The following is a 60,948-nucleotide window of genomic DNA, read 5'->3' on the forward strand; positions in this document are numbered from 1 at the left end:
AACCGCACTTTAATTACCGCACCGCACCGCGCGGTAATGCGGTAAAATTTTTATATTTTTAAAAATAGTGTTGAAAAATTATATAATAAAATGCTATTCTTATTCACACGAAATTTAACTTTAAGGGACTCCTCAGAATGTAATGTTTATGAAAAAAATCAACTTTTCCATTTTCTATTAATAAAATTCCGTAATGTTTGCCTTAAAATATATTATACATTCTAAAACGTTCTACTGCAGTAACAGGAAAACTTTTATTTTAGCAACCCTTCAGTTAATTGAAAAAAATGGAATAAAAAAGGAAATATGAAATGAAGTTGCATATTTTTTTCTTTAAATTTTCGTATTTTCAATGTTTTTGACATATAAAAATGAAATGGATGATTTTCGCATTTACGTAGTAAAAACCACCTTTCATTCTTAAAGGAATTTCACAAAAAAAATTAAAGTCGTAATACCAGTACCTCTATATAGTAGCGCATATATTCCAATACAGTGAAATAAAAACATATTGTATTTCATCAATAAGAACAACGCTATATTTGACGCAAAAACATGCTCTTTACATTACATCTAATCAGGAGTCCGGTCTCAACCGGTACGGAATTATTGAACATTAGAAAAACTGCAAGAAATGTATGATTTGTAGCATACAACAGAAATGATTTTTAAAAATAGGGGATTTTACGGACAAACTCTAACTTCCGCATTTTTCAAGAAACAGATGTATTCTCATTCAAAAACTAAGATTGCTCCCTTTAAAAATGTATGAAGTGTAATTTTCTAAAGGCAAGTTCGAAAGTTCTAGCATTTAATGTATTTTCCTCTAATATTTTCCCAAAGAGCCAATAGCAAACACTTCAATTGAAGTGAACGGGAGTCAAACTATGTGGTATTTGCGAAACAAGCTTCAAAAAAGCTACAAAATATTCTTAACTGAAAAATATTAGGACTTAATTTGGTAGAAAATTATAGTAAATTTGAATGGAAGTACGCGAAAAAAGTTATGTAGCATACTTTTTGAGAAAGAGTTCAATAAAATTGACTGAATTTACACAGCAATCAAAGAAGATATTTCTACGATGTTGATGAACGAATGATTGAATAATCATCCTAATTTGGACCCCTCCTTATTTTGAACTATTCATACATTTGTATCCTTTACTGCCAATTACTCCAAATTCGTTTGGTATGATGAAGATAATTATATTCTTTGGGTTGTGTTTAAGTCCCAGCATAATTACTTTATCTCTAATTCCTTTAAATTAGTCAAAATTCACAGTTGAAAAACTGATATCGAAAACGATTCATAATTCCACGATTTCCAACAGAAATCGGGAGAAGCGATACACTTTTAAATTGGATTTAAGAGCACAAATTTATTGTTTTTAAATGATCTAATAATTTTGTCTCTATTTGGATCTTGCATTTTATGTATTTTAAATGGTTAGTTTGTGAAGTTTTACTTAGAAGTATGAAATAACTAGTCCAAAATATGTCGTAAAAATAATAGCGTCAAAATATTTCGGACACAGCTAGATTTTCTTTCGTTATAGCAGTTTGTTTATCAATTTAGAATAATCAAAATTATCACCTTATCATTTTTTTTGCTGTGCGGTTGCGGTAAAACCGCGCGGTAAAAGCACTTTCCTGCACCGCATCTGCGGGAAAAAGTGTCTCACCGCACCGCAGATTTTGCGGTGCAGGTGCGGTAAATAAGGCGTAATTACCGCAACCGCGACGAATCCTAGTTTTGACGCATAACGTATTTGACAATGTTCATTTCAAAATCAAAATTTCGGACCCCTCCCGAAATTTTTTTCTGGATCCGCTCCTGACTATATATATATATATATATATATATATATATATATATATATATATATATATATATATATATATATATATATATATATATATATATATATATATATATATATATATATATATATATATATATATATATATATATATATATATATATATATATATATATATATATATATATATATATATATATATATATATATATATATATATATATATATATATATATATATATATATATATATATATATATATATATATATATATATATATATATATATATATATATATATATATATATTATAAATAATGCGCAATTTATTGTTTCAGATTGGGAAAGCAAGAAAAGATCTAACACATCAATTGACTGTTCAACACTTGTGAAAATTTGAGTAATGTTGCATGAACCACAACAGACTGCCGAAAGAGAAAATTGGATTAGAGCTATTTGAGGTTTTGTGATACTTTTGGATCAATACAATCTATTAGTATTCATATGATTCCTTCCATGTAAATTTAATTTTTAGCATAATTAGGATATGGCTGGATGAGCTTTGCTGTTAGAAGTACATCAAATATTCAATTATAAATGTATAAGAGAATCTCTCAGGTATTTAACATTGTTGTAAACCAATGACAATAATCACATACAGCAACAATAGACTACCATGATCGCAAGTAACTAGACTATAGTAACCTCTATCGTGTCAATGTAAATGCGGCTAAACGAACAAATTAACGAGTCAACTGCTGCGACAATAGCGGTGGTGTAATAAGCAATCCATTAGATATCTCCGATGTCCATTTTTAGATTATTTATCGTATGTTTACGCTTAAGACTTACTACCTATTGTGATTTATGGTGCACACTTTACGCATCATGTTGAATACGATCGCATTAGTATTACGACGGAAAGTTGTACCAAGGTAAAGTGATACGAATGAAATAAAAGAAACATGTGATACTCAAACACGTAGAAGCAGCGTTTCATAATTTATTCATCACGTAGAGAAATATCAATCAGTACGACTGCACCGGCTGCTCTAACCGTTTCAGTCCCAATTTTGGAAGGACTAATTTTGAAAAATTTTCTCAATTGCATAACACATCAAAAAAAAAAAACAAAAAAATATTCTAAAATAGTTTTCTTTTAAGATCGACAACAACCAAACTACTCATAGAATTCTAGATGCTACAATTTTCAATGCTCATTAAAATTTTGCATATTTTCAATATTCCGTATAGAGGCCGATTGCCTTGTACGCGGCTCACCTGGGTTTCTATTCCTAACCCCGCACATAGGATTAGACATTTATGTAAGCTCAAAAAAGAGGCGAATGATCCTAAGATTAAACCTTTCTAATCGAAATAAAAAAATAATATACTAACCAGGCCATAAAAAGTTGAAACCAATTTCAAATTGTAACCTTTATGCAACGAGTTTTTTTTTATATATTGTTGCAGTTAGCTGAACCCGCATGACATCAATCAGGATAATCGTAATAACTACAAACTTAAATTGAAATGTACTCGATTTTCAAATACTATGGTAGCGTAAATCAACTGTTGCACAAATTATCCTAATGGTTGTTGATACTTAAATGAAAAATGAAATACCCAACATGATTGGTTGTTCGAAGCAAGGCTTGCATGAACCGAGTTATGGATGTTTCTAACACATGGTCATAAAATGGTTAATGTGCGTAATGTACTTCATATCATCATATAAGATGGAAACGGGTCAAAAATAAAAACAATGAGATCCGAGAACACACACGACGATTGTCACTTATCTCTACTGTCGAAAAATAGAATACTTTTTCTTGTCATAGGTTTCTAACTGATGACTATTATCGATCCGGTAGTAAATTAGCTGAGAATCAGTATAAAGATGAAGGAGTTGCGCCACACTTTCTTGATTTATGGAACCACTTGATAAACTGGAACTAAGATTGGAATAGGAAAGCGTTATCTAATCATACTTTCCTTCCCATTTTGTGATTTCAAGGCAGGTATTATTTTTACATTTCTTATAAAAAAATGTAAAGAATTCACTTGAACTTTCAAGCTTTATTACGAGGCCCGGAGGACCGAGTATTACATACCAATCAACTCAGCTCGACGATTTGGAACAATGTCTTCCTCGCCCTTCTTCTTCACATAACTACATCAAGATATTAATTTGTGGGAGGGGGAAGGTTCTTTGTGCTTTCGTTGCACCTCTTTCTTCTGCTCTATCTTGGGGCCTTAATTGGTCCATGAAATGGCTCGACCTTTGAACTTTGATTTATATCTCGACACTTTTCTTGCTTCTTGTCTCCATCTATTACGTCGCCGTTTAGCTCTCGTCCTAGTGAGCGGTTTAGATGTTGATTCCATGAGCTATTTAGCTCTTGTTGTCGTGAGTCATGCAGCTCCAAACTTCATCCCGATTTACTCGAATAGTCCCCAGCGGTGAACTCACCCTACTCCGACTTAGAGTTCATCGCCGGAAGAATTTCTCCCGACACCGATTCCCGCTTCCTTGAGCAATTTCTAGCTTTATCGAGATCTACTCGCATATTATCCGGCGGTGACTACCTTACTCCGACTGAGAGTTCCCTGGTAGTGCAATTACTCCCGGTACCGATGACTTTTTCATGTGTCAATTAGCTCCCAGTTATGTCGCTATATAGTTGGATAGATCATGGCGATGAATCTACTCTACTCTGAATACCCTGGCGGTAGATTTCTCCCGATACCGATGGTCGTTTTCGTGAGTCATTTAGTTTCCTGCTTCGTTCCGATCTACTCGATCTAGTACGCGGCGGTGGATCTACCCTACTCAACGGGACAACCAATGGGTGCTGAGGTTTGTCCAGCGATAGCAAGTGGAGGGTAGCTTCCGGTTCACTGGCACTCAACAACCCACTGCTAGCACAGCGACACGGTCTGCTCACTCGAATCTTCGTCGGTGGATCTAGCCTACTCACGAGCTGCTCGGTAGTGTGTTGAGGTCGGTCCGGCGATTCCGGTGACACGAACCCGGTGCTACGTCACGTACTACTCAACTGGTTTCCACGGATCGTGCATAGTCTACACTGATGGAGAGTTCCCGGCGGTCAAATTTCTCCCGAAACCCGATTTGTGGATTCATGGCGGCTTTCTAGCCGATGGCGCTAATTTGTTGCTCCCTTTGTCATTAACTCTACAACTCAGAGAGTATACTCGTAATTACTCTGTTGACAGCGCCCAGATATGTTCGTCGTGACAAATTTCTTCAACGATATTATCAACTGTCACACCAGGCATACCGTTTCGAATTTGCACATTCACATACTCCGGGCAAAGGAATGACGAATCATGTCCAAACCGATGCAGGTACTTCCGGAAGCATCCATGCCCGGACAAAAACCGTCGTTCCTTTCTTCACGTTGTCCCACGCTTTCTGCAACTTAGACAACGAGTTCACTCTGACCAGTCTATTTGCATTTCGTGCATTTTACCGCTGGTACCATTCCACGTCCTTAACCAGAATGATGCAGGTGAGTATCATCCCGGCAATTACGCATACCGCCTCCGACAATATCGTTCTGTACGCACTCGCGGCACGAACAGCCATCAGGTGTAAAGTGCTTATCAATTTCGTCCGGTACCACTTTGAGTTCAGCAGCCCAAGCCGAAACGCCATACCTCAATGTTCGGCATGATCCTTGCCAATACGCTGGTAACTAGCGGTAACTGTTATGCTTGCAGCCTTCTCACATATATAGTCACATGGGTGTTGTAGTTTAACCCATCACACCCAGGTGATTTAGCGCATGCATCGATGGGATGGATTGTCCCTCACGACACACTGGATTTGTTTTCGGTTGCTGACCAGCACTACCTCCATCTAGTGATAAGCCAGCTGAAACTTGACGTCAGCCGTCCAGGTTTTCATGATTCCTACTGTCTGTGCTCTCAACATCTCGACCTACTCAAGGGTCTCGCCGGTTATTGTCATCTGCAAAGTCGATGATCTCAACTCCCAGAGCGTTGGGCCGAGTATGGAGCCCTGAGGTACTCCAGCCGTTGTTCGTTTCGTAGACAAGTACTCGGCTCTGAAAGTAACATTTCAGAACCTTATACAGATATTCCATAACCCGCATTCTGCGGTTTTAAGTGCCACTTGGATATACTGTCCAGTTCGGGAGGTTTCCTTCGCTTTCAGCCCTTTTACCATTACAAGAAGCTCGTTGTTGGAGACTCGAATGTCGCCAGCATTTCCACCGTCTGCATCGATGTACGGTGTATGTGGCCATGAGGTGGGTCGTGCTTTAATAAAAGACCTGCGATAATATTTATTTTGTCAGCGAACATGTCGACTGGCGTCGTTGTACTCTTGATTCTGACCAACACGCAACAGTAAGCATTGCCCCAGGGGTTAGCTTCTACTCTTCTGCACAGCTCCTTGTAGCAGGTGGAATTGCGTAGCACTATCTCACATTTAAAAGCGGCCCTGGTCATCCGGAATGTTACCTTACATTCTTCTCTGGCTGCTTCAAATTGTGCTCTCTGAATGCGTCTTCTGGCTTTAGATAGTGTAGGGATGGAATGCCGCCATCCAGTCACCGTTATCGGGAGGTACACGGTACGGCTCTGCAATAATAGCAACGTCGCACTTCGTTTCTATTGTTGACTGCCACAACAGTTGCTGTGCACACAATGATTGATATCAAGCTGGGTTATCTTCATCGTCATTGGCGTGCTTTCGCCTTTTTGTACTCTGGGCCTACGATGCATCCCATCAAGTGGTCTTTCTCCTACAGAGCAAGCACTTCAGTTGCTTTGTGCAGTCTCAAGCAATGTGTCCCTTCTCCCCACATTTTCTGCACAGAACAGATTTGTCCAGTTTCCTGCCTGATGGCCGAAACCCAGGCACTTACAACACCTCTTCGTTTGTTCAGTGGCTCTAGGGATAAATCGTAACAAGCACACCGACGATCCGATTTTGATCTCGGTCGTCATAAGTTTGTTGGCTGCGGTTGGCGATAAGCGTATCGCTGCTGTCTGTGTGCCACTGTACGCCTTTCTCAACCTGATTGACATCTGCTCTTTCTCCAGGTTACTCTATTCGCGCTCCTCACTTCGTTTCCGTTGTGATCTCGTCCAGATTCCTGCACTCGACCACTGCTTCCGGAACTAAAGCTCTCACATTCGCTTCTCCTCCCATCGCTTCTGCCACGAGTTCTCGATAGGCCGAGCTCTTTATCAATGGATCTTTCTTCAGCTCAAACAACATTTCGCCTTACTGAGTACTCCTGGTTCTTATAACGTTCTTTCCCAGCTCCTTCAGCTTGGGATCCTTTCTCACCCTTTTGAGGATCGCAGCGTCCGTCACACCGTCGTTTACTATGACGACTAGAGCATCTCCCCTATGCTTCTGCTGGTGGCCGAAGGTCTTCTTTCTGCTTTTTCTTCTTTTCCTCCTTTTTTCTCTATTCTTTTTCCTCTTCCATTCTGCTGTTTCTGCGGTTCGTCATTCAATCTGCGATTGTCGGCTGTTTCGCTGTCCTTCACCGACCTACTTGGGCTTCTTCGGTTCCTCCACCTCTCCTGACGTTTCCCTTATTCTTTCCACAGAACGAGAATACCGGTGGCCCTGCGGCGTCTCATAGGCTTCTGCTTTCGCTCTCTCTGTGGTCTTCAGCGTCTTTTCGGCGTTTTCAGCTCGCTCTAGTAACGCCATCTGTTCGCATTCGGCTACTGCTATGACGGATTTAATACTAATCACTAGATCATTGATCTGTTCTTGCACGTTGCCCTCAAGCTTGTTGATTGTTGAGTGAACGTCGATTTTTTCCCGTTTCGCTTTGTGCTGTGATGATGCACACGTCGAATCTCACAATAGTTTGTTCATCCCCCTCTCTCTGTTCATGCGATGAATACAATGCCTGATGAGTGGCGTAGTTGAGTAGAGGCTGGCACAATCTAGCTTAGAATTGCTCACACAGCATTTCGTTCGATGGATGAAGGAAATTCTTCCGAATGCCACGCTCACTGAAACTGGAGGCAGCATTTTCATGCGAATGTGATTTTCGCCACTCGTGTGAATTTTTTTTTGAAAGAATGTGTGTTGTGTTTGGCTGCCGGATAAAGAGTCAGTAGATAAAAAGGCTACCAGATGCATAGCGTTCGAACGTGTGCAGATGCCCAGTGACTTGCAAAGAAATTATCGCGCTTCCAATGATGTGTGTGTATTACTACCAACGATTGCAGCAGGTCCACCGCCCATAGCACTGGGTTGTCCTCTCATTATAAATTGATCAAGCATTACCCACTAACCATCATCACGAGCCATTGCACGAAGAGTCAAAAAGGATATGGGTGATAGGAATGAAATTGTCGCCATTTTTCGGTCTATAACACTATAAGGAAATATTTTGTATTCTCTGCAAACTTATGACTAAACGATACTATAGTCACTGTGCTATAGTGTTTTTAAACTGTTCATCAAAACTTTTTTCTTTTTCAAATATTTGGCACAGTGTATTGCGTAAGACAGAGTTATTCGGAAATTGAGTCTACAGGTCCAATGCAAACTATCCTAGCAAGTGCAGAGTCGGAAACAGAAATTGAATGTCAAAAAAATATACATTACCGCCATCATCAGTAAGAATTTTTGTAGAACAAAATAACGATGGGGTTATTTTCAATTTTCGCAAGCAAATTATAGGTAATTATTCTATGCAACTTTTTTCAACACTAACATAAAAATTCTACGTTGCAATACCGGTGCTACAAGGTAGAAGAACCATATTTTAAAATGAATTGATTTTGATGAACCGTATAATTTGAAATATTATAAATTGTATTTAAACTGACATTTTAACTGATTTTCACTTAATGTATTTTTATATGTATTCTATCATTGTAAGCTATTTTGTTAGTGCTTCCATCAAATAGGTCATATATAATCACAGTTCACTATATTACATTAAGTTTAACATTTTCAAGTTTTCCTACACATATCCGATCAAAATGAAATAACAGAATTTTATTGCAATGCTGTTTTCGTAACAAGTTGAGTTGTAAATATAACTTATCGAAAAAAAAGATTTGCATATAAGAGCAATATAGTATCCAGTCGGTCCTTGAGAAAGGCATAGGGAACCTGGGTTAATTCGGACCTAGTAAGCGTTCAATGCCGAATCCAGGGGAAGGGTCCTGGGGGTCCGGACCTCTCCCGAAATTTTTCAACTTGTTGAGAAATTTTAAAATAGTTTCTATTTTAATTTATTTTAAACTCAAATTTGTTCCAAATTAAATTAGACCACCAAAAATGATTTTAATTAAATGAGGTTATTGTTCAAAGAACATTTCAAAATCGAACCCTCTCCGATTTTTTTTTGATCCGACCCTGTAACGGTTTATGAGCTATTGATCTGAAATGTGTTCACCGACTTGCTGGACTTATTTTTTGCTGGAAAGCCTGATCAATTACACATATTTTAGCTGATACGGTTCGATCTCTTACTTTTATTGTGTATAAACACTTCACCGCAAAAGGGCATCAGAAGTTTGAATTACCCCAACCCTGGACCGCTTATGCAAAATATATCAGACCATCAAACTTTTTATCAGATTGTTTCTGACCACTAGAACTTTTCTTTCTTATCGATATGTTAAACATGCATTATAACTGATTAGCCTTTAAACGAGAGAAAGATTGTAATAATCGATTTAGCTGTCTGCGACAACGATATATGTTAAGTAATGTACATATACGAGTAACCACAGACATTTTCTGAATTTTAATGAGGTATTAATTTTATATTATTTATTTTATGGCTGTACGTGTAAAAGATTTTGTCTGTAATAATTTGCAGACTGAATTGGCTGTTCTTTATCTTTTGGACGAAAATAAAAAAAATGTTTTTCATTCTTTTTTGTGAGAACGGGTAGTTGGTTAATCGATTACCTTGTACGCAGCTCACCCCGCACATAGGGTTAGAGATTTTTCCAAAAGAGATTTCTCTAACTCGACAAGAGGCGAATGACTCTAAGGTTAAAACCTCTATAATAAAAAAATTAAAACAAAATTGTTTTTTGTAGAATACATTGAAGCCCGATTGATAGTTGGTAGATTGATGGGCTTTAGCAGACGAACCGAGGTGATTTCGAGTAAATCCTTATTTGAGTATCCAGCTTTTTACGAGCCATAATGGCGGTCTAAATTGTTCAGTTCGTAATACGTTTAATTGCCCTTGTTTGACAATAATTGTTTACGCCAGCTTGACAGCGACGCCCAGTTGAAGATGTCGGACGTTGATTGAATAAATATTTAACGCATTGGACTAACGTAGGATGACTTAATCTCACTGGGCGGTTGACGTAAACGATTATTGTCAAAAAAGGCAGTTAAACGTATTACGAACTGATCGATTTAGACCACCATTATGGCACGTAAAAAGCTGGATATTTTTCATTTCTTAGAGATACGAAATTAAATTAAGAAATTATGGACTTTTAACCCTAGAACGGTTTTGTGGGGTACATTTGAACCCCAGGGCTATTTGCAATCCCTGTAATTCTGTTACGGTTTCTTTTAACTGCAAGCAATCTTTGTCATAAATCATTTTTATTGTTAAACTTCCATTATAGCAGGCGATACCTATTCGTTTCACTTGATCAACTTAACAATGCTGGTTTAAAGTGTGTCTGGGGTACAAATGTACCCCACAAAACCGTTTATTTTAATAAATTGTAATGATCTTTGTTTTCAGCTATTGATCTGAAATGTGTTCACTTCAGGCTCGTAGTTTTCGGACCATGCTTCGCGCGGAATCTCAGAAGGAAATCGCCGAAAGTTCTTACGTCTTTTAATTATTCCACAAACAATTTCAAACTTACCTAATTTACATCCAAAAGAAAAAATAACCTCCCCTTTAGAAGTTTATTCTCCACAACACTATATAGGGTGATGAGCCTATTTTGGCACCATTAGGGAGAGGGTCGCACTATTTTTTGAACAACTTTAAAAGAAGCCATATTATCTATAACCTTTCTCAGAATAAAGTATCAGTGTACTGTTACTTAAACATCTATATAATGCTTACTTAGATATATATAGATTTTTTTACAGATCGACTTCGACGAATCAAGTTTTTATGAGAAACAAAATTCAGATTACCCAATTGTTGTCACTTTGGCTGCTTTATGCTCCATACGAGACGCTTTTCTTAAATAGACATTGTTGATGGAAAGTATATATAATTTGCATACTTTGAGAAAATTTAATATGGATCCAATCTATTTTTTGTTGTTTATTACACATGATGATTGCCTAAAATGTGCTTTTTGCAAATTTCGTATCTGATATCCCAATAAATAGAAGACGAAAGCAATATATAAATCTTCAAATATTCAATTCCGCCGTAACGTCTCTTATGTACACTTCGAGTGTACTGAAAACTTAAACCGCGTTTTTCTCGAAACCATTTTTTAGCTGATCGAAATGTAACTAGAGCAAATTTTCACAGTGCAGTAGGATTTCGTTTTTGGCAACAATTTTATTTTATTCAGTTACCAAAACCGGAACCGTGCCAAAAATAGAACCTTATTTTTAAAGTGTGGATTTTCAATTTACGACTTCTAAAATGTTTCAAGGATGTTTAATATTATGTGAAATGGAATGAGATGAAAGAAAAAATTAGCAAATTCAATTTTATTCATGTTTAATCAAATTCAGCCGTCATCCAGTAGAATTCTCGAGATAACGGGCATAGCTCAACCAGTAAATCGGCCCTAAGGTTAAAATCTCTATAACCAAAATAAAAAAGTAAAATTCTCACAATCTTCGCGCACTTCTCGGGCGCAATGCCCCTTGTTACGGAGGTGTAACATATCATTTAATCCCAATCGCTTTTATTCGGTCCACTGGACGTCAAAACTCAAACGATTCACTGCATGGTAGTATTGATTTCGCTCCTGGGGCTGTTATCTCTGCTTTCTGAAAGTTAATGAACAACTTTGTTTAAAAACACAGCTCTTTTAAAAAATAATTACATTTATTGATTCTCCATAACAAACCAATCGTTGATCTTTCAAATGCAATTGATAGATTGAAAATCAAATTGCAATGCTTGAAGATATGTAGGTTTGAAAAACAAAACATTTTTGTTGTAAAAATCACTTGCAACTGTTTAAACAAAATGGATTGAAACATCAGTGCTACGGTAAAAATATGCGCCAATGAAAGTTCCAAAAATCTCTACAACAATGCATTTGAGAGGTAAACAACCCGATTTTTCAAGAGCCACCCTACCTCAAATCTTTTTAAAAAATTGTAACAAATTAACCATTAAACATCGCCTTGTTTATTCAGCAAACTTGCTCCCATTTAATTGTGTTATTATGTTGTAGGGCATTGCGCAAGTAAACTTCACACATCTAAACAGTCGATACTTCGAACACCCTAACCACAAGGACCACCCTAATTCCATTCATTTAAAAAAATCACCAAAAAAACTAACAAATTTGCCAAAGACATAAAGCCAGGGCCGGCGGAAAGCGTGGGTAGTATGGGTAGTACTACCCACTCGAAAATAACCGAGTGGGTAATTACCCACTCGAAATTTTGAACCATTTCAAAAAATTTAGATGTGCAACGCATGTATCTCGCACTACACACATTTGAAATCATCGATGTACCACAATTCCATTTGCTCAAACGAACGTGATTTATTGTGAATGTAATGTCAGCGTGTGCATTGCGAAAAGGGAAAAAATCCTAATAAAAAATACTAATGGACCCCTCACCCTATGCTCAGGCCCGACGAGAGGGGGGGTCAAGGGGGGCAACTACCCTGGGGCCCGGGTCTGTTTTGGGGGCCCGCTTTTTTAACTGAATTTAATTTATTTTAATTTAATTGTTGAAGTTTATTGATTCTGTTGGCACTGTAAATATAGGGTAAGGTGGGGCAAATCCGACCGTTGGGTAAACCCGACCCCCCTCTGTTACCGAAAATCAGAAGCACTACGCGAACTAATATCAATGTTGTCATGTAGAGCATCGAAAATAATTATAATGGTGGTATGACAGCATTTTATTAGTCTATATTGAGATGCTCATACGACAAAAAGTGTGTTTTTACAACTTTTGATTTGACTTTTGTGCATCATTGACTACAGGATATTTCTGATTGTTAACGTGATTGCATAATAAATGTAAGTGGATTTAAATTCTTTGATTTAAGTCCTGCAAAGTGCATAGATGAATTTAGTTCAACCTTTTTCATATTTTTTTTAATTGCATCGTAATGAAAAATGACGCGGTGGGGCAAATCCAACCTGTAAATAGTGGGGTAAATCCGACCGCTTTTTTGCTAAGAAAATTTTTATTTATCAAATTGAAATATATTTTTATTGTTATTATTTATTATTTTTATGTAAAATGGTTCATAATTACGAACGAAAAACACAAAAACGTGATGATTATAGTATTCGTCGAGCAATTGCTCCGATGCACATGGGAATATTATTACGTGCCACTGCTCGTGATTTTAGCATTCCAAGATTGACATTGAACTCCATGTTCTTCATGTTACAATTCAATAACACAACATTCATTGATTTATCATTGAAAAACCATAAAATTTGAGTAATATCTGCACTAAACCAACCAAAAACATAGGGGGTCGGGTTTACCCCACCATTTTTGAAAACAGCAAAAATGAACATTTTTGTAAAACGCTTGAATCTCAAGATAATCTCAAAATCCAAATAAAATACTATATACAGAAAGTTGCCCAGGAGTCTAACCTTTAATTTGGTATATAAAACGACTTGATCCGATGTAAAGTAAGCATTTTACAGCCAAAACCATTTACTAGGTCGGATTTGCCCCACCTTACCCTACCACAATCAACTACGTTCCAGTCGTTCCAATGGTTTTCTGAAGAATCTGAACGTAACCCTATTAAATTCATTTAACAGTGCAATGGAACCATTCTTGTTTCATTTATCGCAAGTGTTTTTAAAAGTGTTCGTAAAAAAGGTTTGAATACGCACAGTACAGTATGAAGTTGTATACAATTTAACATATTCTTAGCTTCGAGTCTACTTTCTACTTCTGCTGCAGTCAGACGTACAATCGAGTCAAGTGAATAACAGGCCCCTCGATCTAGTGTGCATTGTCTCGAGAACAAAGGAAACATCGGATTATTCTTGTCGTCATGAGTAAAGTTGACGAAAAAGCTCTACTCCGACCCAACGCTGCGGTCGTTGACTTTAAATTTTGTTTAAAACGACCGAGTTTTAGTGAAGTGGAATACCTTCTGAAGGAAAAAATGCAACTTAGACTTGCGGAAGTGTTGTACCTTCAGTATCATCATCTTCGCAGTGCAGTGTTAATATCATTCAACACGTTAGCACAAGCCGAGCGTTTCGTTTTGAAGAACAACTTAAAACACGTGGTTGAAAGTGATAACGTTGGAATTAAGATTCCCGTATATATTGAGAATGATTATATAGATGTAAGGTTATATGACCTATCACCTCGTACCCCTCCTGAGACAATTGCAAAATGCATGTCGCAATACGGAGAAGTAGGATCCGTTACATCTGATACTTGGAGAAACTTCTTCCCGGGTACTCCTAACGGCGTTTTTGTAGTGAGGATGCGGGTTGAAAGGCCTATACCCTCCTACTTAACAATAAAACTCAAAACTCATGGAACTACAATTATGCAAACTACGCTATGCACCCATGAGGGGCAAACTCCTACGTGCAAGTATTGTAATCATACAGCTCATCATGGACAACCTTGCGCGGAAGATGCAGAGGAAGACGCATCTCAACCGACTGCCAACTCATCTACGGCAAACCAACCCAAAACAGAGTTTTCAATACCAATACCTGAACCACAAACGGTGGCTAAATTTGTGGCAGCAGTTGCACAGACCATAATGACAACCACAAAAGAAGCATCCAGCGCCCCAAAAGCAACTGTAAGCAACATCGGCAACGAATATAGTAACAATGACGACGGATTTACACTGATCAACAATAAGTGCAAGAAGCAGGGGAGAACATCTGATCCCGGACACCAAGCCAGCTTCGACCGGAACGTGAAAAACAAGAGAGAATTTAATGACCCCCCTGGCGCTGTTTGCCAACAGACCTCGCGAAAGAAGGTCTCCGCTCGCAATAAAAAGTTGCGCGCGCGAGATCCAATAATACTACAATAATTCTAGTTTGGATTTTTATTTTTACATGTATTGTAAACATATAAAAGATCCACGGCTCCGTTAAGCTACCGCTATGAGCCGTGTCAAATAAACGAAGTAAAAAAAAATATTCTTAGCTAACTAATAAAAATTGGATATTTTCGGAATTGGGTTGACGAGTAGATGACGAAAATCAATGTATGAAGCCATTTTGAAAACCAAGATGGCGTATTCCAGTTAAGATATCTGTATAACCTAAAATATTGACATTTTCGAAATAAGTTAATAATAGAACAGATATAGATATATTGATTTGTGATGCGGATGATGATTATAGAAAACTTTTCTCAACCAGAAGACACTATCTTGGCCTCCAAAAGGGCATCACTCATCTACTCGTCAAGCCCGTTTCAAAAATTCCCAAATTGTTAGGGTTATCGAGATTATTGTTCAATCGGAAGTCTCCGTCCTGGATTTCAAAAGGGTACCAAATATCCATTTTCATCATGTACTTGTCAAGCCCGTTTCGGAAATACCAATATTGTTAGGGTTATCGATAATGTTGCTCAACCAATGAATTTTAGTAAGAATGTAAAGCGAACTTTTTTTACGATCTTAATCCCAAAAACGAACACTTTTTTTACGAACTAATTCAATTTACGAACCCATGGCTTGGTTCGTAAATGGAGGTTCCAGTGTAAACATTTGATGAAGAAAAATATGGGAATTTAACTGTACATTTATTAAACCCATTAGATTTCACCGAAAGTTGAAACTCTTTCTCTCACAACTCTCTGTCTCCGTCTTTTTAACAGCAGACTTCGCTGTAGGATCCCAGTCATCGCATTCGTAATGTTTTTCCTCTGAATGTCAGCACAAATGTAACAACTGATTCCAAAACCGATTATACCATGTTCAGAAACCGGTAAAGAAAATTCGTTCAGGTCATAGTGACAGGTGCAATAGCACAGCATGTACCAATAACAAGAAACAAGGCAGCATCAGTGGTGCGAAATTTCTCATTTAGATACTTATTTCTGATTAATTTGCTGAAAACAATATTCAGTTTCAACGCTCCCCTCATTCATTCACTTCCAAACTGACTGAAATTTTATGAAGAATCGAATGGTTGAGTGCAGAGGAAATATAAATTCATTCACCAACCAAAGCATTCATTTGTTATTATGTGGACAGTTTGAAGGCAGAAGTTCTTTTACATTTTCGAGCATAACTGAACTGCGTAATCTATATCTGGTGCTTTTTGCTAAATAATCCTTCTCAGAGCTAGCATAGAAACAAGGTTCAGTTTGCTTCTAAAACCGAACGTATGCGGACATGAATGCTTTGTACCGAAAAAGCGAAGGACGAGGGAAACAAACCAAACATTCGATTCATCGCGGCGGGCATGAATTGAATTTTGTTTCTCTTTCAAGCTCACGCAGGGATGTCAATTTTTCTAAGCTCTGATTCTGGGCAGCATTAACGATGGTAGCATTAACGTGAGTCAAGGGAGCATAAACGATGCCGATATGGACTATATGGCAACGCCGCAAAAAAGGATTCCAATTGCAATGGCAAGTCGGACGTAAGTCATTCTGATGTCCAGCCACAAATATTCTTTTATTAATTTTGATTTTTTCCATCTATTACATGTTTAAAATACTGACGACTCTATTAAGCTAACGCATTGAATCGCGTCAAATAAACAATTTTCATAAAAAATAGTTTATTTGAAACTGTCGCATCCGTATAATTTCTCTAATCGATATTGAAATAAGAAGTCATATATGGTAGGGCCCGTCAGTACTTCAAAGCCCGGGGCCCGGCACGGCTCTCGACGGCCCTGCCTATGCTTTCTACCCACTCGGGCGTAAAGTGTTTCGCCGCCCCTGCATAAAGCTAAAACAAACTATTTGCGTGCTATTAGTTTTGTATTCCTAAATACGGCTGTGGGACGCACTATGGTCAGCTTTCGATATGTAATGAAAATTAAGTGCCAAGTTTTGTAGCGAAGTCGTAATAATCGAAAGAGAAAGAGGCTCGAAATGTTACTAAGGTTCTATTGAAACTAGTCTTATTATGCATGCATGCGCATTCTTCTGTTCAAGACTCTCAGATTGCAAAGACTCTGGGTCTTATTATAAAAATTGATTCCGTCAGACACTAAATAATTCATTTATATACTTATTGTAATAATTAAATACAACACGTATAGTGTAAAATTTAGTTAACCCTTAAATGTATTACGCTGTTTTAAAACAACATTGCGAAAACCATCTCAAAATTATCACAGTAATGTATTGAAGCTATGAGACAATTTTCACAAAATTTTATAAAAACTTGATTTGCGCCTTTAAGGGTTAATATGACTCCAATCTTTGGAAATAAAGTCAAATGATACAAAAAATATCGATTATTAATTTTTAAAAGACTTATTAAGTACAACAAGACTGTTGCCAACAACGGAACCCAATTGTTGCCAAAATCGGAGTGTACCAAAAAGGGAGCATACCAAAAACGGAACGAGCCAAAAAACGGAATCATACTGTATTTTCGAAATTGATTTCTCCATCTTGTGATGAAATTACTCGATTAAATTTGTTATGTTATAAATTCCATTTAACAAGATCTCAATTCATCTATTTATTGCATATTGATAATCTCTTGCCTTACAATCAATGGAATGCGTAAAAATTGACATCAACCGCTTTGCTTCGTTGTTAAGAACCAATATAATAACACAAATGCGTTGAAAACAGTAAAATTCTCGTGTTCGAGCACAATAAAAACTCGAATCGAGTGCCCCTATTGTTGAGCTACCATTTGACTCAATGCGTTGAACAAAGATGGCAGACACTGCTCTAACCAACGGCTTTAAATGGGTGATAATAGAAACATGGCGCAAATAGGCTCAGCACCTTACCTCTTTTTTCGCGCTTTATGGTGGTGTAACCCCTTAATTTACAAACCATTGATTTACTTGCGATGTTTTTTCCGCCAAATTAATTAATGATTTATGTTATTGGAATGCCTTGAACACTACGCTCCATTTCACGACAGACTTGCGCGCTTTCATTTAGTATATCAGGTAATTTTTCACGCAATATTTTGATTCCCGGAGACGGCAGCAGCCCATTAAAATCAGTTCCTTCCTAATCAGGGAAGCGAGGCAGAACACTTTATAGCCACCAGCCGCTAGCAGTATTCCGATGTTCGTTTTCCAAGAGAATCAATTACGTAGATACTTATAACCAACGCGCACAAGAACAGCAACAGCATCGGCATCGAAATGGCGTTCACGAATGGCATTCACGCGAAAGCGATTCATTCAATTATTGCGAATTTCATTCTCATGATTCTTGGCTCCGAAAATTCGTGCGAGTGTGGACTCACAGCCTACACGAAAATGGTCTGAGGAGAATGGCATATGAATGAACCTATGCTGTGAGTTAGTTTATTCTCTGTCTCCCGTCGCTCTCACTCTCTCGAGCTTGATTTGGGCTCTCGTTTTCAATCTGTTCGATGGTTCTTTCAAGTATTGCCTTTCGATAAATCTAGCACGGAAAGCCATTCGGCAGATGAGTTCAATTCGCATTCAGGCGAATGAAAATTATACAACCTTGGTTGCCCTTTCTTTTCATGAATTCGTAGAGTTCTTCGATTTTTTGCTCCAACTTCGTCACTTTAGCTAACCCAGACTTCTGGTCTTCTTGGGTAATGCTTGGTTTCGGCGTGCGCACCTAAAATCCTAGCTTTCCTTGGCTTCCAGTTGGTTTGTCACCGCTCGTGCTCGGTATGGCCTCTCTAGGTTGCTCTCGCTGCTGCTGCTGTTTCGGTTGCGCTTGTTCGTTTTGCTAGGTCGGCGACCTTTCTAGCCCACTTTTGGCGAACGGGTTCACCACACTTGATCCGTTAAAATATTTTTATTTTTGTTGTTTTTGTCTTCTTCCATGCTTGGGTCCCAATTCTAAGCCGCTATCTACGGCCGTAATAAGTAGTAACCTCTATATGCATGCGAAGGTTTACGCGGTCCTTCATGGGGTACCGCTTTGAGAGCCGGATCGGCGCTAGTCATGAACGTTCAACTGAACATCAACTTCCACCAGCTAAGGTGCCGGTTTTCGAACGTACTTGGAGACCTAACGAAGTTTTAATGAAACAGGTGGCCGGTAGTACCATTAGCCCACTCACCGTTTCGGGGAAGTGTCACCCATCCTTACTAGGATAGTGGAGTCGCGTGGTTGTCGGTCCATGGATAAATTTTGACGAAAGCCTTATTCACATCCGCGCCACCAGTATGCCGTAATTACGATATGACTGGTTTCGATCCTAATGTGCCGGTTGGCACTCCATTTGGGTGAGGGTGCTTCATTCTAAAGTCTTGTTTGAAACCTTTGCGGAAGCGGCACGCACCGACTCGTTTCGATAGAGCAGCTTTCGGATTTATATGACTTTTTATAGAGGTTTAGCAGAGCCCAACATTGCCCAACCATATCCTAGCAAGACTCTCCAACTCGCAGTAGGTCAGGGGAGATCATTGAGCCCCTGAACTTCTATCCTCCTGTCCCTGCTGCTCCTTATGTCTGTATCCATTTGTGTGTCAAATAATGTTACTCAATTTTATCAGAGAGGGCTGGACCGATATGCAGAAACTTAGTTTTCAATGAACGGTATAACGCTCCCATAAGACGCAATTGAATTTTTAGTTAATCGGACTTCCGGTTCCGGAGTTACGGGTTGAAGAGTGCCGTCATACAGCAAATCCCCATATAAACTGGTACCACCATGATGTTCGAGTGATATAATATATATTCAAATGGGTTCAACATTACTTGAATTTGCGGGTCTAAATCACTAATGACTAATCAAAGTAGATTTGCAACATATTGGCCACCTATGATGACTCTTGATACCCCAGGGAACTCACCAAGTTCCCGAGCTAATGTCACACAGCTATTTAGTACAATCGTAATACCTCACAGGTTACAAATCTATTCTAATGAACATCAAATTACTACGATTTGCAGGTCTAGTTCACTGCTGGCAAATCACACCACTCTCTCACCACCCCCTTCTCAGACCAACTTCACACCCGCATGCCATTTGCCCACCTCGTATACTAAATTAAGTTAGATGGTTCTCGATGCATCCTCTTCCTCCCACTAATTATACCCCTCCCCCTCCCCACCTCCCTGCATTTCAAAATATGTTAAAACGAAGACAACATTGAACTCACGCTAAATAAATATTATATTTTTACATTTCTTATAAAAGAAATGTATAGAATTCGCTCAAACTTTCAAGATTTTTTCCGAGGCCCGGAGGGCCGAGTCTTATATACCAATCGACTCAGCTCGACGATTTGGGACAATGTCTGTGTGTGTGACTGTGTGTGTGTATGTAACGGACAAATTCTCATTCGTGTTTCTCAGCAATGGCTGAACCGATCTTATCCAAACCAATTTTAAATGAAAGAACTAAAATACAGTATGAACGCTATTAATTTGTTTTTGATTCTGATGTTTAATTTCCAAGATATGAATGTTTGAATGCGTAAAAATGGAGTTTTTTGCAGTTTTTTTAAATTATCTGCCGAAATTGACAACATATATTAACAACTTATAAGTTTTTAGACAGTTTTAACGAATACCTTTCAAACAAGCTATAGATTGTTGAAATCGGACTGTTATCAAAAGAGATATTTAACATTAAATGCGGACGAAAGATTTTTATCACTTCCCATTGCCAGAAATATGACCAAAAACATGTAATCTATTATTAACGCCAAAATGGCTTATTTTAGGTCAATAGTATCTTCGGAGAATTTAATGGAGGTAATATGACCTTTCTTTTGGTATTGTGCTTTTGCTGATTAATCCCCCTATGAGTGAGATATTTTCACAAATTTTCTTGGAAGTGATTATATCTAAATGATGTCTTCAGCAAATTTGTAGCTCTTACTTTTGCGAATAACTTTACTAAAGGCTTTAAATATCTATTTTGAATACTTTAAAAGTTATGGTTTGTTGTTTGTCGATTAATCTTTGTCGCCTATTTATTGTTCAATATAGTAATAATCCATTGAAATAAGCTAAACATTATTTCGATAAAACGATTTTTGCATTTCATTTTACTATCTACAACAGCTAGAAATAATCACCGAACACTTCCAAGTTGTCTGGAATGAACTTGATAATTAATCAGTACAAAAATGTTCATTTGTGCGAACCTTCTGACTGCAATTTTTCTAACTTATAACCATCGGATCGATCTGAAACATATCGGAAAATGAAAAGCGAAATAAATAACTCCAAGCAACGGCGTAGCCAAGAGAAGGTTTTGGGGTTTAACACCATACAACCCCCCCCCCCCTCCCCACCCACCACACCCAAAAAAAATATTGGATTGAAGTTGAAAATTTATTGATGCAGACTGATTTAATTCAATTTTACAATAACAATTATCTGATCCGTAGATTGATAACCTGTTGTAAACATCATGAGGACTTTTGATAAATTGTCGGAATGGGGTCCTGATATGTAATTGATCTATTGGTCTTGATTTCACAGTTGTCCAATAGCATCAATATCAAATTCCTGCCTGAAAACATTCCAATAGAAAATTCCATAGTTCTGTAATCAATCATAATCCTCAGATTTATTTTCAAATTGAGCTCGTTTTTGTAGAAATGTACTGTAATAAGGGTCTTTATTTAATAGGAAGCGAAGTTAAAATTGATTTAATGTCTATGAAACATAGAACTGCTCACCAAAAAATGCATAACTTTCAACATTTGCTAAAAATGTTTTTGCCTTTCTCATTCACTCTAAAATTCGTCAATCTAATCCCGACCCAGAGAGCCGTGTGTCATATGCCAATCGACTAAGTTTGTCGAGATCGGAAAATGTCTGTGTGTATGTGTGTATGTGGAAAAAAATGTGACCTTTGTTTCTCAGAGATGGCTGGACCGATTTGCACAAAGTTAGTCTCAAATGAAAGGTACAACCTTCCCATCGGCTGCTATTGAATTTTTTATTGATTGGACTTCCGGTTCCGGAGTTACGAGTTGAAGAGTGCAATCACACAGCAAATTCCCATATAAACTGAAATGAAAAATTTTCAAAATCAAATTTGTATTTTTGATGCCAAATGACTTTAAAATGCATGAAACATTGAGATGTTTGACAAAAATTGACTTCTTTGGACTTTGGTACATTTTTGCCTTTCTCATATAGAAAAATTATGCAATCACTCCAAAAATCGTCAATTATACCGGCCCGGAGGGAGTATGCAGTGAGGGGTTGCTACTTTAAAATTAAAACTAGTTTAAAATTTCTTAACAAGTTGAAAATTCTCGGCAGGACCTGGACCTCCCGGATCTTTCTCCATGAACCGCCGCTGGTTTCAAGCGATGTTTCAGTATCACATAGTATCTCAAGATCGTGGCTGTCGATCCATTGTATGTATGTGCAAATCGTACTGAACATGTAATATTCATTTCCACCATTTTATTGAACATAACCATCGTAGTCTGGACAAATGAGACAAGCACAATTGCACCACTAGGTGGATTAAAACAGGTTTTTATTTTGGGAATGCGTCGAGTTGAGACGAAAACGTATTATGATTAATAACGAGGATAACACTTTCCGAATGTAGAGAGAAATTTATGAAAAATGACGATTTCCATTCGATTCTAGCAGGTTCTGATCGATTTTGATGAGCATTTGATTTTTGTTGTTTGACCAATTATATGTATTTGTCAAATGTTTAAAAACAGTAATTTAAGGTCAAGATAGCATCATTTTGAAACCGCCATTTTCGGAGGTTTAGTATCTTCGATAAGTTTTACAAACGTTAAACAGCGCATCATTTGATGAAATAATTTTAACGGTATATCGTCCAAGAAGTATGTATGGTGAATTTTCTCAGGTTAATATTCATGACTACAATAAAGTCTCAACAAATTCGCTAAAGACACGAACTCTGTTACTATTTTCTGAAAAATTAATTCTGCATAATTTTAAAGCTTCAAAAATTACGGTTTCGGAATTAAGTCGTTTGGACAGTATGATCGATTTTCACCAAACCCTCACCAAACCGAATTTCTGGCTACGCCGCTGACTTCAAGTAAGTAGAAACAAAGTCGTTCTACACTCGTTCACAAGAAACTTCTTCGAATGCTGAATATCTATTATAACACATTGAAACCCCGATTTTATCAGCCAAATATGAACATATGTTTGATGGGCTTTAGCAGACGAACAAGACTGAATTCGAGTAAATCCTTTCTTGAGCATGTTTTCCTTATCATGAAGATATGCGAAATATGCGAAAATAAAAAGTTCATCATAATCAGAAATAGTTATCAGACTACATCAAGGGACGGGAAGAATATTTTAACAGCTTCAGTTTATTATAAAGAAAAAAATGCCCGATTTAGTCAATGTCCCCATTTTGTCAGCCTAAAATACACCATGAGATTGATAGAAATGGGTCTTTATTGTATGTATTATTCACTGTGTTTCACATTAATAGGTACATTTCATTTTTGGGGATTTTTTTTATTGCATCGAACTACAACAATTTTTAGGTAGCTTTCAAGGGGTTATTTTATAGACTTCTTCCAAAATTTGGCGAACCTATTCCAAATTCGTATACCAATTAATTGGTATACTTAAAGGTTTATATGTTGCAGATAGAGAAAATACTGAAATTTTCAGCTTTTTTCCTACACAATATTACGAAAGCTTATTAAACAATTTTTCCTAATAAGTTTGTGAAAATTATAAACTATTTGAAATTTTTTAATAGTTTTATTTTTATTTAACCGTGATTTTTTAATAAATAGTGACCAACGCCATGCACGGTATTGGAGATCGAACCGAAGTGAGCTGTGTACAATACAATATCAATCATTGGTCGTATTTTCACTACCGTGAAAATAAATAAGCTTCTGTAGAATATTGTCCTATACTGCGGATTGATTCCAGTGCACTGTCGAAAAAGTGCCTTTTTGGATTTCGATTTTCTTACCATTTTCCGTTCAACCTTAAAACATCCTTATGTAAGCTTTAATCATCTTCAATGCGTTATGAAATTCGCCTGGAAAGGATTCGCGAATGTCGAACATTATATATAGTACCGAACTTCAAGTTCCTCTCTGAGAAACGAGTCACATCCTCTCCGCATCAGCAATCTGGGGAATCGTTGTACGTTTCTCGTTCGATATCTTAATTAGTCGCATGACAGTGATAAGAGCTGAGATGTACTCACCTGGTGAAGCTATAGCAGTTATCGGTAGAGCGAAGTGGCCGCTCAAAACAACTGAAATCACGGCTGATAAGCAATCAATCACTTAGCAATAATTGGCTGTAACCGCGTGCGCCAAAATCTAGTTGGACGCGAATTTTTCCGAAGAAATGACGCTTTGTAGAGCAGTCATATGGAAGTGAAAGTGATTTCGACAGTGTTCTGCATGGTGCTATTGCTGTTCGAATCATACGCTATAGATACAGGCAATGACAGCAATTACAGCCCAACTGAAGAAGAGTTCCTCGATTATAACGAATCTGGAAATGGATACGATATCTACTTACCGACTGAGCCGGGAGCAGCGTACAATATCCGGTTGAACAAATTCAATTACGACGATAAACCAGGTCCTGATTGTGTTCTTGGCAATGCACTCAACTATATGCCGTGGCTGTTTCCGAACGGATCTTTAACGATTAGAAACGACTCGATTGCACTGGATTTGTCTAATCTGAAGTTGGGCGACAGTGGATTGGTTTCGATCGTCAAAAAGCTCGATGATCTAACCGTGTTCAAAGTTAGTAGCCATCATAACAAAACATGCACGAATGAATCTTTTGGGGTACTATCTGTTGGTAGGTTTGACAGTGATAAGGCAATGGCAATGAGTCGTTCGTGCTCTGCACAAATAGCTATGGATGGTGAACTGGTCCGTATCATCAATGAACAGAACGTTGGGGTTTTCCAACTGTTTCATCCATTCACGTTAGCAGTGTAGACCTAACGCTTTGGGTGATCAATTTTCTGATTTTTGCCCATCTCACCAACCTAGATCTTACATTAATTGACTCATTATCGACCTTTATGTAATGGAATTTTTAAATGATTTTGTTGCGGAGAAGAATACAGGAGATAACATTATTCTGTTGAGTTCGTGGAAGATATACGTGTTAGAGTCGCGAAAATAAATTCATGTTAAAGTCAAGGTCGTCGGAAATGTCGAGCCGAAGCCGAAGGAGGTGGTTCACATGATTTGAAATATTGTATTTGAGCTTACCTCGACATTTTTTACAATCAGAGTAGCACTTTTTAAACAAATGAGAATGAACCTGATGTGGTGAATAGAAAACAATATTCATTAAAAATCCGGGCTATTCATTCAATTGAATGTTATACAACAATATTTATTTTACTAAATATTATTTATATTAACAATATTTATTTTACTAAAAATTTATGTTTTCAAATATTGGTGAAACATATAAAGCAATGATTATTATTGCTTACATTAAACAGTAGTCCAGAACGTAAATTTAGCTGGAATTTTCACTTTTTGCTGAAACTAAACAACTTAGCGTTACAATATGTTTAGAAAAGTTTTTGTGCTTTGCAATGCCCTTCTTTTCGTTTAAACAGAAGCTAGGGTTACTCTAATTTTAGCAAGATTTAAAATTGAACTTTCTAACGGCACAGGATAGAGCTTGATTGTCTTCAATGAAGTTTTAGAACAACGCATTTATAAAAAAATCGCTGAAGACATACAAACTCCATCTTTTATACTTTCCATTGCACGACAAATCCAAATGTAATCTTTAGGGTGTTTCTCGAAAAAACGGTCTTATTTCTAATCTTTTGTAGTTTTTATTTTACACTAAAATACTCTTTGGACAACTTGAAGATTATTTTAGGATGCATTATTATGGATTATTATTTACTTCTAAAAGAATACTAAATTCACTTGACTGAAAGGTACAGGTACAGGTACAGGTAAAAAAGAACAATAAGTGTCATACTTTTTCAATTAGAGCTAGTAGGGGAGACCGAGGAGGATTGAAACTATTTTTTTGTTTTTATTAGATAAATCGACAAAAAACTGTCATTCGATGATTGCTTACTTTTAAATTTCTTACTTCTGTTTATACTTTATCGAATTATGTTAGAATAACTGACACAAGTCAATAACAAAGCATCAATGTGAGATGAAACAAGTTACTAACTAATTTAAATATCATCGAAGCGTTTTCTGAAGCATTAAATGTTACAATTTTGTCATTTTTATTCGTTCACTCTAAGATAATTCATTAAAATGAGATGCATTCTTATCATTAGATCTACATATAAATTGACACTTGTTTTGAAAATTAATGTTAAATTTTGGCCATAAATGCAGGAATTTCAGCACTGATTCTAACAGTAATAATAGTAAAATACTTTACCTAACCACTAGTTGACTATAACTGTAGAATAAAGAAATTTAATAGCAATTTTTCATTGATTTGGTTATGTATTGTTTTCCATCCACTTCCCCTAGAACATTCTGCAATCATTAAAATGGTTGATATGACCAGTGATACTATTTATGACTACAAGTGATACGGGTTTATGAAAACAGGTAATTATTTATAGTATTTGGTATATTTTGAATTATGGCCAGTTCGCTCCAAGCCTCAGAAGCTGATAGGAGTAAACAATTAGAACAAATGCATATTTCGTGGTTTTAAATGACATAACTAATAAATTGAGAATGTTGATCACTGTTGTCAGTTCAGAAAAGAAGAATCTTGATTATTTTTATTTGTTTAGGAACGTTGATGTGATTATAACATTACCATAAGAAAACAAGTTCATCGGCGAGTCGAAACAAGGTGTTTTAACACTCAGAGGTCGAGAAGTAAGGCTTGATCCACAATTTACAATTTATGCATTGCAAAGATAGAAAAAAACGCACACAATTCATAAATGTTAACTGTAAGACTACACAATAATGATATTTTCGTGATCCAACATCACTCAATATCCTATTTATACCAATTTAAAGAATATAACGAAAACTTACTTTTGCTTATTTTGGTTGTGTGTTTACCGTAAATACTCAACCACTCATTTAGCGTAGCTGGCGTGTACTGGAGGATTTGTGGGCACGATATAAATAAAACATATCTCATTAACACCGAATGGCTCCCGAGCCAACCAAATAAAGTCGAAGGAATAAAATAAACAAAAATAAAACAAATGAATTATTGTTGAATCCCTTACGAAACTGTTTCGCCAGTAATGGGTACTGTTTCAACTCTCCTCTGTTTCCCCTATCAGTGAAAATAAGATAAAAATATTCAATGAAAACAAGAAAAGATAAGTGTGTTATGTCAATGGATGAATTATGCAGCTCTTCAAGCCTATCAATCTGAAAAATCATTTTAGATGATGTTAAGTATTAAGATTTTCGAGAAATGAACGAAAAATCGATCAAAATTGTTAAATTTTAAGTAAATTACTTTGAAAAGGTTACTTAAACTCATTAGCTGAAGCACGTGAGGACATCACTCAATGGGAAATTTTCTCACATTCCCAATGAACCTGAAAGATTTAAAACATGCTTTTTGAGTAGGAGGTATTTTAAGACAAATAAGTTTTTAACACAAAAAGTTAAATAACTTTGTAACGGTTGAGATTTGATGGTATGTGTTGAACGATTTTTTCTCCAAATATGACATTCAATCACCCCTCGAGAGGTTCTTAACCATGAACCAAACACCCTGTTTATTACTTTACACCGAACGAAGCTAAAGGTTAATTATATTAAGACAAACTATATTCCTCCAAAATATCTAACAGTATTTCTAGTCATATTAATGTAAAATCAAAACTGCAAAAATTATTCAAATAGAGCAAGTTTTTATGAACTTTTCAATGTCAAAAATCTGTCAGGTAAAAAGAGGTGCACGACGTTTGGCACAAATACGTTAGGCATAAGTACGTTAGACATACGGTAGGCATAAGTACAGTAGGTTTAATGGACGTTAGGCATGATGGACGATTGGCATAATATACGTAAGGCAAAATGGACGGTTGGCATAGTGTACGTTAGGTACAATGGACACAAATTCACAAAAATATAAAAGTAGTCGCAAGGCTTTCGTTATTATAAAGATATCAATCATACACTTTCTTTTTTCGAGTTTAACGAGAGACTCCAAAAAGAAACATACCATGCGACATATTTATCGTTTGCAAGTGTAGCGTTTTTTCTATTTTTTCCGTGGACGAGATGATTTGAGTCAATGATTTGGTACAAGCACATTTCAATTCCATAATATGTATTACCAATACAGTTGCATCCAAATCTTAAAAAATCCAAATAATAAAAAAACATTAAGTTTTGGAGCCTATGGAAACTTACACTGTTACGTACAGCATCAGCCTTAGGCTACAGATTTTATGTTTGTGACGATACCTTTTTCGTTTCGTTATCTCGTCACAGTACACAAACAAACTCTCCCTCGTATCCGACAGTTTCTGTAGTTCTATTTTGATGACCTCAAGAATATAATCATTGAACTTAATAATATGGGAGAAATTAATATTGAAGCAGCAATATTCTTATATTTGTTGAATGAATAATAAAATGCATTAGTCTTTCTTTCGTGAGCTGTTCTTCGAGAGCACTTAATTTCTTATTGGACAATTGCACCATACATGTATGTTTATTTATTTATTTATTTATTTATTTATTTATTTATTTATTTATTTATTTATTTATTTATTTATTTATTTATTTATTTATTCATTTATTTATTTATTTATTTATTTATTTATTTATTTATTTATTCATTTATTTATTTATTTATTTATTTATTTATTTATTTATTTCAAGTTGTCAATCAGATGTAGAACGTTTTCTTACAGTAATTATTAAACTAACTTAACACTAGTTTAAATTTTGATTTACTTGAAACTGCTGCTTAAGTTTTGTTTTCGACATAATAAAGTCAATGGTTTCGCAATGCTTGCTGTAAATATTCATCATTTGGTTGAAGGGCCCAACTTGGCATAATTAGTACGATGACGAATTGTACAAAAGATGCTGCGGTTACGTTGTTGTCGAGAAGGAGCATAAAGCATTTAGTTTCGTTAATAGTTCGAATGAATCAATACGATGTGATACAATGTCGTTTACAAATGACACCATAGAAAATTCACGACGATCTTTCAATGTTTGAATGTCAATTAGCAAGCACCGTACTTCATAAGATTGCAAATGTAGTCCACTCCAACCTAGTTTACTAAGTGCGAACATTACAAACTGCTTTTGTGCTTATTCTATCCAATTTGCATGCGTTGCTGAAAATGGCGACCAAAATATAGTACAGTAATGTTTCGATTATATCACTATGCGTTTATATCAATACTCGTTTATATCACCCTCGAATATATCACGGTTTTATCTCGATTATATCATGCTTTTTGAAAAACAGATAAGGCACACTACGTTTTGATCCAATTAAGCCACATGTTGTGTCCTGGCACTTTTAGGGGTTTTTTACAATTGATTTGCTTATTTACATATAGGGTAATGAGCCTATTATTAGGTTTCGAACTATTTCGTTAAGGGTTTACATATGATGAGGTCGGTCAAAAAGTCGAACTTTTTTATTCTTTTATCTTAAAGTATAGATTCTTAAGAAAGTATCTGAAATTTTTATAGGGGTATAAGTAGTAGAAGCAAAGTTATAGCGCTGTTTATCTTGTTCCTTTAAGTGAAGACAGGGCGTGGCGTGAAACTTTAAACGTGAATAATCTCGAAATCATGTTTTACCAAGACGTTGTTGCAATGACTAGGATTGCCGAAATATTCTTCGACCGATTTCAATTTTAGTTTTTAATTCATCGTAACTTATTTGCCGTGCCCTTGAGGGACCATCTGGAGGGACCGTTTGGTGTAGCAGGTAAACAAATCGACTTCTTTTTTAAATTGTTAGTTATCCGCAAGAAAATCTAACAAAATAATGAGAAAAACAAATTACGCTAGATTATGGTAGGTTCATGGGAAAAATCATTTCACGAAACGATCAATTTGAAATCATCCACCAACATGCTCTTACTGTGAAACCCGATCTCGCCAACCCTTCTTGTGCAAAGTTACGCGTTCATGCGAAAGCGAGAAGCAAAACAAAAAACTGAAAAAAAGTGACAGCGCCCGGCTATGATTCATTCTCCATTGCATACGTAGTGTTTTGAATGAAAGCAGAAAGGATCGCAAATGAATGCATTCTTTTATTCACAAAGATTCATTTCACAACATTCACCGGATCGTTCTAATAAAAAAAAACTTGTCGTTCTTGTTTATAGACCTATGAAATTTTCACTTGGTGATCTCTTGTTGTTGAGTAAGTAGTTTGCAATGTGCTGGTGAAAAAAAAAAAACAATTTTTAGAATGAAACGACGCTGTACTCAAAAAAAGACCCTGTTGCAAGTTATCCAGGAAGAGGACAGAAAATTCCACTTCAAAGCAGATGAGAATTGCGTATATAAGCCAGCACCGCTGATGCTCGAAAATTTCAAAAGGAACATTTTAAAATGCACCCTGCTGTCTACGCAGTAATGAATTTACCTGCATCGCCATACGAAAAAACCGAACCGCGGAGCCGTAACATGGATTGTTTGAAAAATACGAAATTATTAATTGAACAATATCAATTTCAAGTGGATTCTAGTGCAATCTACTTCTCAACATTGATTATAGTGTACATTTGCACTATAAAGTTGACCTAACCCAACCAGAGAAAACAATGCCACATTCATTTGTGAACTAAAAGTTGATTCATTTGTGAATGTTTACAGTACAATCTTCCGAATCAATCCGCGAATGAAGAACACGATCTTCTTCATTCAACATAGTACGTGTCATTCTTTTACCTGGCTCACATCTTCGGAAGTTCATCTCTACCTACGTTCAGTTGTGTTCTTTTAGAAAGTTTTAGTCGGATCGTGAATGAACGTCTGGCTGTTGTCAAAGCAATGAATGGATTCGCCAAGAATCATGCGAATGAATGACAATTCCCATCCCTGGGTAGGTATACCTAGATATGAATTTTCTCTTGAATCGATGTGAATACTTTTCTTTTGAAAGGACAACATCAACAATTGGTGATGGGACTATTTCTATAGATGTTGAAACAACGAGAACTGAATCGTAATCTCTTCGAATACACTGATTTTAATAGTCAAGTTATTTGTCCAAAACCCTAATGTGGCAGATTCCTTTAAGTTTAGTTTTGGGTGGTTCAACTATTTTAAAAAACGGTATGTGCTACGTAAGGTGAAGCTGTGTGGGGAAAAATTATCCACTGATGTCATACCGTTTTATCCAATGCGTTGAACAAAGATGGCAGACGCTGCCAACGGCTTCAAATGGGTAGTGTGATTATAGAAGCATGGCAAAAATAGGCTCATTACCCTACTCAGATTTATTCTTTTGACTAACTTGACCTTTTCATTACTTTTTGTGTATAGAAATACATGGATTTGCTTGAATGTAATTTTTTGGTTTGTTTTGAGTATATCACGCTTCAAATATATCACGCTAAAATACAGACCGACCGTGATATAATCGAAACATTACTGCACAATATTCTAGTGTTGAACGCACATAGGCTACATATAATGTTTTTAATGTGTAGGGATCTTGGAAATTATAGCTGAAGCGTTTAAGAAAACCTACTGTGCTGTTTGCTTTGTAAATTATTGTGTTATAATGATCTATGAATGTTATTTTGGAATCTATAATAACTCCTAGATCTCTTATTCTATCACACTTTTCTACTTGTTGATTTCCCAATAAGACTATTGTGCTGTACATTATTCTTTTTACTCAATGTTATGGAATTACATTTTTATACATTCAGTTTCAGAAGGCATTTATTACAACATGTATAAAATATATTTACTTCATATTGCAATGTCAGAAAGTCTTCACCATTTCTTATTTCTAGAAAAAGTTTCATACCATCAGCATATATAAGAACTTATACATTTTTGAGAATGAAGGAAAAGAAAAGAATAGCGGGCCCCAATTAGAACCTTGAGGGACTCTTCATGTAGCTTGAATTGGGATTGATTTTATCCCTTCAAATCTAACAGCTTGTTCACGATTTTTAAGATATGATTGTAGCCATGTAAGTAGTCCTGGCTCAAACCCTATGTTTTCTAATTTAAAAAGTAGCATGGGTATATCGGTGCGATCAAATGCTTTGCTAAAATCTTTATAAAGAGCTTCTGCGTGGTTTCCGTTATTCATTTCTGTTAATGTGTAGTTAATGAACTCGAGTAGATTTGTACTTGCAGAACGCCCTTTGAAAAAACCATGTTGCATATGAGTAATTCTGTTCTTGATTTGGTAAAATAAATTTTTATTAACAATCGCCTCAAAAAATTTAGAAATTCACGAGATAATAGCTATTCCACGATATTCCACATCGTCGCTGTTGTGCTATCTTATGACAAGCGCCATTTGGCACATTTCGAGAAAAACGATTTTTAATGTTTGAGATTGAATATTTTGAAACTTCAAAGAATACAATTGATGAATATATTTCTGTATTAATTTCTCAAATATTCCGATGATCCGGTTGACTATGTTGCGAGTTTTTACTATAAATGTAATCAAAAGTCGCACTCACACGTGTCATAGGTGTGTATTGATCACAAAATTTGTATGGCGTGTCATAATCGTATCTGGAAAATTTTTCATACAAATAAAGCATCAATTATTAACTTTTATTCACATATTTGGTTTAATTTGGACTATAAATAATCGGTTAGATGCATTTTGAAGGAAAAGGGTCAGGGAATCTAGAAAAAATAGTAACTTTTGGCTACAGTGTTGCCAAATATACAATATTTCCAGTTTAAAACATAAACTGTGTTCTTCTCACAACTCGTGTATTTTTCTTATGAAATTTTTTCTGCCTTTGTGTTCCTCAGAAATGTTTACGCATAAAAAATTTAAAACTTCAATATAACTTAAGCAAAGCCCAAGATACATTGATTTGAAGCGAAAAACTCATACTTTCTCATCATATTTCTCGCTATATCTCAGTAATCAAGCAGAATGTCAAAATTCTGAAAACGCCACTTTGTAGAGATTTTTTGGACAAGTGATGTGGCTTATCTAACTCAGTTTACTCCAAAAAGGCGTTTGACATAAGATAGCACAACAGTGACGACATCCGATTTTTTACCATTTTTAAAAATTGGAACAGTAGAATAAAATATTGATCGAGTTTGATCAGCTTCCAGAGTAATTCTACCACATATAGAAAGTGCAAATGCTAAGAGCGTTTTCGAGGCAATCACCGCCAAAAATTTATTTTCCTGGAGTGATAATTTATGCCTAACGTCCATTATGCCAATTTTCCATTATGCCTAACGTCCATTATGCGTAACGTATATTATGCCTAACATCTATTATACCTAACGTATTTATGCCTAACGTCCAGTATGCCTAACGTACGTATGCCAATCGTCCGTATGCCTAACGTATTTATGCCTAATGGAGTACACCCGGTCAAAAGAGTTACCCTTTTGATTCATCACACTTTCAAACTGCGCATTTCGATTTGGTGTGAACTTTGCAATATCCTTTAGATGTTTTTCAGAATTATTGAAGAAGAACATTTTCTTCTAATACATTAAAACTCTAGCTTCTATTATGCAAAAAATATAAGTACTTATAACATCAAAAGTTGATTTTTTGAAATCAATTTTGTGAAAGTTTGAAAAATATCGTACTCGCCATTTTTTTCTCAATTATACCTTAAATCATGACCTTGTTGTTGAAAAAGAATTATCTTTTGTATGCCCCAATGAGTGAAATCGGTATTCCAAAGAACCCAATATTTGGCAAGAAAGTGCCCATAACGTTTCAATAATTATAGTTAGATATGTGGTACCGTGAAACAAATTATTCACCTAAAATACACTTAAAGTTGTCTGAAGACTACTTTAGTTTTAAATCAATACCCCAAAAGTAATTTAAATAAAACAGTTTTTCTAAGAAACCCCTAACCTTTGATTTTAAATTTGTTGTAAAATGAAAAGTATGACAAATAGAGCTTACAAGTCTTCCGCAAACTTTTCTAGAGCTTGTCGTTCTACAAGTCTACCTAGAACGATTAAAAAGTTTAGTTTTTAATCTTGGTAAAATTAGAAACACCCAACTTTTCTTTTAATAAAAAGAAGGGGCTCACAAACTACAAAAACATTCCCAGAGACATAATAAGGCTAAGGGCCAATTTCTTAACCCTCGCTTAGCGCTTAACCCAGGTTTAAACGTACTGGTGAACATGGTTTAAAAGTTAAGCGAGCGTGAAGAAATCGACCGTGAGTGATTTAGTTGTAGTAAAATCTCAAAATCCTTGCTAAATTGATATTCTGGACCATTGTGCATTGTGCCAGCGCCTACTTTAATACGGTTGATTTGTTGTTGCACGTTCACTTCGGGCAATAATTGGAGACGACTTACAAAATTGCCTTGAATGAAAGTGAAGCTAGTTCGTTTGACGTTTTTGGTAGCGTCACTGAATATGGAAGATGAATGCGGGTGAATATGACCAATTTTTTTTTTCCAATTCGTTTATTTGATAAGGCAGGTTTGCGTTAGCTTAAAGGTGCCAATTTTGTTTTGTTTTACATTTTAAATTACTTAAAACTAGGGGATTACATATTGATTAGCTATACATATACACAAGGGGGTAATATAATTTTCGTAAGATTAGGGGGTCATTTAGTTTTTATGGCAATATGGTTTGACATTTTTAGCAATGAGATTATTGGAGCAAATAATGTTTAACTAAGGGGGAAAATTTATACGACTATCTTAAAAGTAGAAATAATTAGAGGGCGTGATTAAATTTTGTAAAGATTCGGAGACATTAATTAGAGTTATTTTATGTGGTAGTAGAGTTGGGCATTTTCAACGAGATCATATAATATAATAGTTAAAACTAGAAAAGGCAAGAAGAGCTAAATGCTTCATGAAGATATTTGGGGGGGGGGGGGCGGAAGGGGTGTTACTTCTGTGTATAAGAGTCAGGGGAAGTAGGGTGGACAAACATGGCAGGGGGAGAACATTATTTCAGTTTCAGACTTCGGGAGATCAACGGATGGATTACAGAATCAGGGTGGCCTTCATCAGGAAGAATCATGTACTGGGACGCCGGGTGGTCGTTCTTAAGATGGCAGGGGTTTCTCCAGACGATTTCGTAGTGCGGCTCAGATGTTGATCGGCTACATTTCGAGTTGTGCGTGTGATGTTCGTGCTTTAGGTCCCGTGTTTGTTGGCTCATTTGACAGGGATGTTTTGTGTCGCCTTGGAGTCGCATCAAACCATCGTGGGTGTATGGTACAGGTGGAAGAGAGCGTTTCTGAGAATGATAAGGAAAAAGGGGCAGTTAAAGTTGGATATTGATGGTTTTTATGAAGGTGTATATAAGGGACATATAGAGGACATCGCGGCTTGCCAACACATCTCGAACCGGGACGTTGGGTGGTCTTCCTCGGGCCCGGAGGGTGTCCATAAGCCGAGACCTGGCGAAACTGTACTCGGTGCACGCCCAGACTATGTGCTCTATATCGTGATAACCGTCGCCACAAGCGCAGATACCACTCTCCACGAGCCCAATACGTCGGAGATGTGCATCCAGCGTGTAATGGTTCGCCATGAGTCGAGACATCACACGAATGAAGTCACGACCCACATCCATCCCCTTGAACCAAGGTTTCGTCGATACCTTAGGGACTATCGAATGTAGCCACCTTCCTAGCTCTCCATTGCTCCACGAGGTTTGCCAACTTTCGAGGGTTCTCTGATGAGTAATAGTGAAAAATTCGTGGAAGCAAATTGGTCTTTCAAAAACGTCACCTTCAATGGCACCCACCTTAGCTAAGGAGTCTGCCTTCTCATTGCCCGGAATGGAGCAATGAGAAGGGACCCACACCAAGGTAATCTGGAAAGATTTGTCAGATAAAGCACTCAGTAGCTCCCGTATTTTCCCCAAAAAATACGAGGAATGCTTTCCATGTTTCATCGAGCGAATAGCGTCAATAGAACTCAGACTATCCGAGACGATGAAGTAATGGTCTGCGGGTAATGTGTCAATGACTCCAAGGGTATACTGAATAGCAGCTAGTTCTGCGGCGTAAACTGAAGCAGGGTCACTGAGTTTGTAGGAGGCGGTGAACTTTTGATTGAAAATACCGAAGCCAGTGGACCCTTCGAGGTTTGATCCGTCAGTATAAAACATCTTAGAACAGTCGACTTCTCGGAATTTATTATAAAAAATATTTGGAACCACTTGTGGGCGTATGTGGTCCGGAATTCCACTAATCTCATCTTTCATGGATGTGTCGAAGAAAACAGTAGATTCAGAAGTATTTATGAAATGCACACGGTTGGGATTGTAAGAAGAAGGATTAATATTTTGCGCCATGTAGTCAAAGTACAGGGACATAAAACGGGTCTGAGAATTGAGCTCACAAGCCTTTCGAAATTTTCAATCACCAACGGGTTCAAGATATCGCATCGAATGAGCAATCGATATGAGAGTTCCCAAAATCGATTTTTCAGCGGGAGAACGCCCGACAGGACTTCGAGACTCATCGTATGGGTCGACTGCATGCACCCTAAGGCGATACGCAAACAACGATACTGAATTCTTTCGAGTTTGATGAAATGTATGTTCGCGGCGGATCGAAAGCAGAAGCATCCGTATTCCAGTACCGACAGTATCGTTGTTTGATACAACCTAATTAGGTCTCCTGGGTGGGCACCCCACCACGTTCCGGTTATTGTACGAAGAAAGTTGATCCTTTGTTGGCATTTCTGTTTCAGATACCGAATATGGCATCCCCAAGTACCTTTCGAGTCGAACCAGACCCCTAGATATTTTACTGTGAAGACCTGAGCTATAGTTTGACCCATTAATAGAAGCTGTAGTTGTGCTGGTTCACGCTTCCTAGAAAATACAACTAGCTCAGTTTTCTCCGTGGAGAATTCGATACCCAGCTTAATAGCCCATGCAGACAAATTGTCCAAGGTATTCTGTAATGGTCCTTGTAGATCGACAGCTTTGGGTCCCGTAACAGACACCACGCCATCGTCTGCAAGTTGTCTTAACGTGCAGGAATTGTCAAGACATTCATCAATGTCGTTGACGTAGAAATTGTATAACAGAGGGCTTAGACATGAGCCCTGGGGAAGGCCCATGTAGCTAAATCGTGATGTCGATAAGTCACCATGCGAAAAATGCATGTGCTTTTCCGACAACAAGTTTAGTAAAAAGTTGTTTAAAGTCGCTGAAAGACCATGCTGGTGCAGCTTCTCTGAAAGAATGTTGATAGAAACTGAATCAAAAGCCCCCTTTATATCTAGGAACACTGATGCCATCTGCTCTTTACTAGCATAGGCCATTTGAATTTCGGTTGAGAGCAACGCAAGACAATCGTTCGTCCCTTTGCCTTTGCGAAAGCCAAACTGTGTATCTGACAGTAAGCCATTTGCTTCGACCCAATTGTCGAGGCGGGATAGGATCATTTTCTCGAACAACTTCCGGATACAGGATAGCATTGCGATCGGACGGTACGAATTGTGGTCGGAGGCTGGTTTTCCTGGTTTTTGGATGGCGATGACCTTCACTTGTCTCCAATCGAGTGGGACAATGTTAGCTTCGAGAAACTTATTAAATAAGTTCAACAAGCGTCTCTTGGCAGAGTCTGGCAGATTCTTCAACAAGTTGAATTTGATTCTGTCTGGCCCTGGAGCTTTATTGTTACACGACAAGAGAGCAAGTGAGAACTCCACCATCGTAAAAGGTGTTTCGTTCGCGTTATCGTGACGGGACGCGGCGCGGTAGATCTTCTGTGCCGGGGCGGAATCCGGAAAACCTTCTTGGCGAAATCGAATATCCAACGGTTTGAATATTCCACGCTCTCATTAGTACTGTTTCGATTTCGCATACGTCGGGCTGTTCCCCAAAGAGTGCTCATCGATGTTTCTCTCGTTAATCCGTCGACGAACCGGCGCCAATAACCGCGTTTTTTGGCTTTCATCAAACTCTTCATTCGCTTGTCTAACGTCGCGTACTGTCGAAAACTGGCGGGTAACCCGTCGTTCCGGAAGGTCTTAAACGCGGCGGCCTTCTCTGCGTACACGTCTGAGCACTCTTTATCCCACCAGGGATTGGGAGAACGTTTTTGTATGTTCGCGCCAGGTACTGGCTTAGTCTGAGCTTGATTCGCGCTGTCGAGAATCAAGCCAGCCAAAAAGCTGTACTCTTCCTCCGGAGGAAGTTCTTGAGTAGATTCGATGTTGTCGGATATCGCGGCAGCATAGCTCTTCCAATCGATATTTCGTGTGAGGTCATACGAAATATTGATTGTTTCCAATGGCCTTGAGCCGTTATTGATTGAGACTACGATCGGCAGATGGTCGCTACCGTGGGGATCAGGGATTACCTTCCACGCGCATTCTAACTTTAGCGAGGTCGAGCAAAGGGATAAATCTAATGCGCTTGGGCGCGCAGGTGGGGGAGGAATCCGTGTCATTTCACCCGTGTTTAGAATTGTCATGTTGAAGTTGTCGCAAATATTGTGAATTAAAGAGGAACGGTTATCATCATAAAGGCAACCCCATTCCGTACCGTGAGAGTTGAAGTCGCCTAAAACTAGTCGCGGTGCAGGCAGGGATTCTATGATGTCATGTAGCCGGCGATGCCCAATCGCGGTGTTGGGGGGAATATATATGGAAGCTATGCAAAGATCTTTGCCTTTGGTTGTTACTTGACAAGCGACAACTTCAATACCTGTTATCGAGGGAAGGTTAATTCTGTAGAAGGAATAGCGCTTTTTGATCCCCAAAAGCACTCCTCCATAGGGGGTGTCTCGATCCAGGCGAATAATATTAAAGTCGTGGAAGTTGAGATCTATGTCGGAAGTTAACCAAGTTTCACATAATGCAAATGCATCGCAACTCAAATTATTTATTAAAATTTTGAAGGAATCGATTTTCGGGATGATACTTCTGCAATTCCACTGTAGAACAGTGATCAAATCCGTGACCTCGTTCGATGAGTTAGCCATCGAAGGATACAATCGCTGAAAGGAGGGGCCATTTAGCAGTCAACTGCTTCAAAAATGTTCTTACTGTAGGGAGAAAAGCTAACATAAGACTTTTAATTGGATCAGTTATATTGAAAGTTTTTATTATCCAGTCCACAATGTCCGAGAGTTTGATAATTCCAGTGCCGCGATTATTCTCGAACTGAAACAGAGGAACACTTGGGATTTTTGATGTTCCGGGAAGTGCTGGGAACTCCTTCTCTGAGTTTAATCCTCCGAGACCAGGAGCTAATTGCTTCGGTTTGGTTGCAACACTTCCAATAGATGTGACTTTCGGAGTCCCGTCAAGGGATACCTTCTGGCCTTTACAACGAACTTTAGGAGAGGAAATGTTCCTCCTCTTCCTATAACTTCTAGGCGCCCTAGTAGATGTTCCCTCTTGTGGGTCATCAGCCTCGCCCTCGTTAGGAGGCAAGTGATCATAGATGTTTGTTGAGGTTGGTGGTGTAGCTTTCTTTAGCATTTCTGCGAAAGAACGTTCGGATCGTCCCGCAAGGGAACGTTTTAGTTTATCCCCGCGTAGTTTGTACGCGGGACATGCCGAGATATCATGCAGATTCTCTGCACAGTAAGGACACTTCTCAGCATTCTTACTGCACGAATCATCTAGATGATTCTCCCCGCATTTTCCACAGCGGGCCTTATTGCTACAATGGGTGGCTGTGTGACCCAATTGTTTACACTTTGTGCAATTCATGACCCGCGGCACAAACAGACGCACAGGCAGACGAACCTTGTGCAAGAGGACGTAATTTGGCAAAGCGGTACCAGCGAAGGTCAACCGATAAGAGTTTGATTGGGGGTACGTTTTTGAACCATCCCCCGCAACTACTACTGAGTGCAAACGCTTGCACTCGAGTATTTTCACTGGCTGAAGTATGCGGTCTCTAAAACGGCCAACCCCGTACTGCAGCAGATCCTCGCATGTCAAACTGTCATCGGTGACAACGCCTTCAGACTGTACTTTTACAGCTGGAATATACACGTGATAGTCCTTCGTAAAGTGCTCGCAGCAAGCAATATCGTTTGCCTACTTTGAGTTAGTCAGCACGACCCTCAGCCTGTCTGAGCGGACCTTTTTTATTTCGGTCACAGCCGAGAACCGTTCCGTCAGGTCTTTTGAAATCTGTAATAGATTCAGCGATTTTGTTTTGGGCCGAAAGAAGACCACAAAGGGACCGGTCGAGAGCTCTGGATATTGTTTGGGTCGGGGGAGAGCCTTAGGAGTCGACTCGATCTCCATTTGGCCATCCGGGGAGGAAGCCATCGACACCGTCAATGCACGGGGTCAGCACCCGCGCAGACGGGAAAAAGCCGTAAATGTATCAAAAAGGTAGATTTCACTTATCTGTATACTCGTTTCCCACGACGCACCAGTCCAGCTTAAATAGCTGGTTATTGTTCAATCCTCGCTTTACGAACAAAAGGTTGAGGAATGTGGCCTAACGGTTAACACACGCACAAAAGAATAAAAGTCCAAACCTCGAAGAGGCAGAGAATGGCAAAATATCCTTGAAAGCGGATTACTGCACTGTTCTTTTTCCAACAGACCGAAAACAAAACACTTCTATCTCGATCGAGCGATGCGTAGAGACTGTATATGACCAATATTCATTCAATGAATTCGAATATTTGTAACATAGGTTAAAATACGAGGGAGGTAATTGAGAATCACAAAAAATTGTTTATATCTTACTTCGCATGTTCATAGTGGTCAGAAACACCAAATACGTGAACTTAATTCACTTGAACTTAAACCATCGAATACATTAGCATGCACTGAACAAACTAAATACATCATGTGGAAAACGGGTGCTACTGGCATAAATACGTTTGGTATACGTGTGCTACAAGCAATGAAATTTCTCACCAAAACATGCCTCGTATTTTAAACAATCTTTCTTCTAAACATAATGTTGAGCTAAATCTAACGATTTGTTTTCGAAAATGTATAGTTGATGGGAATGCGCTGCTAGGCTCTATGCAAACATTCTTAGACATCACTTCAATAAACACTTAATAACTTATTCTTTCAAAGGAGGATTGACTTGCAATCTTCGACAAAGTTGTAGTTATTTTTTCAGTGATAATCTGATACATGCAGTGCCATCTAGCGGTGAAAAAATGAGCAAGTGGGTTTTCTCCATGAAAATTGTCGAAAATCCTATGCAAGCTATGTCTTTGGTCCGACAGGCAAACTTGTCCAATTGGCTTCAAATTTGGAGTGGGACTAGGAATCGACTCAGGAGTGCGCCGACGGTGGTCTTTTTTTGTCACTCTAATGTGAAAACTTTTCAACGGGAATGCGAGATGTTCATAGAGCGTTTACAATTTATTTAAATTTGTTTAATATTTGCAGGATATACGTTACTTATCGTTAGCCTTCAACCATTTGACACTACTTCCGATTAGTACATTGGAGAAATTTATTAATTTAGAATATCTATCTCTCATGCAAAATCCGCTCAAGGAATTGACGCCGCACTTAGGTAAAGTATTACAAACATATTTCATGTATTGCTCACTGGATAGAATTGTGCTTCCACTAAGCTACCCATATATGCATAAGAGTCCCATATTGAAAAACAGCAAGCCGAGAAAAACGCTGTTCAAGATTTACATTTTTCATTGAGCCTTATGGATGGGACAACCATGTTTTGGTATTTTTTTGGATATTTTCTGAACAAACCTGATAAACTTATTTGCGCATTATGATTCAGTGGTGATACAGAATACATTCCATCAAATATCTCATTAACGACAAAAATCCATATGGGACTCTTATGCTTATATGAGCAGTAAGGTCATGGACCAAACAAGTGCTATCTCTGATAGCATATTGTGAATGAACCGATTTTCCAGTCACTTTGTATTGTTAATTTATTCAGTGAGAGTTAATTTCGATTTGATTAATATATTCTACCTCTTCCAGCGGTTTATCCAAAGTTTCCTAAACTCCCATTACTCATCGCTCTGGATATGCGATTTTGCCAGCTGCGAGCATTTCCTCCTGACTTCTTTCACGAAGTTCATCAATTGCAGTACCTCTTTTTAGGGAACAATGAATTCGGTAAGTTACCGGCTCCACCATTTAGTAAGCTCAATAAACTGGTTCACCTGGATTTGTCTCAAATGGATAGTTCCGAACGCAGTAAAGAACTTAAAGCGGATAAGAAAATAGGCGCAATGGATTTAGATGCAAAGGTTTTTGAACCACTCGAAAAACTACGCTTTCTCGATTTATCTTTCACAAAACTCGAACTGCAGGCATTCATCGCGTTGAGTTCACTCACTGCACGATTGGAGTATGTCAGTTACTGCTTCACAGATCTACCAACACTTCTTGACCGATTGTTTATGGACAGTATTAAGGTGCTAGATTTATCCGGAAACGTTGGAGGAACCCAATCAATGAGCCGGAATACTTTTTCGCTGCTGAAAAAGAAGCTTGAAGTTTTATACTTTATGGAATCAGATATACAACGACTGGATTGGATGGAGGAATTGCACGCACTAAAAGTCTTGAACATAAGAAACAATTTAGTGGAATCACTGGAGTTTGCACCGTTCAACGGGTTAACTAATTTAGAGGTGTTGGATGTTAGCCACAATCTTATTCAGTCTTGGAAATATCGAATCTTTTCTAACAAATCTAAACTGAAGCTTGTGAACCTACGAAACAATAGCCTGGTACAAACGACGGACGCTATGCTGAAAGATTTCGATGGGTTGGAGTATCTGGCGATTGGTGGTAATATATTTCAATGCAGTTGTAACTATGGTTACTTGTTGCGATCGGTTTTTGGTAACAGCTCGGACCCGCTGTTGAAAGATGATGATAGTTTTGGAAGTAATTCGTCATCGCTTTTGAAATTTTACGATTTTAATGAAGTGGACTATCATTGTACGAATCACACCACTGAAGAAAAGCAAAATGTTCTCGATTTACCTGCGTGCTCTCGGGAAGATGAAAGTGACTATTTGGACAATAATGATGATGACATGACATCGCTAGAGAATGTAATCGAAGAATTTACAGCAATTTACATCATTGCTAGTTGTTTTTTGATCTTTGTAATGGTCTTGGGAATAGCGGTTTACTGGAATTGGTTTTATATAAAATATTTCTGTGTGCTGTTCAAAAACTCCGCGATTTTAAGTTTTTTCAGTGATGATACAATGTACTTGGACAAAACAACACTCGTTGAGGTAGAAGCCCCCTACCAGTATGACGTTTTCGTCAGCTACAGCGACAACGATCGGTCCTGGGTGCTAGACTACATGTTACCTACTCTGGAGCAGGAAGATCTCATATCGATTTGTCTTCATGAAAGGGATTTCGAGGTACGGTTTTGCTGAAGTCGTTGTTTCCTAATTTTACATTAATTTTCCCATCCGCCACAGGTTGGTTACGGAATTCTGGAAAACATAATATCCTGTATGGACCGTTCGAGATGTCTGATGCTGATTGTTTCGGAAAGCTTTTTGCTGAGTCGATGGTGTCAATTTGAAATGCATTTAGCACAACACAGGTTAGTTGTATTACGCTCATGGCGTATTATTTGTAAGGAGTATTTTCCAAGTATAAGATTCCTAAAACTCTAATATGCAGGGTGTTCGGTTCATGATTAAGAAGCTCTGGAAAGGTGATAGAGGGTAATATTTGGGGAAATAAATCGTTCTACACATGCAGTCAAATCTCAATCGTTGCAGAGTTGTACTTTTTCTGTAAATGACTTATTTGTCTTAGAATACCTCTAACTCAAAAAGAATGTTTTGTACTGCCGTGTTTCAGTACATCCAACCGCAAGTCTCAAAATTAGTCTGTCTCACCCTTTGAAGTATATAGTAACTCAAAATAGCGTTACGATCAATTTTGTGGCTTGGGGTTGGGAGCGTTGAGGTCCATTTCGTAGCTGAGAAAGTCTTTCAGTTATTGCAGTTAAGTGGTTACTTAACTTGGTTTGGCGGTAACATAGTCAAAAGTTAACGTTTTTTGCCTTTCTCACATAAAAAGGTTGTGCAATCACTCTGAACACGGCCAACCAAATCCCGGCCCGGGTTATTATCAAATTCCGATGTGTACAGACGAAGCTGTCCAGAGGACGTGTGGTATCCGGTCAAGAATTGGGCAACTGGGTTCCTGCTTCCAAATGCGATACAGTGGACCATTATTTTCTTCGCGAATCTTGGGAAATAAATGATCGTGTCCCATTTAAACTTGATATGGTTCGCTACATGCATTAACATCCCAACTTACTTGGTGTCAACTATTTGTTGTGCAATATATGTTGGGAATGAAATGTACAGTTTTCTAATCAACAATTGTTAGAAGAGCACAAATCAAGCTCCAATATAAACTATCTCGATTTATGCAGGAAAGTAAACCTTCCACAGCATTGGTTCAAGAACCGTACCTCTATAAACGAAACTTCTGTATTGGAAAGTTGCTTAACACTGCTTTCATTGCTTACAACAAGACAGGCATGGCCAATCAACGTGAAATGCCTCGTGCTTGCATTCTTGCAAATAAGGCTATTGACGCGTGCCTCATATGCTCACAAATTGCGATATCTGTGCAGTAATATTTACATTGACTATTAGTACCATAGACAAAAGTTCCGCTCATTATCGGCATTGTTGCAAATGCTCATCATATCATGTAAGGCAGCTCAAACATCGATCTGAGAGGCTCTGTAGCGATAGAGTACATAGGTAATACAAATCTCCACATTCAGAATGTAGGAGACCGAGCAACTTTTGTGAGGTCTGGGAGAGAGGAGGCGTTAATAATAAGGCCTTTCTCTGAAAGAATATCGCATGAGCTGGGAAATTGGCAGTTTTTAAATGAAACTGAACCGTCTCTATCCGATCATAAACATATATTTTACAATCATCTTTCTTGGAATGTTGGAATACAGAACAATTCGTATACGTCTTTGTTAAACAAATTTTATATAATTCGCATTATTATCGCTACACCGATTCAGATTATTCAAACGAATTTTATCTTCTTTTTTTCTAATCGCAGACTCCTAGAAACACGCCGCGATGAACTGATACTGGTACTACTGGAGGACCTTCCGAAGCGTAAATGCCCAAAAACGCTTAGCTATCTGATGAAGACGAAAACCTACATCAAGTGGCCGAACGAACGAACGCACGAGCAAGAGCTGTTCTGGAAACGCTTGCGCAAAGCTCTGCTGTCTTCGAAACGTTAACCGTTCACCTGTTCAAGGAAGGGTTAGAGGTATCAATATATTGTATACAGTTAGGGGGAATAAAATGGAATAACCTAGCTAAGTGTCACGCTTCGTACTGTCTATAAGAGAGAGTGGAGTTAATTTTTAATTATCAATACAATTATTGGATCGAAAACCAATAGGTAAATATTTTATATTATGCATTGTATAGAAACAAACGGCTCTATTTGGGGTGATTGATGCGGTATTGTCTATATTAACTAAGTTAATTTGTTGCTTAAGTAGTTGGATTTATATCTGTCATAGCAACGATCCGATGATGTTTAGATTCTGAAATTATTCTTCAGTCTTATTCAACAACAAACGCAACAAGTACCAATGGTAGGGCTATGAGCCTTTTTTTACCATAGTAGCAAGAGTGCCATACTATGCTGTTAATAACTCGGCATACAATCGATGGAATGCGTTCAAATTGGTAATAATGATTTTGTTTCGTTCCTATCAAAAATGTTAAAAAAAAACTATGGGGTTGCACGAACTGTAGACGTAGGACTATACTACTTAATGTAAAATATTTATTTTCTTAGTACTTAGTGTGTGTGAAAAACACCCGGACCGGTGAAGAAAAATCAAATTTTAGACAATATAATCACATCTCATGTATAGACCAAGGTTTCTAGTTGCTCTCAAACAGATCCTAAAAGTCCAAACACCCTTGGGTAACCCTAAGTTTGTAGATGTGTTTCGATGCCACAGGATTGTAAAATGGTTAATATTACGTCGTGAAAATTCAATTCTTCCGTGACATTTTTTTTTGCCTGCAAAATGCCCTGTGTGTATGCAAAGCTCATGATTTGTTGGGATATTAGCATTGATCGGAAAAATGCTTTCTAACGCTGCGCATTGCATACATACAGGACATTTTGCAAGTCACCATAAGCTGTTCATTTTACCACCGCCACATGTTCAATTTACTCACTCGCTATAAACATGTCTCATTTTTGGACATGGATAGAAATCAAGAATCATGTTTGAAAAAATGTGTTTATGACGAAGTATTTTTACCAGATATGTACAAAACATGTCTAACAGGAAACATATAAGGTGATTGTAATATCTCATTCACTTATTAGTTAGAAAATAATGACTTTGCTTAACGTGTTCATTTTACCGCTAGTTCCCCTACCTACCAACACATTCGCCCCAAACATTGAACCCAAGCGCACAATGCAAAATGAGTCAACGCTGATGATGATGGGTAGAGCGAAAGAGACAAAGTACCACCACGACACTATTAGCGCATTTCACCAAAATTCAATGCGACCTTTCCCGATTGAAAGGAACGGCCGCGCTTAGCCCATCTGTCATAATATCGTGATTTTGCATAGCGAAGGGCTGAATGATAACACATTTTGTTCCAAAAACAGCCCTGCGTTATGCAACACTTTGTGCAGGTTGATTATACCAGTTGCAAGTGGGGCCAAATTCACCAGGTTCCATAAAATTCCTTTTAAATTACAGAGTTGATAAAATTGCTGGGATGAGCTAAACTAATTAATCAAATCCTGTTTTAAAAACTGTCCTTGCGTTTAAACCAAAATGCGAAGCTTATTACTACCACTACATTACTTAATTTCAAGCGCAAATAGCAAATACATGTGCTAGTTAAACCAAAAATTTACTGGCAACATTACAGCGGCATTTAGGAAGCAGTTGGAGCGGTCGCCTGTTGGACGACACAGTGTAGCGTCCCTCCACAGCCAGTGTAACGGACTTCTAACTCAGCTACACTGGCTGTAAAAAACACAGCGCAGTGATCTGCTTCGCCAGCCGTTCAACAGGGAACTGAGCGTGTCTGGCCAAGTCCGTTCTTTAAATAGTCGATGATGACGTCATTCATAGAAGCGTAGCGCGCTAGGTACACCAATCTGTCGTACAGGGCTTGGGAAGCGCTATCTTCTGTGTGTTAATGCGCGATATTTTGACAAGGTTGTATATTATTTAATTTTTTAATGCTATGATATCAAAAATCTTTGGGTTTATCCGTTGGAATCTATTCTTAGAAGTATTTCGGGCGATTTGTGCAAAAAATTTGAAAATTTATCGTGAGATGGCTGAATTATATGCGTTTAAAATTGGACCACTTTTCGTTACATACCATTTTTGTAGAATTTGCAGAGTGCACCCCCATATCGAAAACAAAGACGTAGTCCTACGTCAAAAGCTGAAAGTTTTTTAATAGACTTTTCATCAAAATGTGATTCAGATTCTCTGATTTACCTAAGAAAGTAGAATTTGGTTAATAATAAAACAAGTTTCTTATTTATATTTAATATTTTTTCCTGCTTATTAATTGCAGTCAAGATATTACTAAGTTCTATGAACGATATTTGAGGTTTGGCCTGGAAAGAACCCTGTCGTGCCTTTAGAGATTCCTTGCGGGGAGCAAGCGGATCGGGTGATTCGTCACCAACGTCTCTAGGGAAGTTACAACAAAGGAGCCAAGCTCACCTATCTTGCTGCCGAAGAAGCCAGAGGACGACCTATGAGAAGGCGGTCATTGAAGTCCTGGCCGGTCAGAAGAGACCATCCGCCTTTGCGCCCATCAGCAAATCGACCGTAGTAGCAGTGCGGAGAATTCGGAGGAGAATAAAGTTCAATATTTGTTTTATTTACTTTATTTATGTACGAAAATCCGAAATTAAGGTAGAAGCACCTAGGCCGCCCTGTCAATAAGAGTCTACCGCGCAGCTAAAAGTTTGAGCCCAGGGGGTAACCCGCTACTTGCAGTTATTTAACAACATAATAAAATTTTTACTTTTGAATTAGTATGAAATTCAGCAGATATTATCACCTAAGCTTCGTGTTGGCCGAATCCGTATCGACGAATTTTTCGTTTAGCTTCTATACAGCTTTGTTTTGTTTATCTTTGCTTACCGATCGAGTCAATATGTTTGGATTCTGCGCACACACCTACTATATAAGGGGACCGAAACGTTTCTGAAATGCACGATTCAAAGAAATGCGTCAAGTTTAAGACAACCAAACGGATCTCCACACGACTACGCGAACCGCAGAAATTCCAAACATGCATTTTCACCTCGCGGCGACCACCGTTATTGCCATTGGTGGTTCAAGATACATTAACTATTCGATAGCCTTAACTTATCTGGATCTGCGACAATAATACCAGTGGCCCTATTCTCACAATCACGTCACTTAGTGACTAGAAAGAAATTTTCTTCTAGTCACTAGGTGACGTGACTATGAGAATAGTATCTGCGGATGTTCTCAAGGTGGTGTGCTGTTACCACTTCTATGGAACCTTTGCGCCTAAGGCTTGTTGAGAAAAGCTTGGGTTTCAGACATATGACTTCACCGATGGTTATCATATAATGAATACCGGTATCACATACAACATTTTATGGTTTGATGCAGCGAGTTTCATGTGTTGTTGTGCAGCAATGGTGCTGTTCACGTAATTATCAGAGATACTATTCTCATAGTCACGTCACCTATTGACTAGAAGAAAATTTCTTTCTAGTCACTAAGTGACGTGACATTCTCGTCACAACGGAGTATAGGGGAAGGCCTGTTTATTTGAAATGACGGTTTTGTGTGGTAGCTACCCCTAACAGTGACCAACGTTTCCGACTGCGAATCACATACAACATAAACGATGTACGGTTAATTTTCCCATAATCATCACCAAGTTAAAGGTCAGGAATACCCATTAGACAATATTTGTTTCTAGATATTTTTGGAAATGTATTTTACAAGGGTTTTACAATTATCTAGTAACATGCTACGAAAAAATTCGGTACCATATCTTGCGTCCCATGTCATTACGTTGGAACATATAGGTATCATAGGGTTCCAGAAGTTCTGACGCATTTTCGTTTTCAAAACTTATGTTGTGATGGACTTCCTAAGCACTAGTGCACTAGTATCGGCTATTATGATGCATATGCACTACTTTTTACCGTCTCAAATCTAAAAATTCCAAACAAGCATATCCTCAACTCCGTTGCAAATAAATTCCGAATATTTTCCTGGTCGCTGTCTTCCGCTCTCGATTATGTTACAAAAAGAAAAATATTGCAACACATTTCGCACGTAAACAATGTCAAATGTATTATCCTAGCGACGATCAATAAATAACTGCTACCAACTTTATAAACATGATAGAAAAAGAGAACACTAGATTAGTTCGACAAGATTGGCAGAACTGAAGGGACCGTGCTACTTCTACTACTGCAGAAGGTCTAGTACACAGTGTACCACATAATTTTGACTGCGATTAGTCTCTGATAGGGCCCTTAGTTTTCTTATCTCTACTTGTCTTAACGATGAGCACAGATGTCGGTTGGTAAGCATTGCGTGTATCCAATTCGTGATATATGAAGGTACTCCACGAATCTCGCGCTGCTTCCAAAATGGATTCGAAAGACACGTTGTAAAAAGCACCTTCAATATTAATTCCATATCACCTTCAATGTCAAGACAAATCGCATGGTACTGTAGAGATAACTTTTTTGTCCCGACCACTTGTTCGAAGTTTGCCCTTGTCATTCTCCCAGTACTTTTTCGATGAAATACTTAACATATTCATGTAAGGTGCAATTAGGTAGAATCTATCACACAAAAATCACAGTTTTAAAATTAAGAAACACTTGTACTGTCACTACACAGATAATTGTCCCACGCACTAAGGGAATACGCATGGTGCAATTATGCGTAGAACGGTAGTATACAGTAATGTCGTTTTATTTTAACCCCTGAACTGTCTGTTGTCAGCAATAACGAGACATTTTTGCACAGCCTCTGCTCTTCAAGGCTTCGCGCTCGTCAGTTCTCGTTTTAGGGGAATTTTTTAAACCTGGTGTTGGCTGTCAATAAATAATCGCCACAATCGCATGCCTTACTTTGCTGAATACGTTAACCCGATTTGATTTGTAAGATGTAACTTTAACTTACAAATTGAATGCAAAATCTAAAACTTTGTTCAGTTACTTGACATATTCTGTAAAGTAATACTAGTAAACTAATTGCTTAACTTGTATTATCATATCAGCATGCTAATACATGCCAACATCAACTCTACAGTACAATTCAACAGCCAACGAAAAACTGTCAAGCGCGCTGCCACTTTCCAAAAGATCACAAACCAAAGAGCGCACATCAGTGCACCGTCCTGTGTGTACACCGTACTACACTTTGGGGAGCAGTGAGCGATAACTATATCCTCTGTGTAGGCATAAAACTGAAATGAAATGTCACTGATTGTGAACAGCCTTACCTTCGGTGGACCGACGATCTGCTCCTTTTTGCTGATGCTACTGCTACGAAGACGGGTCATCAAATAGGGGCATCCTTCGTCATCAAATAAGCGGGACTAACAATCCAATAAAATTCTCCAAACCACCCACCAATCAGGGTACAGGGTTTTCACAAAATCACGTTTTTGTTATTCATGGTTCGTGCACATTCCATTTGTCAATAAAGTCTCTCGTAACCATTATCAGTATCGTAGTGGAATTATTAACCCATTCATGCCCATGTTGTTTGTGGACAACAACGTTTTTAAGCAGCTATAACTTTTGGTTTAGGCAAGAATTGCTCCCATAAACAAGTAAGGCTAATAAATGTGACTATTACCTTTCATTTGAGCACTAACAGTTACAAGTATTAGCTCTAAAACTGAAGTTATTACAATTAGTCTGATTCGATTCCGATGAGCAGTGCTGCCAGGGACAGTTTAGGTTGACGACGTAAAATGAAATTTTGATATATCTTCGTTATTTTGCAATATTATTGAAAACTGATAAAACCTATCAATTTAGACTGTCTTCGACTACATTTTCCACTTAATTGGACTATTGTAAAAATTCTAGGAAAATTGTATTAAGCATTGGAAGGTAAAACTTGCGCAGCTTCTGGCACTGCGATGGAAGATCCTATTTTTATGGAAAAAGATGCTTCGTGTTTCTTGACGCCACCATTTTCAATTTTTCCTTGAAAATGGTGGCGTCAAGAAACACGAAACATCTTTTTCCATAAAAATAGGATCTTTGAACACCCGTATGCACGAGAAAAAAGTTGGGCATGAAAGGGTTAAAACAATCCGTCCAGTACAAGTACTTCTAACTCGAAAAGTGTACTTCGTATTTTAAATCTTCTAGTTTCATTGGAAAGGTGAGAAAATTTTCTATTGAATGGTGTTTAATTAATTTAATTTGTTTTTATTACCTTTGAGTTGTAAAGTGGTTAAACGTTGGCGTTTTTGATGAGGTTTTTGTTAATTTTGTCAAAATAATGAATTATGATTATAGTAATATCTATTATCCAAAAGTTAGGACGATTCATAATTTGTTCTTCAACATCATATTCCTATCTCTTCTCATTTCTTTGTAATTTCATTACAAAACTGTTCCTGTAATCGACTTGCAAGTGTTTAAAAGACTCTAATCTAAAAAATATGCTTTATATCGTTATTTCCAAGTCATCATTGGAAAGCTGTGAAAATTTTCTTTCGATTTATGTACAAATATCTGAATGGCTTTTTACTAGTAAAATATCTCAAAATTGGCGTTTTTTGGAAAGTTTTGTAATTATTCTAATTATTATTCAACTACATTTATCCTTAGTATTGTTCATTTGGTGTCCCTTAACATTCTCTATAACTTATTGTTTGACATTTTATCCGCATCGCTTTACATTTCGCTGCAATTTAATAGTTAACACAGCATGACCTCACCACAATCGTAGTGGATTCGAAATTGTTGTTTTTGCATATGAAGCGAGGTGATAAAAATGATTTTGCTTCGAAACTAAAAGAGATAATTGAATGGAGTCAAAGAAAAAATTGTAGAACTTGCTGAGATGCATCATTTCGATGATAATAATGGTAATGTTTATTATTTACTTTTTTAAGTAACTTAACAAAAATGCTAAAAATAACATTAACTTTAAACTAATTTACTTCAAAAAGAATACTAAATACACTTAACTGAAAAGTATTAATACATTTCTCTCTGCAAAATTTTTCTAGCTTTCGAATAAAAATAAGAAAAGGTACAGATAAGTGTATCATGTCAAAGAACAAACTATGCAGCTCTTCAAAACAAACAATCTCTATTATTAACATGGTGATGTTAACTATTTTCGCGAAATGAACGAAAAATCGATCGAAATTATTAAATTAAATTACTGTGAAAAGGTTACTTAACCTCATTAGCTGAAACATGTTAGGACATCACTCAATGGGAATTTTTTTCACCTATTCAAGGGATCTAAAAGATTTGAAAAACAAAGTATACTTTTTGAGTTAGAGTTATTTTAAGACAACTAAGTTTTGAACTCAAAAAGTTCAATAACCTAGTAACGGTTGAGATTTGATGGTATGTGTAGAACGACTTTTTTCTCCAAATATGACAGTCAACCATCCCTCGAGAGGTTCTTAACCATGAACCAAACACCCTACAGCCTACAACTATAATTGCTTTGAACTGTTGTGAAGCGTAGCCGTTGGAAACGACAGAGTATCAGGTGCTTGAAGACATTGGAAGGCTGATAAAGCACGGCAGACTACTAGGGTTCGTCGCGGTTGCGGTAATTACCGCAACCGCGCGGTATTTACCGCACCCGCACCGCAAAATTTGTGGTGCGGTGAGGCACTTTTTCCCGCAGATGCGGTGCGGGAAAGAGCTTTTACCGCGTGGTTTTACCGCAACCGCACCGCAAAAAAAAATGATAAAGTGATAATTTTGATTATTCTAATTGATAATGAAAGAAAATCTAGCTGTGTCCGAAATATTTTGACGCTATTATTTTTACGACATATTTTGGACTAGTTATTTTATACTTCTAAGTAAAACTTCATAAACTAACCATTTCAAATACATAAAATGCAAGATCAAAATAGAGACAAAATTATTAGATAATTTAAAAACAATACATGTTTACTCTTAAATCCAATTTAAAAGTGAATCACTTCTCTCGTTTTCTGTTGGAAATCGTGGAATTATGAATCGTTTTCGATATCAATTTGGTAAACACGTGATCAAACGTGATCACCCTAGTGAGAAATGTTGGTGTTTACCAAATTTTCCTCCTTAGGGTGAAATATAGCATAGTGCTTTCGCATAGGCCTGCTAAGCCAAGACAAGTCTCGGCTTCACTGTGTCTCATCGGCATAAACAAAACTTCTGTTCGGACGGGACATCACGTTTGATCAGTCGTTCGATTGAAACACAAAGTGTGTTTTAGTTTTAATGGATTTGCGTCAAGCCAGCGCTAATCCATTCCGACAAAAAGTTAGTGTCGGTTTCTGATGAGGCGAAGCCAAAACGCAACTGTGTAAGAAATAAGGATTTGTGCCCTCAAGTGCAAAGACTGGTTTTACCAACAAATTTTCACCCTAGTGAGAAATTTTGGTGTTTACCAAATTTTCCTCCTTAGGGTGAAATATAGCATAATGCTACATAACTTTTTTTCGCGTACTTCCATTCAAATTTACTATAATTTTCTACCAAATTAGGTCCTAATATTTTTCAGTCAAGACTATTTTGTAGCTTTTTTGAAGCTTTTGTTGCCAAATACCACATAGTTTGACTCTCGTTCACTTCAATTGAAGTTTTTGCCATTGGCTCTTTGGCAAAATATTAGAGGAAAATATATTAAATGCTAGAACTTTCGAACTAGCATTTAGAAAATTACACTTCATTCATTTTTAAAGGGAGCAACCTTAGTTTTTAAATGATAATACATCTGTTTCTTAAAGAATGCGGAAGTTAGAGTTTTGGGATATTTTGTCCGTAAAACCCCCTATTTTTAAAAATCATTCCTGCTGTATGCTACAAATCATACATTTTTTGCAGTTTTTCTAATGTTCAATAATTCTGTGCCGGTTGAGACCGGACTCCTGATTAGATGTAATGTATAGGCAATTTTTTTCGTCAAATATGGCGTCGTTCTTATTAATGAAATACAATGTTTTTATTTCACTGTATTGGAATATATGCGCTACTATATAGAAGTACTGGTATTTCGACTTTAATTTTTTTTTGGTGAAATTCCGTTAAGAATGAAAGGTGGTTTACTACGTAAATGCGAAAATCATCCATTTCATTTTCATATGTCAAAAACATTGAAAATATGAAAATTTAAAGAAAAAAATATGCAACTTCATTTCTTATTACATTTTTATTTCACATTTTTCAATTAACTGAAGGGTTGTTAAAATAAAAGTTTTCCTATTACTGCAGTAGAACGTTTTTGAATGTATAATGTTTGCCTTTAAATGTATGGAATTTTATGAATAGAAAATGCAAAAGTTGATTTTTTCATAAACATTACATTCTGAGGAGTCTCTTAAAGTTAAATTTCGTGTGCATAAGAATAACATTTTATTATATATGGTTACACAAATGTACAATTTTTCAACACCATTTTCAAAAATATAAAAATTTTACCGCATTTACCGCATTACCGCGCGGTGCGGTGCGGTAAATAAAGTGCGGTTGCGGTAAGCGGTGCGGTTTTATTATTTTTTTGCGGTTGCGGTGCGGACAATCCACTTACCGCCCACATCCGCACCGCGACGAACCCTACAGACTACTGTGTGCTGGATATGTAGCACGAATACCGCGAGAGAAACCAATTAAAGATATGTTCAACTTAGTACTAGTAAGAGGTCGTTGATTCCCTGGGCAGACCCTGCACTTGCTATAGTTTTGGATGCATCAAAGATGAACAATGGACTTAGGTACTTTTAATTTCAATCATAGTTCAATTCGCAAATTTTCCATCGGTCCCAATATAAACCTACTGTAGGACAATTTGACATTTTAAGTTTATTGTAATAAATACTAATACATATTTTTAATATATACGCTTCAACGTCCTAATAGAGGTAACCCTAAGCCTCCAAGTCCAATTCCTACATATGGATATCTGTAATCATAATCAGAATATCCTCCATAACCACCGTATCCACCATATCCTCCATATCCGCCATATCCTACGTATCCGCCATGACCACCATAACCAGCATTAACTCCATGTCCACCATACCCACCATAATAACCGTGTCCTCCGCCATGTCCTCCAAATCCACCGTAACCGCCATGTCCTCCTCCATATCCACCATGGCCGCCGAATCCACCTCCGTGACCTCCACCAAATCCACCACCGTGACCACCACCGCCACCACCACCACCACCACCACCACCACCATGGGCCGATTCTGCTACGGCTAAATCATCTTGCTCCACAGGAACTAAACTGATCGGTGACTTATTTTGTAATTGGGGTCCTAAATCTGGTTGATTTTTTTGTACTGGCATAGGTAGTGCTACAGTGACAAGAATGGTGGTCAGTAGAACGATTTCCTGCAATAGTAAAAAATTTAATTCGTTATCAATGCAGCGATTGAAGGAAACATCGAACGCTATGGTAAATCGATTGACTTGTATGCAGCTCACCTGGGTTCAATTCCCAACCCTGCATATAGGGTTAGAGATTTTTCCAAAAGAAATTTATCTTATCCGAAAAAGAGGCGAATTACCCTAAGGTAAAAACCTCTATAATCATAAAAATGCATTTTGATATAAATTTTTATTCTAAAATTAAAGATGACAATATGGCATCTTTAACAAGAAAGATTATTGGATTAGGTTCTTAAAACTACTGAAATATATTCCGAGATGTGCCGACAACCGATCACGACATGGTCAATTAGTGGCCCCGACTGCTACAGATGAATCTGTGTTAGAAATTTGGCACTAATCTAAACCTTGAGTGAAAATCATTAAAATGGATGTAAAAACCTACATTTGGTGCATTCAGTGGCGTAGGCAGGGGGGGGGGGTTGGGGTTAAACCCCCCCCCCCCCCAAACCAAAATTAATTGGATTGAAAAAAAATTGATGCTGACGAATTTAATTTAATATTCCACAAAATGTTTTTGGAAAAATATTCTCTGATCACTACAGGTGCTGTCCATTTAAATCCCTATATGTTGAATTCATTCAAACTTTGCTGAAGGCACCATGTCTCTTAATATTTTTGAAAAATTAATTCACCATAATTACCTCTATGAGAGTTAATCACTAAAATTTCAGGCGCTGTTTTATGTTGATAACTTCCCGAAGTTGTCAAACCTTCAAAGTCAAAGATTATTATATTAGGTGATCTTGAACGTTGAAATTTTTTTAGATTATTTATCCCACTTTAAAAGATCGCAATTTTTGACTTCATTGACATATTATACAAGAAAATAATCTATAGAGGTTTGAAAACTGTTCCATGTTGATCCTTCTTGTTTGTAGACTGGAATGACATCTGTTAGACTACTTATGTTTTTGAGTTTTCAATAATTTATCAAACTCATATTAAATTTTAGCATTTTTAAAAAAAAATTCGATTTTCATCAAAACCCCCTCCAAACCAAATTTCTGGCTACGCCACTGGGTGCATTATATGGTTATATGGAGTGGCGAATGCAATTCATGTCTTTATAAAAGAGAAATTACTTTAATTCACTAAATGTACAAGGCATTTGCGTTCATATTAACAATATTGAATCCTTTCATTATTTTGTGCACAAATTTATGATCATTTCCCAGATAAAACACGCAATGGAAATAATGCTTTGAAGTAATTCCTTTGATGAGCACCCTAATTAAAATTATATATTCTCTAATTCGGAAATATCATGTTTGTTACAATATTTCATTAGGGATTTCCCCGATTTGTATTTAGCCTATGGCGCGAATGACACTTTTGTTGGGGATTTTTGCAGGTTGTATGCAGTGTATATTAGCGTCACTTAACACATTACCTTTCTACTAGACGTACCTTAAACATATTGGATGAATCAAAATATTCCTTATTATTAGAGATATCGTCTATCACGTGCGATCACTTTTGAATATCAACATAAACTAAAACATTTTGTTCAAATTGGATGTTTTATATATTTTTTGGTCCGAAGCATTTGGCACGGAAAGCCGTCAACCAGAAAATAAAAGCAAGAATTGTGTGGCAGTTGGGCAGTTTTTCTTTGGTTTTTTATCATCGTTCTTTATCTGCTCTGCTTCGCTAGATTTAGGGAGACACATAGGTTTCAAGGGCTTCCAAAACAAGTTCAATAATCCTGTCGGCATTTATTGACGTATGTTTACAGGATGTTTTAGAGAGTCACCTTTCCAACATTTTCATTACAAATCTCGAACTGCAAAAGTTACTTTGGCAGTTTGGTGCCGAATTATTTTGCAATAGGATAGGTTGTGAATGTCATTTGATAGCACAATGTTACCTTTACTGTTAAAAGCATCTGCAGCCACCGGAGTATTCCATACACTGATGGTGGGTTCCTACATCATCAATTATTTTGCAATGGAATAGGTAATCACTTATTCAACGTTTCTAAAAACTGAAAATTTTCTTTAAAAGTACAAGTGACAGCCTAATGGGCTTGCATCAACTGTTAATGAAGAGTTAAATATACATATAATATTTTGGTTATCATGTTAATTAATTTGTTAATCTATTTTGATGTATTATAATAATCGAAATATTCTGCGTTCAATCCCTTGACGCATACGATCGGGTTTTCCAAAAATCGATTGAGTTATTTGACGCCAATGAAACGCACATTTATTTTAAGTATTTGCATATATTCATAGATGGAATGAGAATATGTGCGTACAGAAAGTTTAACCCAACTTGAAAGACACCATATATCAACTCAAAAAGCGGCCATCTTGGAGAACGAAAAATGCAGTTTTTTTCGCACACCGTTAGAAAAATTTTCATGAATCAATGTACTCGGGGCATTGCAATGCGCATTGGTAGAGTACTATTGGTTGATTTTCATAAAGATTTTTGCAGTAAATAACATCTGATGGCGGGCATCAAGCCAGGTACAACGATGACCTTGACATAAAAAACACGAGGGAAGTAAATTAGGCGATCAGAGAAACGTTTTCGCCGGCTGGGGTCCACTAGGAGGTTGATAACAGTCTATTATTTTTCTCTACACAAAACTAGCCTAGAGTCAGTGTGACATCCGACTCTCAACCAAGAATTGATCCACTGGGTTCCTGCTCCCATGTTGTAAGAGGCGACTTGAAACAGGAGTCCTCAAGTCAAGACGTTTCTACGTGCTGAGTACTGAATGGCTTGCAGGACTAAAATATGCCAGTCGCACAAGCAGAAGCAGCAGAGGCAGGAGATTCCACATAACCATGCCAAGTATACAAACAGCGCCCGAGGAATCTGAAGCATCCCCTAAAAAGCGCTCTGAGTACTCTTTTGCAGTCTTCCCTGAAACCATACCAAGTTTGTACCGGGAACAAAAATATTGGGTAGGCGTACAGCACTGAACTCTTTCACTAGCTCAGTTCGGGTATACAGTGAACACTGCATCCCACTGAACGCGACACGAATTCGGTTTTGTATTTCGTTTTGTGCTTTTGCTTCGTACTGGTACCATACTTCATACTGTGTCGGGTACAGTTCGGCTGCGGCTTTTACCGGTGTAGTGTGGATGGAATTTATTTTCTTCACAGGACGAGCGCATAACGAATTTGATTTTGTTTTTCTTTTCAATCTAGGGCGCTGTGTGGAGCGACCCAGCCAGTCGTTATACTTAGGGTAAGGTGGGGCAAATCCGACCGTTGGGTAAACCCGACCCCCCTCTGTTACCGAAAATCAGAAGCACTACGCGAACTAATATCAATGGTGTCGTGTAGAACATCGAAAATAATCATAATGGTGGCATGACTGCATTTTATTAATCTACATTGAGATGCTCAAACGACAAAAAGTGTGTTTTTACAACTTTTGATTTGACTTTTGTGCATTATTGCTTACAGGATATTTCTGATTGTTAAAGAGATTGCATAAAAAATGTAAGTGGATTTAAATTCTTTGATTAAAGTCCTACAAAGTACGTAGATGAATTTGGTTCAACCTTTTTCATAACTTTTTTTTAATTGCATCGTAATGAAAAATGACGCGGTGGGGCAAATCCGACCTCTAAATAGTGGGGTAAATCCGACCGCTTTTTTGCTAAGAAAATGTTTATTTATCAAATTGAAATAGATTTTTATTGTTATTTTATATTATTTTTATGAAAAATGGTTCATAATTACAATCGAACGACACAAAAACGTGATGATTGTAGTATTCGTCAAGCAATTTCACCGATGCCAATGGGAATATCATTACGTGCTACCGCTCGCGATTTTAGCATTCCAAGATTGACATTGAACTCCATTTTCTTCATGTTACAATTCAATAATACAACATTCATTGATTTATCATGGAAAAACGCTTTTAATCCACCTAACAGTGTGATGAGACATTTCTTATAACTCTTATCACTCTCTTCGGATATTATATCGTTTGAGAACATTTAGAACTTGATGCTTCGCGATGTTTTTGATAACACATACTACATGGGATAGTGGCAGGACTCAGAGAATCACTCAAATCAGCATAGGACAACATCAGTGCTAGAAATCTCAAACCAAATCAATGGGAAGGCGAAAAAATGACCCATAAAATAGACATACAAACGAATTATTGCTAATGCTCTGTTAATAAAATATCTAAATTCCTCAATCAATGCATTGTGGTGGGTAAACTGATTTTCCTAAAGGGGTTATGTATATTGTACTGAGCCAAAAAAATCGATTTTTTTTAATCGATTTAAAGTTTATACTTTACTCAAATTTCCAACGCGACTGAGAACTAAGAAATCAACGCTTTTTCTTGAAAAAACCCACCATTCAAAGAAAATCAACAGAGCATATTTTTAGACTTGGTTTTATTTCCTATTTAAGAACTATTGTGTTTTTTACATCCTAGATTGCATGATTCAGTGATCGAAACCCAAAACTTTATGAAGTATTTGAAATTATTATGTGTGTTTGCTATTGAAATTGACAAAATGATTGTATATAACAGTATATAGTCCCTTTGGCGATTGTTTACTTTTTCGGTCCCACCTATCAGCATTGAAGTATCGCCCTTACGTTTTTTTACAATACCAATTTTACAATTGGTGGGGGTTTGGTGAAAATCGATCTTAATGTCTAAACGGCATAATTCCGAAACCGTAATTTTTGAAGTTTTAAAATTATGCAGAATTAATTTTTCAGAAAATAGTAACAGAGCAAAAAAGTACCAAAGTCCAAAAAAATCAATTTTTGTCAAACGTAATTTTTTCGAGTTTACATCAAATCTCAATGTTTCATGCATTATAATGTCATTTCTCTTCAAAAATACAAATTTGATTTTGAAAATTTTTCATTTCAGTTTATATTGGAATTTGCTGTGTGATTGCACTCTTCAACTCGTAACTCCGGAACCGGAAGTCCAATCAATAAAAAAAATCAATTACAGCCGTTGGGAAGATTGTACCTTTCATTTGAGACTAACTTTGTGCAAATCGATCCAGCCATCTCTGATTAACAGAGGTCATATTTTTTCCACATACACACATACT

At 37.3% G+C, this 60,948-nt stretch overlaps 2 protein-coding genes and 1 long non-coding RNA gene across 4 annotated transcripts in view; 2 read left to right on the forward strand and 1 right to left on the reverse strand.

Moving 5' to 3' along the window:
- Nucleotides 1-2,798, forward strand: part of LOC131688593 (uncharacterized) — a 9,430-nt gene extending 6,632 nt beyond the window's left edge. The window contains exon 4 of the long non-coding RNA XR_009305257.1: nt 2,158-2,798. This is a non-coding gene — a long non-coding RNA (uncharacterized LOC131688593). The remainder of the gene's footprint in view (nt 1-2,157) is intronic.
- Nucleotides 2,799-24,321: 21,523 nt separating this feature from the next.
- LOC131688589 (toll-like receptor 13) lies at nt 24,322-46,078 on the forward strand. 2 transcript variants are annotated; one of them, XM_058972944.1, is made up of 6 exons: nt 24,322-24,850; nt 41,589-41,718; nt 42,162-42,433; nt 42,497-43,573; nt 43,634-43,761; nt 45,261-46,078. In XM_058972944.1, the coding sequence occupies exons 1-6, from the start codon at nt 24,464-24,466 to the stop codon at nt 45,448-45,450; spliced, it is 2,184 nt and encodes a 727-aa protein (XP_058828927.1). In that variant the 5' UTR covers nt 24,322-24,463; the 3' UTR covers nt 45,451-46,078. The 2 variants fall into 2 exon arrangements, with proteins under 2 accessions (XP_058828927.1, XP_058828926.1); XM_058972943.1 differs by having other exon boundaries at nt 24,323-24,850; nt 42,162-43,573.
- Nucleotides 46,079-55,223: 9,145 nt separating this feature from the next.
- LOC131687938 (uncharacterized) lies at nt 55,224-55,664 on the reverse strand (the record flags this gene model as incomplete). Its single annotated transcript, XM_058972036.1, has 1 exon — nt 55,224-55,664. A coding segment is annotated over one exon (336 nt), but the record flags the coding sequence as incomplete, so codon positions are not given.
- Nucleotides 55,665-60,948: the final 5,284 nt, after the last annotated feature.

The sequence above is a fragment of the Topomyia yanbarensis genome, chromosome 3 (assembly GCF_030247195.1).
Source record: "Topomyia yanbarensis strain Yona2022 chromosome 3, ASM3024719v1, whole genome shotgun sequence".
Lineage (NCBI taxonomy): Eukaryota > Metazoa > Arthropoda > Insecta > Diptera > Culicidae > Topomyia > Topomyia yanbarensis.

Coding starts and splice junctions, on each gene's coding strand:
- LOC131688589 (XM_058972943.1), top strand. CDS start 24,464: ATGGAAGTGAAAGTGATTTCGACAGTGTTCTGCATGGTGCTATTGCTG. Junction 24,851..41,588: donor ATGATCTAACCGTGTTCAAA/GTTAGTAGCCAT, acceptor TAATATTTGCAG/GATATACGTTACTTATCGTT. Junction 43,574..43,633: donor TTCATGAAAGGGATTTCGAG/GTACGGTTTTGC, acceptor CATCCGCCACAG/GTTGGTTACGGAATTCTGGA.